At 38.3% G+C, this 72,089-nt stretch overlaps 4 protein-coding genes across 4 annotated transcripts; 2 read left to right on the top strand and 2 right to left on the bottom strand.

Moving 5' to 3' along the window:
- The first annotated feature begins 13,042 nt into the window (after positions 1 to 13,042).
- Positions 13,043 to 15,725, top strand: LOC107815999 (1-aminocyclopropane-1-carboxylate oxidase 1). The gene is given in 4 exon segments (NM_001325967.1): positions 13,043 to 13,134; positions 13,389 to 13,615; positions 14,552 to 14,885; positions 15,198 to 15,725. Coding segments are annotated over 4 exon segments (900 nt in total). The 5' UTR covers positions 13,043 to 13,089; the 3' UTR covers positions 15,492 to 15,725.
- Positions 15,726 to 18,023: 2,298 nt separating this feature from the next.
- LOC142163465 (uncharacterized) lies at positions 18,024 to 20,887 on the bottom strand. The gene is made up of 2 exons (XM_075220751.1): positions 20,323 to 20,887; positions 18,024 to 18,202 (listed from the first exon to the last, which is right to left on the bottom strand). The coding sequence occupies exons 1-2, from the start codon at positions 20,885 to 20,887 to the stop codon at positions 18,024 to 18,026; spliced, it is 744 nt and encodes a 247-aa protein (XP_075076852.1).
- Positions 20,888 to 23,951: 3,064 nt separating this feature from the next.
- On the bottom strand, positions 23,952 to 24,890 carry LOC107815998 (uncharacterized). Its single transcript, XM_016641661.1, has 2 exons — positions 24,821 to 24,890; positions 23,952 to 24,715 (listed from the first exon to the last, which is right to left on the bottom strand). The coding sequence occupies exons 1-2, from the start codon at positions 24,888 to 24,890 to the stop codon at positions 23,952 to 23,954; spliced, it is 834 nt and encodes a 277-aa protein (XP_016497147.1).
- A 33-nt stretch (positions 24,891 to 24,923) lies between these two features.
- LOC107815997 (agamous-like MADS-box protein AGL29) lies at positions 24,924 to 26,267 on the top strand. The gene is made up of 2 exons (XM_016641660.2): positions 24,924 to 25,020; positions 25,732 to 26,267. The coding sequence occupies exons 1-2, from the start codon at positions 24,924 to 24,926 to the stop codon at positions 26,265 to 26,267; spliced, it is 633 nt and encodes a 210-aa protein (XP_016497146.2).
- The last annotated feature ends 45,822 nt before the right edge of the window (positions 26,268 to 72,089 follow it).

Raw genomic sequence — 72,089 nt, 5'->3', positions numbered from 1 at the left:
ATTTTGTCTTCAATTCACGATTCAATCAATTGTGATTTACGATTTGAGCGATGGCTGGAGATAAGAAAAGTGTTGTAGACAAGGATACCTTAGATACCTCGAGTCCCTTGTACATACATCCATGGGAGAGTGCCAGATCAGTATTGGTACCTGTAGCTTTTGATGGCACATGATACAGATCTTGGAGGAGAGGTGTACTTAGAGCTCTCTCAGTGAAAAATAAGGTTGGCTTCATAACAGGGAAATGTCAAAACCAGTGATTGGACATGCGACCTTTGATCAATGAAAATGATGTGATGATATGGTGACTTCATGGATGTTAAATTCTTTCGAAGGACCTAACAGATAGTTTACAAAATGTGAATAATGCAAAGGAATTATGGTAGGAGTTAGAAGATAGGTATGATCAAACCAACGGTGCGAAACTTTATCAACTTCAAAAGGAAATTAATGACCTAAGTCAAGGAACTCTTGACATAACGGGCTATTATACAAAAATAAAGAGGCTATGGGAAGAGCTGAATGCACTAAATGCACACGCACAATACAACTGTCACTGCACTTGCGGAGCTAAAGCCAATGTGCATAAGGCTGAGCAAGATAGAAGACTGATACCATTTTTGATAGGGCTGAATGAGGTATATACTGCTGTGAGAGGGAGCACATTGATGATGAATCCTCTTCCGAGCATTGCACAAGCCTTTAAGAAGAGAAGCAAAGGAAAGTTAAACCACACAATCAACAACTCATGATTGAATCTACATCACTGAATGTTAATGGTCTAGGGAACAATAATTTTAGAACAAACTACAACCAACACATGAATACTTCTGGGAACAATAGCTATGGAAGAGGCTATATAAGAAACAAACCTAAACCATTTTATGACTTCTGCAAGAGGCTAGGGCACACCAAGGATAAGTGTTATAAACTTCATATATACCCTCAGAATTTGAAGTACAACAATGGTAACAAGGGAAAGAAGATAGCAGTAAATGTATTTGATACAATAAAGTGATGAGATGAATATGGCAGATGAAGGAGGAAACTTTCAGGAGTAAGGTCGAGCCATGCAACAATTAAGCAAGGAACAGTATGGCCAACTGCTGAGCATATTGGAGAGTTTTAAAAATAGAAACAATGCATACAACTCAGGAAATATCAACATGTCTGGTGGAGCCGTTAACTTTGCAGGTATGACTGCTTGTACCACCTCTGTTGAGCCCAATAAACAGTCTTATGAAAGTTTCAAAGAGAATGCTGATTCCTGGATTCTTGACTCAGGAGCCACTAACCATATGACCTATAGCAAAGCCTCGCTAAGCAACATTAAGACTCTAGTTTACCCCTTTTATGTCTCTTTACCAAATGGATATAAAGTAAAGTTGACAATAATTGGAGATGTCATTCTCATTCCTCAATTCACTCTAAAAAGAGTCCTATATGTGCCCAGTTTCAGATTTAATGTGATTTTTGTACATTTATTGATAGTCCAACTTGATTGCATCATCATATTCACTAAATTCTCATGCATTCTTCTATAGGGCCTTTCAATGAGGAAGCCTCTGAAGATTGGTAAAGCTAAGGGCGGTCTCTACTTTCATTGTTCAAGTTCTGGAAAGAACAATTCTTCTGCTGTCACTAAAATTTCCACAACATCACCCACCCACAGCTCTGCACCTAGTGCACCCATCTCAGGTAGTCACAATATCAATAATATACACTACTTACACCACACTTGTGATTCTGCACCTAGTGCATCCATTTCTTCCCATGTTTGAGATAATAAAGGTATACAAGTTGTTTTCAATTCCAAGAATAACTCTTCTAATGAGATAAGCTCAGTGTGCAGTGCATGTACTTCTAATGAAAATCTTGTGGATCACTTATGGCATAATAGGCTGGGTCATGTACCTTTTATCTAGATGAAGGACATCAATTCTATACCAATAACCTTTGCAAATAAATAACCTTTTCTATGTTCTATATGCCCTATGGCTAGACAAAATAGATCTCCTTTCCCAAAAAGAACCACATCCACGATCAAGATATTTGAACTCCTATATGTAGACATGTAGGGTCCTTACCATGCACCAACTCATGATAATCACAAATACTTTATTACCCTAGTTGATGATTATAGTCGCTGTACTTGGACACATCTTCTACCCAGCAAAAACAATGCCTTACGTATTATAAAAGCTTTCTTTGCAATGGTACAAAATCAATTCAATACCTCCATAACGACCATCAGAGATGATAATGGCTTAGAGTTTGTGAGTACTAAAACATCCATGTTTTTCCAAACCAAAGGGATCACACACCAGAAAACCTGCCCATACACTCCACAACAGAATATTATATTCGAAAGAAAACATAAGTACCTTCTTGAAACTACAAGAGCACTACTATATCAGTCCAAGTTGCCTATAAGGTATTGGGGAGAATGCATTATAACTTCTACCTATATGATTAATAGATTACCATCTTCAACTCTTAGTGAAAAATGCCCCTTTGAGATTCTATATGAGAAGAAACCAAACTACTCACACCTTAGAAGTTTTGGTTGTCTATGCTTTCCTACAAATCTGAAACCTCACAAAAATAAATTTGAACCTGTGAGCACGTGATTTTTGTTTACACGACAATTACTCCAAAAGAAATTAAAAATAATAACAAATGGTCTTGCTGTACAATATTTTGGAGTTTACGTGGCATTTTTGTTAGTTATTTGTGGTTTTGTCCGTGTTTATTTAGTCTTATCAAACAAAAATACAAAAAATATAGGTCGTGTGTAAGCTTAGGATATCGTTCTACTATTAGGAATTAATCAAACCATAATTCGGTTATTAAAAGGAAAATCACAAAATATGCAGCTGTTATTCTATTTGTCGTCCTTGAGTGATTTTATTTTAATTAAATATTAATGTGTGTGATAGTTGTTTAATATTTGTATAGTTTTGTTTTATAATTTAGGTGGGATTTTTAGAAATTAAAGAAGAAAAAAGAAAGGGGTTTTCGGATTGGGCCAGTTTGAACTAAATAAGAACAGGCCCAAACCAAAATAACCCAGTCCGAATACCCTTTTACCCGGTCCAATTAAGCTGGCCACACGACCGTCCAAACGACGTCATTGTGTCACCCTCAATTTGGACCGTTAATCTCACTAGATTGACGGTCCAGATTACTCACCCATAACCCCATACCCGACCCGTTACCCGGACCAACCCCGACCCCAATACTAAACCAAACGACACCGTTTGATTAGCTCTTGGATCTTGGCCGTTGATCTTGACTGATCCAATGGCCAGGATCAAAACACACCCCACGTATATAACCCCTCATCTCTCACCCCGCACCCCAAGCCAGACCCCTCCCTCATCTTCGTCTCCCTCACCAGACCCAAACCCCACGAAACCCTAGCCGCCTTAGTCCCCTCCCGTTTGAAACCCGGCGGCATCAACGCCGCCGGCCACCATTTTAACACCCTAAGACCACTCAACCACCCTGAATCCAAATCCACCAACAGTTTAGTTCGAATCAATCCCTAGGTTCTCGAATCTTCATTTGAAGATTCGAGCAAAACCTCGATCTACACCAACCTACCCCAGATTCACACTAGACACTCCCCTGACCTCCCTCATGACCAAACCAGGCTTGGTTTGGTCCAAATCCAACCAGGAAAACCTGAATCCCAAATCTGCCTTAGGAACCCTAGAAGTCCTGAGTCCGATTTTTGTCCGTTTGAACCAGAAGATTAGGGTCTAATGGACCTTAATCGAAGCGTTCTCAGTTGAGAACACTTCGATTAAAGTCCGTTCAACCCCAAGAAAGGTCGATTCAAATCCGAGACAGGGCCTTCTGATCTTTCAAGCCTTTAAGGTATTTCTGTTTTCCTTTTCCTTATCAGTTCATTTTGTTGTTTTGTTATAGTTAAATGTCTGTTCATATGTCCAAATGTTTAGTTGATTTGTTTTGAATTTTTGTGTCGACTGTTTTGTCCTTGCCCGGACCTCTCATTTGGTCGAATCTCTTTTGCTATTCGTTGATGAGTGTATGTGTTTAACAGAGTAATCGATTGAAATAAATTTCGATCGATTAATTAGTTCCCAGGGTCATTTCTTGTTTTGACAGTGCAATCTGAACCCCCTGTTCAATACTGTTCGATTCCGATCATTAGCTATTGATTGTATGTGTTGTAATTCGCGTAGTCGATTCAATATATGTCGTCAATTAGTTTCAGCATTGAATGGTAATAATTTGATTCATGTTATTTGTTTTCTGCTGAAGCTTTGTTTGAATCCAATTAAGAATTGAGTATAGCTGCTTGTTAGTTTGTTCAGTTTGAATCAGGAAACACTTAAGGTTTGGTTTATAGCTACAGTTTAACATAGATTTCAAAGTTCAAATTGACATGGAATTTTGTCCCTGCGTGGACAGCATGTGCATTGAAGCCTTTAAGGCATTAAAATTAACTTGACAGCATGTGCTGTCAGGGCATATTCAGGCTTCTCATACTCTTGTTTTAGTTTAATAAAATGGAAACACCTTTGAATATTTAAAGATAGGGCTGTCAGGGGGAATCTCATGGGAGGGGGCTTTATTTTAATATGTTGAGTGGAAAAAACAGTAGGAGAACATGGGAGGGGGTTCATTTTGTTAAACAGGTTGTTTGAATGGGCTGAGAGGAAGCTATAAAAACAGAAGGGTCTCCATTAGTTCAGGGGTTGGTTTTTGGGCCATCAAAAAACAGTCCTAAAAAAGAACTAATTCAGTTTGTTGGAAAACATCATTCTATTGGGCTTTGGTTCAGTTCAAAGCCCCGGTAGCAGATATTGATCTTCGGGTTTTGACTCCAACTTGTTGGAACTTCCTATGCAATCTACTGGTCCAACTTTGGTTTGAGTTCAAGTCCATTTTGAGTCTTTTGCATGCTATTTGTTGCTGTTTGGGTTTCACAAATCATTTCGGGTTTCGTTTGAGTTGTTCCTGGTGCATTTGGTTGCTGAAACTGTTGTGTTGCTGGTGCTGTTTGTTATTTATTACTGCTGCTGCACTGCTCACTCCTCTTTTCCTGCTTGTTGTCCTATTTTCAGGTACACATTTTTGAATTCCACACTGATGTAATAGTAAAAGCATGAAACGAAAGATGCGAAGGAGTTTTAATCATTAGCTGCTGCACTTACAGCTTTATAAGTGTTTTTTTAGATTTGTGTAATTCTTAGTTTGTAGCTCGATAGCAAAAGTACATTAGTTAGCTTGTACTTAAATTGAAACTTAGTTTGTTTAAGTATTGTGATTTACAATTGTTTGGTTGTATAAATGATATAAATATGCAATTGGTGGAATGCATGAGTAATTAAGCGTATTCGATAACTAGACTTCATTTAGTTATATTTTGTACGTATAGGGTAGACTGCTACTAATCTCGCCAAACGCAATATAGCTTTTAACCATCTGATTTAACTCTGTCCAAATTGGGTTCCATTAGGCAGTTTATTTGGACAAGGGTCGAATCCCATTGGTAGCATCATCTAGTAGATAATTCCATTAATCTAGTTCAAATAATGTAGTTTAAATTCAAACTTGAAGAATGTTTAGCGCGAGTTTTAGCATTTTATTTGGCATGCGATTCTCTTTATTAAATCAAAAGCCCGTTCATGAGATAAGGCATGAGATAATTCCCGTAAGTAATTGATCTGATAATTAATAAGGGACCAGAGTTGGCCAAGCATGTAATTTAATTAGCATGTATTTTCTTTTCTTCCATTTTTTAGAGACAAACATAATAGAAAAAATGTAGTCGCTGTAGGTTTATCCTTTCAAAATGAAACGAGCCTCGCCAAATAACATGCATAAACTGCGGGGCCCTCATAAATGTACATATTAAAAATACTTAGAATTTGGGATGGGCCGTTCAAGTGAATTTCACGGCCTTCCCCAAAGATAATAACGCGTTAGACTCTTTAGGCGCGACTTAATTAAATTACATTTTTAAATTCGGGTGCGCATTTATGTGACCCAAATTCAAATCTCAACGAAGTCGAAATGTGTTAACAACTACGGGTGCATTGATTGTGACGTGGTTCGAGATGCATTTTCACGACGTTGCAATTCTATAAAAATAAATAATAATAATAATAAAAGCGGTTAAACTTAATAAAAGCACATAAGCCATAACATGTATTTAAATCAGATATTTAGCCATTATAACAATTTAAGCGACCGTGCTAGAACCACGGGATTCGAGGGTGCCTAACACCTTCCCTCGGGTCAACAGAATTCCTTACTTAGAATTTCTGGTTCGCAGACTTCATTTGGAAAGTCGAAAATTTCCTCGATTTGGGATTCAAGATAAACCGGTGACTTGGGATACCAAAAGCCAAACCTTTCCCAAGTGGCGACTCTGAATTAAATAAATAATCCCATTTCGAATATTGTCACTTAAATTGGAAAAACTCCCTCGCGCATTTTACCCCTTCGGGGCGGGCGCGCAAAAAGGAGGTGTGACATAACTAAGGTCAACACATCTTGTATTTGTAGGATATCCTTTTGGATCAAAAGGGTACAAGGTTCTCAGCCTAGCCACAAGAAAAATACATATTTCAAGAGATGTAACTTTTCATGAAATAGTCTTTTCTTTTGCATTAGCAGGGCAACATACTGATCTGGTGTCTAAATGTGAGCATCTATCTCTTCCTTTTCCTCATATAGGGCCCAACATGACTCATATTGAAATTGCCAATCCTAATGGCAATAACAATAGTGATAATCCACATCATGATCATCAACAATTAATGTCACCTGAATTCTCATTTGGCAATGACACTAATGACCACATTCATGAATCTGCTTCACCATCTCACCAAGACTACCAAAGCTCCTCAAACTCAAATAGAACCTCCAACACATCACCTGAACTCTGTTTTCATTCCCAGAACAACAACAATCTCCTATGAATGATTCACCAAACCCTACACATTATGAGCAAACTACAACTTTAATCCATAACAGACCTCAGAGATCACTTAAACCTCCTAGCAATTTGAAGGACTACATTTGCAATGTACCTACATTTAATACTGATGGTGGGGAGTAGATTGCAAATGATGATCATAGCTCACCCTCTTTCTTTTTTCACACATATGTTCCTCATTTACAACCGGTATCCCTTAATGCCTTAAGTGATGATAGTCAACATTTAATTGAACAACTTTCTCTTGACTGTGAACCTGAGTCATATGAGGAGGCAGCTACCATACCTACTTGAAAAAAGGCTATGAACCAAGAATTTGATGCACTTTATTCTAATCACACCTAGGATCTTGTGCCACTTCCTGCAGGAAAGAAAACAATAGATTGTAAGTGGGTGTACAAGATTAAGCATAAAGCAGATGGAAGTATTGAAAGATTTAAAGATAGGCTAGTTGTTAAGGGATACACTCAAGCAGGCAGGGATAGACTACACTGAGACTTTCTCACTAGTTGTAAAGATAACTATTGTCAAAGCATTGGTCAGCATAGTAGTAAAGAAAGGCTGGAAAATTTTTCAGCTTGATGTAAATAATGTCTTTTTACATGGAGACCTAAATGAGGAAGCATACATGTAAGTACCACCAGAGCTATCAATAGAAAAATAAGGTTTGGTGTGCAAACTGAACAAATTCTTGTATGGGATAAAACATGCAAGTAGGCAGTGGTATGCCAAGCTAACTGAGGCCTTATATTCCAAAGGATATGTGCACTCCATGCTGGATTATTCTTTGTTTTACAAAAGAGAAGGAAGTTCAGTTATTTTTGTAGCAGTTTATGTAGATGATGTTCTCCTAACCAGGACAAACTTGGGAGAAATTAAAGCATTGAAGACCTTCCTATATGAGGCCTTTAAGATAAAAGACCTAGGGAGATTACACTACTTCCTAGGATTAGAAATACTATACAAGCATGATGGAGTAATAATTACACAAAGGAAGTTTACAACTTATCTGATAAAGGAGTCTTAATGTTCACACTGCAGTTCAGTGTCTTCTCATTTTGATCCTTCAACAAAGTTAAAGGCAACTGATGGCAAGTTACTCACAGATCCCACTCAATATAGAAAACTAGTGGTCGAACTAAACTTTCTCACCAACACATGACTTGATATTGCTTATAGTGTTCAACATCTCAGTTAATACATGTAGAGTCCTAGAGACTCTCATATCAAAGCTGCTATGCATGTGCTCAGATACTTAAAAGGTGATCCTGATTTGGGGATCTTCTTATTAAACAATGTAGATTACAGTTTGAAAGCTTTCTGTGATTCAGATTGTGCAGCTTTCCCTGAGACTAAGAAGTCAGTTAATGGTTATATTGTATTGCTTGGGGACGGTCCAATCAGTTGGAAATTGAAGAAACAGTCTACTGTATCCTTATGCTCTGTAGAGGCAGAGTATAGATCTGCCAGAAAGGTGGTTGCAGAACTTATTTGGCTGTCCAAACTTCTGGAGGAGCTCACCATGCCTTTAACTCTTCCTATTCCAGTCTACTATGATAACCAAACAGCTTTGCACATTGCGAGGAATTCAGTGTTTCATGAACGAACAAAGCACATAGAAGTGGATTGCCATTTTGTTAGGGATAAACTAATTGGAGGGTTGATTTCTTTGCATTATGTCCACACAGACGAACAATTAGCAGACATACTTACTAAATCATTAACGGGCATAAAAAATTCCTCATTGCTTCATAAGTAGGCTGTGAGTACCTCCCTTCCAACTTGGGGGGGGGGGAGGTGTTAAGATTAGAGTTGTATTGTATTTAATTAACTAGTAGCCACATTTGTTAGAACTGGCTATGTCTATTATTGTAATTAGTTAGTTAGTGTCAGCTTATTAGTTAGTGGTAGTTTAGGCAGTTAGTAGAGATGACAGCTGTATAGGTACAATGTCTTATATATAGGCGCACTACTTCTTTCCTTCCAATTAATGAAAATGATTCTCTCAATCTAAATTCTCTCGATGCTTCCTCACTGTCTCTGAGATCGACGGCTTTCAGCCATGGCAGTTGAGCTTCAGCCCAAATCTCTTTCCGCTAATTCTCAGTTTTGACAAGGGTCGATTAGAATTTGTGTCGGAAAGTCCCACTTGAGGATAAAGTTCTCTCAACAAAGTCGGCCTCAAATACACGACACGAATTCGAACCTTCTGGCTAAAGATAAAAGAGTAGTTGCTATTCCACCATAATCTTCATTGTTTAGCTCGACAAGTCTATTATGCCCGATAATCTCACAATGGGGTAAAACACTTCCTCTCCAAATGTTCTCTATTCTCATGCTAACTTAAGGTTATGGTTAAGGGTGAAGGAACAAGAAATTACATTGGATGAACCTTTTTAGAATCACTATTTATATTTTGACCTCGTTAAGAAAATTTGATAAAATAATTTCAGTATTAAAATTTTAAAGTTGCTGCCAGAATTGTGAAGCAAGCACGCTACCAGAATTTTCCCATATGAAAAAGATTTGGTGATTGTCATATTTTGTGGCAAATCTTGGTGAATGGTGATCACCATATGAAAAATTATAACGATTACTATGTTTTTCGCGAATATTATGTGATCACTATATGAAAATTTATGGAGATTGTCATATATTTACAAATTTTGGTGATCAATATATGAAACTTTTTGGTGATTGCCATATTTTGTGGCAAATCCTAATAATCTCTATATGAAAAAGTGTGGCAATTATCATGTTTTATGGCAAATCCTGATAATCACCGTATCAAGATTCTAGCGATTACCAAGAGCGCTTCCTAAAATTCTAGCGAAGACTATTTTCTCAAAACTTTTCTTATTGGGGTAAAAAAATCAATATTAACATCAAAGTATCCCATTTTTTCCATTCGCTATGGAAGAATTTTGCCATTGCATTACATTCTTTGATAATTAATCACCTCTTGTACTTAGTATATTGAAGTTCGACCATATTTTAAACCTAATGAATGTCAGTGAATAATTGTTTAATATATCTCTCTTTCTTTCTTCTTTCTTTTTTACTTAAATGGATTTAAAGTAGAGGGGGAAAGGGCGACAATTTGTCTAGCAAAGGAAAGAAACGGAAAGGAAAAGGAAACAAAGTTTTTAAAAAATATCTAAATGTTGATAGGGCAATAATGTGCTAGACCTTTTTGCATTAATATTTCTTTTTAGATGGCATTTTTCGAAACTCTACATTTTTTCCCATCAAGAGGCATGTGGTCCTATGTGGCCCTTTTCATAATTTCATGTGCTATGAAATTGAGAAACAGACAACCACTTTTTTTTTTTCTTTTCCGGACAATGTTCTACTCAAATGAGCAGAAATTCTGACGATGAAATTACTAGAAAGATTAATACATTCATTACTATATAAATAATTTATCTTAGCATTTATTTTCTTGCTTATTAACGTTGTCTTTTTATGGCAGCTAACATACTTCACTAATAAAACATAAATGGTTTTTCTCATTTGTTTGAAAGTCATATAAGGCTTTCTTCAATCGACATCAAAGAAAAAATATATTTGGTCAAAGATTGTACGTTCGGGCTGCTTATATTTTTTCAAAAAGGAAATTAGTTAGATGAATTTTCCAGAATTTATTATGTAAAGTTTGGCGATGATGAAATGCATGACAAAGCAAAAATACAGCAACTATAATCTGTTCAAAAGTTCAAACATCTAGTCAATTACTACAATTTTAGCTGGATTAAACGAAATAATTAAAGAACTCGTGTTTCCGATGTCTAACTAATTCGATCATCAACTGCTCTTCTTCTTTTATTCCTTTCCTTTTTTTTGGTAAGCTCAAATTAATTCTTTTTTTCCACATCAAAATTAATGGTAGGGGTGTACATAGGTCGGGTTGGTTCTGCCTTTTTAATTACCAAATCAAACCAAACTAGTTACATCGGTTATTAAATCTAAAGACAAAGCCAAACCAATAAAAATCGGGTTTTTAAATATCGGGTTTTCTCCGATTTTTCGGATTTTTGGGTTGTTTCAATTTTTTTCTCCATAAAGTCTTCATAGCACAAAACATAAAATTTGTGCCCCAAATATTTCTTTAATCCTAGTAAGACAGAACTATATAAGGTATTTCTTTTAATAAAATAGCATAAATATGAGATGATTCATGACATTGTATTAAAATATTTAACAATAAAAATGAGAAAATCACATAAAATAAATATTATTAATAAGTCATAATAAAACTAAACATAATTTAAAATTACTAATAAGTTGCTGAAATAAGTACGACTAATAAGTACTATTATTTATATGACTAAACACTAAAAGAAAAATAAGTTATGCATTTTATCTAAACCATGGAAAAACTAAAAAATAGATATCCAACACTATTTTCATTCATAGTACAATTGAATTGAATGTCTTTTGTTATCATTAATATTGATTTGATTTTGGTTTAGGATTTATTTGAGTTATTAACATTTATGGACTATAAAACTTATTGGAGTATCCAAAAATTATAAGTCAAAGCTTGAAATAATACGTTAAAAGATAAAATTATGAAAAAGCTTAACAAATATTTGTAAACTACGCTACAATAAATATTTTTATGTATTAAATATATTTAAAACTTTTATACATATAATGCTGGGTTGGTTTGGTTTCGGTTTGACTTTTTTTAGTTAAAACCAAAACAAACCAAATATCATCGGGTTTTTTTTCCTAACACCAAACCAATCAAACCAAATTATATTAAGATTTTTTTTCTCGGTTTCACTCGAATTATCGGGTTAGTGCAGTTTATCGGTTCCATTTGTACATCCCTAATTAATGGAATAATCACATGGCCGTCTCATATTCATGTATTGCCTCATAAAAAAGTGGGGTTCTAGTTATCGACAAATTTAATATTTAAAGTTTATGAGTTATTGCAGAGAAGTTAAGTTAATAATTTTTTAATATATATACAGAGTCTATCAATGCAAATTAAACTATTTTCTTTAAGGTGTGGCTGGGCAACTGTGCCGTCAAGGCCCTGGCTATATTCAAGAAATTTCCATATGAAAAGTGAGGAGAGCAGTTTAATGTGCAGCCGTAGAATGTGAATTGCATGGCAATTTCTGAATAGTAGTATCCTTGTCAAACTGAACCAAGAATATTAAAATACACATGAACAACAATAAAATAAAGTAGTGGTCAAGATGCAAAGAAAGACCAATTTTTAGCCACCAGAAATGGGTCCAATTCGAATTTTCCTAGCTCTAAATTCCCACTAGTGAGTAAGATGGTTTAACAAGGAACAGTGACATTAACCAATAATGCGATCACAAAAGGTCGCAATGGATGAATAAGATTCGTTCACCTTTTAATCAGAGATTTTGGGTTTGAGCTTTGGGAAACACTTCCTCCCTTTAATGGATCTTACGCGATGCGAATTCGAATTAGTGAGGATTCAATGAGAATATCGGACACCAGGTGTGAACCAAACAAAGCAAAGACATTAACGCTTGCGAGATCGACAAAAAGTGTAATGGGATTAATGAAATCTTTTTACCTTTAACTAACGTCGATTCGAGTATATAATAAAGAAATTCTTAATAGACCGTGTTTTTTGCTGTAGTAGACTTATGATTAGTATAGTGGGATGTTGAAATCTTTTTTTTACCTTTAACCAGCATCAACTCGACCACATAACTGAGTAGCCCTTAATGGAAAGTATTTTTTTGCGGGCCGAATCTAAATTAGTCAAATCAATAATTTCGAATTTCGGATGCAATATTAAAAAAAATAAAAAAAATAAAACCTCTCATGGGGTAGACTAAGGGAGTTATGTGGGACTTCGACTTGAAATGTCGGCCAGACCAAAATAAGATACCACTATACAATCATTTACTATCTTCACAGCATTACGTGATTTCTCTCCCTATAAATACCCAAAGAAAGCCTCAATGTTTTGACATAAAAAACTCACATTCATCTTCAATATCTTGTTATTCACACACCATACACTCAAAAACACATTTCTTTATTCTACAAGAAAGATGGAGAATTTCCCAATTATCAACTTGGAAAAATTAAATGGTTCTGAAAAAGCTGCCACCATGGAAATGATTAAGGATGCTTGTGAAAACTGGGGCTTCTTTGAGGTAAATCTCTTCATAAAAATGTTTCCTTAATTATGGGTTCTGAGCTTGCCATAAAACCCATAACTCGTTTTTAGTTCTGGATTCACAATTAAATATTATACATACTCAATGAATTTCCTAATTCAATATAGGTTCTACTCAAAAACTATTGAGTTCGTCTAAACTCGTAGTTAATATTGTAGCTCCATCCCTATATCCTAGGGTATCAATATAAACTTGTTATTAAATCTTGGAAATGTTATGTAAATTTGTAGTTGGTGAACCATGGAATTCCACATGAAGTAATGGACACAGTTGAGAAATTAACAAAGGGACATTACAAGAAATGCATGGAACAGAGGTTTAAGGAATTGGTGGCCAGCAAAGGTCTTGAAGGTGTACAAGCTGAGGTTACTGATATGGATTGGGAAAGCACTTTCTTCTTGCGCCATCTTCCTGTTTCTAACATATCTGAAGTCCCTGATCTTGATGATCAATACAGGTAAACCATACCGCTATACTTCGTTTTAGGTGATTTCTTTTTATCTTATCTAAATATTAGCGCAAGAGTTAGGCTGACCTAGTCGGATGAGTGGTTTCTCACATGTGAGACCTGAGATCGATTTCCCTCACCAGCAACCTCCTCAGTCAGAGCTCGTCGCACCGGGCTTGTCTAGTACGGTTTACATCTCCTGTGTGATTTGCGAAGGGTAGCGACTGCGAATTTCTCTGTGAATTTTCTAAAAAAAATAAGTTACCCGCTACCTGTACTGGTGGATAACAATATCATATGGACTAGTCGAGGTGTATGCACTTTTCGGATATATATATATATATATATATATATATATATACTGTTAATAGAAGGAAAAAAAAAGAACTTCTAAGCCTCAAGGATAAGGAAGTATTATTATTATTATAAACAAATTTTGGTTATTGGTTATTATTATTATTATTATTATAAAGTAACATGATATAAGTCAGTGTCCAACTTTGCCAGCCTAAATTGTTCCAAGATTCCAAATTGGATACAGGAGGTGGACAAGGATTTACTATAACTGAACATGCTCCACCTGCTACCCCTTATTTTATAATTCTATTTTGTTTTCTTTGTGTGTGTGGGGGTTGGGGTGGGTGGGGTTGCACATGTACTTTTGGATTGAAATTTGACCACTAATAGGACCATCATGATCACAGCGGAGTTAGAGGTTTGGGTGAGACCAAACCCAGTAGCTTTGGATTGAACCTTGTATTTGTTTTAAAAAGTTTATTGAATATGTATTAATTATTGATTTAGAACCCAATAACTTAAAATGATTAGAATTCCGAACTCAAAATTCTAACTCCAACTCTCATCATCTACTATGAACTTCAAAGATAGTTTCTCTTTCAAAAAATAGCATATAGTTAACCCAAAGTTGTTCATATAATAATGCAGGGAGGTTATGAAAGATTTTGCTAAAAGATTAGAGAATTTAGCAGAGGAGCTCTTGGATTTGCTATGTGAAAATCTTGGTCTAGAAAAGGGTTACTTGAAAAATGTATTCTATGGATCTAAAGGTCCAAACTTTGGGACTAAAGTTAGCAACTATCCACCATGCCCAAAACCAGATTTGATTAAGGGACTGCGCGCCCATACGGACGCCGGTGGCATAATCCTTCTCTTCCAAGATGACAAAGTAAGCGGCCTGCAACTCCTCAAAGACGGCCAATGGATCGATGTTCCTCCTATGCGCCACTCCATCGTCGTTAACCTTGGTGATCAACTTGAGGTGATAATCTAAAAATGTCTTAGTCGGAGTTTGAATGAAGAGTTTGATGAGTCTAATGTAGTAGGTGCACGTGTATCAACTGCTTATATGCTAGATCTTAGGTGTCTATAATGTCTTATTAGTGAGGCGTCTAGTGTTTTTCTCCTTAAGTTTTCTATATAAATATACGGAGTTTGAGTCTGATGCAATCGGTGCACGTGCAACAGGTCCACGTGCACCAACTGCTTATATGTTGGATCGAGCTAGGTGTACAGTTTTCTCACTATAGATTGGAGTATATACCAAGTGTTCTAATGAAAAATGTGAATACAGGTGATCACAAATGGGAAGTACAAGAGTGTGATGCACAGAGTGATAGCGCAAAAAGACGGGACTCGAATGTCATTGGCTTCATTCTATAATCCAGGAAGTGATGCAGTGATTTATCCCGCACCAGCTCTCGTTGAGAAAGAGGCAGCGGAGAGCAAACAAGTTTATCCCAAATTTGTGTTTGATGATTACATGAAGTTATACGCCGGACTAAAGTTTCAGGCAAAGGAGCCAAGATTTGAAGCTATGAAATCTATTGAATCTGATGTCAAGATGGATCCAATTGCAACTGCATAAATCCAAATTCAAAAGTACTAAAGATGAATATTGAAAAAAAAATGATTTGTTGTTGAAGTAGTACAAGACAAGTGACATACATTATTTGCTTGTTTAGTATAGTGGAATTAATATATTTACAAAAGAGTGTGTCCCTACTACATATGGAGTCAAGAGGCTTAAAGTTTGTATGTTATAATAAACTGATTATGTTACCTTATACAGATTTTAATGTACCAAAAATTACCTGTGTTACTTCTTTTTCTCATTGGTTTTGCCCTCATTATGCTTGAAATTTGAGTTTGTAGAAAAATGAAGGTAAAATTTCCCATTGCAATCATAAAAGGCAGTAGTAATTTTGACCTCAAATGTTAAATTATAGTTGAACCGTAATTCCAATGAGTTAGTAGTTTTGGCTTAGTAATAGAAGTATAGAAATCCTCCAGTAGTAATTAGCAAGTACTAATTACCTTCTATCGAAAAAATTACTAAATGATGTCTCAAAAGGGAAGAGTCCTCATTAATAAAAAAGGAGATTTTTACCTACATATACACTATTGGAAGTTTTATTATCTTCCCTACTCAAGTTTCACTTTAGTTACCTCCTATATACAAAATTACCAATTATGTACATTTTTAGGATTTAAGGATAATTAATCAATTCCTACAATCACTCCCACTCCCCCCACGTTTCTCTCTGTATCCCACTTCCCCCTCCCCCACGTATCTTGCACAAGAGAGCAGCAATTCCATCATTGATAGCCATTAAAAAGCTTTGAAGCTTTGAATTCGAATTTGAGTTTTCAAAAAATATTATTTGATTGAATTGGGTGTTGTTGCAAACAATTGGGAATTCTCCCTACGTCTCTCTCTATCTCTCAATCCCTAATTCCAGTAATGTAAAGCAAAGGAAAAGAGAGCAACAATTCCACCATTAACAACCATTAAAAAGCTTTGAAGCTTTGAATTCGAATTGGGTTTTCAAAATTCATTATTTGTTTGGATTGAGTATTGTTGCAGACAATTGGGAATATGGTTTAAAGTTTATATCTCAACTTTGAGGGTGTTCTGGTGAAGATTAGACCTGATTTTGGCTGAATTTCAGATTGAAACTAGAAGAAGAAGAAGAAGAAGACATGACATACATTATACTGCAGAAATTATAGTAAAGTTGTAGTAAATTTGTAGAAAAATTATATTATGTTATTTATATCTTTTATTTATTTAAATATTGTATGAAAGTTGAATAATATTGCACAAAATTATATTTAAGCTATATGATATTTTAGTTGTATATAATTGGGTAGAAATAATGTATGAAAGTTGTAAATAATTTGTAGATAAGTTGTATAATATATAATTAGTTGTATGAAATTTATTTTTACTATGTATAAATCAGACACAAAATATACAAAAGACATATTGTATAAAAAATATATAAAACTTGTATTTAAGTAGTATGATATTGTAGTTATATATCACTGGGTAGAAATAATGTATGAAAGTTGTAGATAAGTTGTAAATTATGTAATTTATTTTTAATTTGCATTTTGTTGCAAATGTATTAAATATATACAAAATTTATTTTTAATATATGTGTTGTACCATGCCGTTATATATTCACCATCATTGATCTAATCGAAGTCTTCATGTAATAATCATGATACTACAGTTTAGAGTACATATCAATGTATGTTATTGAAATTTCTAGGTCTATTGGGAATTTTGCAAGATGGGCAACCAGTTCTACTTCTCCTAATAAAATTGGGTCAAAGGAAAAATTTAGTTTTGCATGAATTACTCGCTATAAATCTCAGTTACGGACAACGTTCAGAGTTGTTAGTGATAAGGAGAACTAACAAATACAGAAAATAGATTGATTGAAAAGGCAAAGCTGGAAAAGAGAGCCTTTGGATAATCTCCTCAAATGCAAAGTTCCTTGTCGTCAGAAGACTTGAAACGATCCTTATTCTGTTCATGTCAATTTCCAGGACTGTTGTTACTTCCTTGGGGGCATTTAACTATTTACTTATTAATTCTAGGCCAACCCAAAGAAAGCAAATTATGCTGCAAAATTTAGAGCCGAGAAGATGCAACTGAGTAGGCGGCAAAAAAAGGAAAAGAGGATAGGAGAGAAAAAGGAAAAGAGGATAGGAGAGAAAAAGGAAAAGAGTGTAATAATGGATTTTTACCTTCCTATACCACATAGGAAACATTATTACCCTCAATGTTTAAGGTTTGATTTAATTACAAACCCGTATACCAAATTACCAATCCTATACCATACTTAATTAAAGGTCTAATTAATAGGCAGTTTTTACTCCTTAATTAAAGGTATCCATATATCCTACGTTTCTCTCTCCCCTTAATTCCTAAGATCTGACCAGCGTCGTTTTCCCCTCCCATTTCTTTCTCTTCTCCATTCCTTCTTCTTCTCAAAAAATACAGAGATGAGACCCATTGAGTATAATCAGATTTTTAGCCAACAACACCCAATCCAAACAAATAATGATTTTTGAAAACTCAAATTTGAATTCAAAGCTTTCAAGCTTTTTAATGGCTATCAATGGTGAAAAATATCTGGAAGAACAGATGAAGATGAAGATGAAGAACAGAAATCTCCTTTCCAACAGCTGCTAAGGCAAAAATTGAGGCAGGGGAAATCTCAAAATTGTGAACAATATTTCGGTTCAGTGTCACGCCTTGTTTGATGAAAAATGTTGCAGCTTGTGCTACACATATACCAAATGGTATAGTGGTTAGCCAAATGGGAATCGTGTTGATAACTAGCTTCAATTCTTCTACATTGGTCATGGTTGTAAGTTTCCAAGGATTCTGCTGTTGCTACTGTGATTATACCCGCTGACCACATTAATCTACAATTCATCTACAGAAACAATGGATCTATAATCAGAATACAAATAATCTACAATTCATCTACAAAATATCTACAAACTGGATATATTGAATTTTAATATCCCAATTCCCATTCGATTGTAGTTTAATTGGGATTTTTGACATAATTGTGTTTTCTACAGAAGATTTGTAGAAGTTTTAGTCGTTTTTGATGTGTGAAAACAGAAAATAAAGCACCTATAATTAGAATACAAATAATCTACAAACTGGGTACATTAAATTTTTATATCCCATTTCCCATTCAATTGTAGCATAATTGTGATTTTTGACATAATTGCATTTTTTCAGAAGATTTGTAGAAGTTTTAGCAGTTTTTTATTTGTGAAAACAGAAAATAAAGCATCTACAATCAGAATATAAATAATCTACAATTTAACTATAATTTATCTACAATTTCTGCAATATGTCTTCTTCTTCTTCTTCTTCTTCTTCTTCTTCTTCTTCTTCTTCTTCTTCTTCTTCTTCTTCTTCTTCTTCTTCTTCTTCTTCTTCTTCTTCTTCTTCTTCTTCGAGTTTCAATCTGAAATTCAATCAAAACCAAGTCTAATCTTCACCAAAACCCCTCAAAATTGAGATATAAATTCCAAACCATATCCCTGATTATTTTCAACAACACCCAATCCAAACAAATAATGATTTTTGAAAACTCAAATTTGAATTCAAAGCTTTCAAGCTTTTTAATGGCTATCAATGGTGGAAAATATCTGGAAGAACAGATGAAGATGAAGATGAAGAACAGAAATCTCCTTTCCGTTTCAAAACTTGAATTTAATGTAGACTCAATCAATCGCAAGATTTTTTCCTGATTTTTAGCGCGTTAACTATGGAAGATTCTGCCCAATTAATTGTGTATTAAACAAATGATATAGAAATTGTAGGAAAACTGTGGACTGGGCGGGTAATTTACATAGTATGCACATATTTGGTAATAAGGTTTCATATATGGTATAGTTAGGAACAAATCCCTAACAAAATCCTTTGATTGAAGGCTCAAATAATGAATTGGGGGGTCTTTTAAGGTGGATTGTAAATATTTTGTAACTAAAATGTGTTTAGGTCGGGTAAATACCAAAATATGGATTTTTCGTAATAAGGTTTCAAATAGTGTATAGGAATGAAAAAATCCCAAAAAAGAATACTACTATTCTTTTACATTTTACAAAGAGATTTCTCTTAGTGGGCTAATAAAAGGGTTGGGTTTGTGCACACAATATATAATTGGTCCAAAATGCAAAAGTTGCCGATTTTCTCCCTATGCATTTTTTTTTTGCAGAAATATGACCTTTTTAGGGGTGGTCTTTAACTTTTGACTTTTGTTTGCCTCATAGGTAGAACTTCAAGGTCAAAAGTTAAAAATATTGTCCATGGGCCAAGTAAGAGGCAACACTTCTTAAACTCGAAGTTCTGTCTATAGGGCAAGTGAGGACAAAATTCAAGATCATCCACTTTGAGAGCTATTTGTGTTCTTTACCCCTGCACATGAGATATTGGCTGGTCGGGAGATTTACAGATAAAGGGATACTTTCTCGCAGTTATTTAAATTTTATCCCCAATTTAGATATTAATTTGTGCGAAACTGACATATTAAAATTAATAAAATAGTTTTGGACAAAAATACCCTCTAACCTAAAATTTCCAAATTCAAAAGACGATTACTGTGAGTTATGATGATCTTATTTTATTATTCCAACAATATGTTGAGCTTACAAATAAAGCCACATATTTTTTTTGGTAATTAATTTTTTTTATTAATCACCAAAAGTGAAGGCATTACAAAGCATAGCTTAGCTACTCCCAGCTAGCTAATTCTCATGAGATTTACAGGGAAAAGACTATATTATTTTAGCATACTAGACCATATTGCTTATCAGTGAACTATACTAAAAATACAACCTTTGCACTAGTTCCTTTACATTTCCAATAGTTCTAAAATTACATATGCAAACTATCTCCCTTGCCAAGCTTGTGTGATCTCTGAATGTTTCTTGAAATATTCTCTGATTCCTTTCTTTCCATAGAGCATGTGTATATTCAGCATACATCATCTTGAGAAGTTTTGCTATTGTTAATTTTCCTTTTGTGTGCTGACAAATGATCTGTAGTTGTTGCTCCCAAGTTGAACTACTAATGTTATGTACCTTTGCCCATTGACTCAGTCTACGCCACAACCTTTTAGCATAGTCACATTCAATAAATAGATAATTCCTTGTCTCCAAGTTAGTTTGACATAACACACATGAGTCATTTACACTGAGTCCCAATTTCTTAAGTCTGTCCACAGTAAGTAACCTCCCTTGGCATTGAAGCCACATTGTGATTATAGCCTTAGGTTTGGCAGCATTGCTACACATTAGACTTCTCCAGGTAGTTTTAGGTAACATTGGACTCAATTGAAAATATATCTGCTTAATGATGCTTTTCTTATCCTCTAATGGCATGTACAACTGATTTATGATCTCCCTTGCTTCCAATATCTTCCTCACCATCCATCTTGCACTCATAGGGATAAGCATAGAATTTATACACTGCTCCTTGATGTACACAGTATGAATCCACTTAATCTATAATTTGTCTTGCTTGTGAGACAAATCCCAGAAATTTTTGGCAATGGCAGCAGTATTCCAGATGTGAAGGTTGCTTAAGTTGAGTCCACCAACTGTCTTAGGTAGACACACTTTATCCCAGGCAATGAGGGCCTTTTTGTGACCACATGTAACTTCTACAATAAACTTCTATTAATTTAATCACTTTGACTGGTAATGAAAATATTTGAGCCCAATATAATTGGATTCCAAACAGCACAGTCTGTAGTAATTGGGCCCTTTCAGCATACGACAACTTTTTTGCAGTCCATGAAGTAATCTTTGCTACTATTTTAGTGATGAGAGGTTGCCATTGTAACATATTCAGCTTCTTTGTGTCCAATGGTACTCCTAGATATTTGAAAGGTAGTTGACCTTGAGTATATCCCATATTCTGGCAGATTGTTTCTATAGTCCCTCTTTCCATTCCTCCACAGTATATGACACTCTTATTTAAATTTGATTGCAATCCAGAATCTCTTGAAAAGGTCGTGAAGCATTCCTGTAGCCTTTGAGTTGAGTATGTATCCCCTCTAGCAAACAACAACAAGTCATCAACATAACTTAGATGAGCTATATGTAGTTTGCTGCATCTGAGATGATATTTGAACCTCTTATCCTAGTGTAATTCATTGAGAAGTCTGCTCAAGTATTCCATAGCAATGGAAAACAAGAAAGGAGAGATTGGATCTCCTTGCCTTAGGCCTTTAGCAGCATTAAATGGCTCTAGAGATTCCTCATTCAGTAGAATGGTGTAGTTAATTATTTTCACACAAGCCATTAACCATTTGATAAACTTCTCTGGAAAAATCAATCCTTCTAGAACCTGTTCCAAGTAAAACCATTCTACAGAATCGTAGGCCTTTTGCAAGTCAACTTTGATCATACATCTAGGAGAGATGTGTTTTCTGTCATATGACTTAACCAATTCATGTGCAAGTATAATGTTGTCCACAATCCTTCTCCCTGGAATGAAACCTGCCTGAGCTTCTAAGATGATGCAATTCATAACCTTTTGTAGTCTCCCAGCAAGAACTTTTGCAATCAACTTGTACATCATTGTGCAACAAGCAATATGTCGATAATCATTCACAGTATTAGAATTTGCTATCTTTGGAAGCAGGGTTAGTGTGGTGCAATTAATAGCTTTAAACATGATTCCAGTGTTAAATAACTCTCTAACATCATCACATACCTCAGTTTTGATGATTGGCCAAGCTTGCTTAAAGAAGATAGCATTGAATCTATCAATCCTAGGAGCCTTGTGATCACCAATTGAACCAAATGCTTCACAAATTTCAGCATCTATAACTTTGACACATAACTCAATTTGTTGGCAGTGGGACAGTCGAGGTCCATTTCTCATCACCATCATATTAACTCTAGGAAGAGAGACTACGACTGATCCCATCAAGGATTTATAAAATACTGTAAACTCCTCTTTGATAGCTTTAGGATCTTTCAGCTTCATGCCTGACAGGGAAGTGATCTCCAAAATCTATTTTTGGTGCTGCTTTTCCTTCATTACTGCTGTAAAATACCTTGTGTTTGAATCACCTAGTTTGATCCATGTAGCTCTGGATTTTTGCTGCACCACACTTTCTTCAATCGTGGACCATTTCTCCAATTGTTGTAAACACTGCTTCTCTTGCTCAGCTAGGGAGTCAGAGTACCGATGTTGCATTTCTTTTTGAAGCTCCTTCAATGCAATTCTAGTCTTTGTGATTTTCTCAGTGATCCCTTTAAACTCTTCATTGTTAAGTTGCTTGAAATCTGGTTTCAGTTGTTTCAGATTGAGCCATACATTTCTCATTTTCCCTCCTGTCTCCCTTCTTTTTCAACCATCATCAACTATCTGTTTGAAACTTCTATGTTCAGACCAAACATTGAAGAATATGAAGGGTATTTTCATGTTATTCTTAGAGGATCTGAATGGTATCATTATGGGTACATGATCAGAAATAAAAAGTTCTCCAAAATCTGTTGTCAGATGTCCATATTGCATCATCCATTCATCATTTGCTATCGCTCTGTCAATTCTACTACAAACACTGTCTGCTCCTTGTTTCTTGTTATCCAAGTATAGTATTTATCTCTCCAAGGAATTTCATTTAAAAGAAGACTATTACAACAATTTGAGAAGTCCTGTAATTCTTCCATAGTTATTGGTGAACCTTGCCTATCATGTGGGTATAGGACTGCATTGAAATCACCACATAATAACCAAGGTTCATTACTTCTAGGAGCTATACTCTGCAACCCATCCCATAGAGCTTTCCTCTGTTCAACTGTATTATATCCATAGATGACTGTAAGTAAGCACTTGATTCCATTATGTAAACCAGTGACCTAGCAATGTATGAATTGAGCAGCTTCTTGAACTAGTTGGATGTCATACCATTTAGGACCCCAAGTGATCCATATTCTGCCATTTCTTGCTTCCTTGTAGTTTGATAATCTTTCCCATTAGGAGTAACTCTACCAGCAACATGCAATGCCTTATTTTGTTTAACTCTAGTTTCTATGATAGCAGCTAACTTTATATAATTGTTTTTAAGGTGCTGCTTTAATTCCTTCTGCTTGTACCTCTTATTTATTCCCCTAATATTTCAAAAGAGCCAAGTCATTATGATAGCCTTGTGTTACCCCCTAAATCAGGAGGTTTAGCTTTCACAATTCTCTGTTCCTCATCAGGCAAAGCTTGAATTCCATTTTCTGTTGCAATATCCCCAGGAGCTAGGTAATTTTGTGTTGTTGTTGCTTTTACACCTAAGTTTGATCCTTTTGCTCTAACCTGTGTCCAACCTCCTTCAGTATTCATATCTGCTGATTGCACAACTCACTCCCCTTTAGCTTGGTTATCTGTATATTCATTTTGTTCCATTTATACTGGTTCCTTTTTTTGTTGCTCTTTGTTCTTAGGTACCCATGTTGTAACTAGTCTAGATCTTTTGTTCTTTTGGTTTTGCACTGGTTTCCCTATTTATTTTTGCTTCATACAGTCATGTCCAATCTTCAAATATTCTGAGAAAAATTCTGGTTTCCATTCAAACTCAATGGGCTGTTGAAACTGTCTACCAAGCGGATAATTAACAGTTATTTCAGTAGGAAGCTTCTTTGTTACATTTACCTCTATCAGTATTCTAGTATAAGACACTCTAGTTTGCTTGGTGATGCATTGATCAGCAAACAGAGGATTACCTAGAGTACTAGCTATCCTGCTCAAAGAATTTATTCCCCAACAATTCATCGGAAGTTTAGGGAATTTTACCCATAGTGGAATCTCTATTAAGAATTCTGTATTGAAATCAAATTCCAGCGACCATTGCTTAAGAATAACAAGCTTGCTATTAATGGTATAAGACCCCCCATACAGGATTTCTCGTAAATCACTTAGACTGAGGAATTTGACTATGTAATAACCATCTTCATGCAAAAATAGATCCGGTTCAGCTACATTATTCCAGTGTTGGGAAATATAGCGATGCATCTGGTTGTAGCCTGGCGTTTCCCCAATTACATAAACAATCAGAGCTTTCTTCCATTTTCCTATCTCATTTTCTACCTCCAATTTGTCTAAATTCACCACATATTGACCATCTACTACTTCTGGAGCAATATAGGATAAGGCCATACCATTTTCTGCAGATCTATTTCCAGCAAAGAGTTTCACCCAAGGCGTTCCAGTCAAACTTACTTTCTCCTCTGCAATTGGCTCAATTCGAATCTGATTAATCTCAATTGGGCCTGATCATGTTCTGGTCTCTTTATTAATCATCTTCTCCACATTGTTAATTGAATTTCCTTGATTAATTGAGGGACTTGGACTTAGAACCAACTTTTTCGACGCACCTGTGTGAGCACTAGCATTCCTCACTTCTAGAGATCTAGTGGTGAATGGTGGCCCAGTTGGGGTTGCCATTTATTGTGTATATCACATTCAATGGTATCAGCGATGACAGTTGCACTGACGGAACTTCCAACCTTAACGAGCGGTGGATTTTTGAACGGTCGACCTCTCTTCTTAGCCATGGCTACCAAGGTCGGTGCAGGTTAGCATAACCTACGCCGAGAGCAAAGCTAGAGAGGATGAATTTCACTTTCATATATTTTTATTTCAAACTTGTATTAGATGGTTTTTGATTCTCTCTACGTAGAGCATAAAATTTGTGTTGCTCAAGCAATGACCCAAGAAAAAATAATTTATTGAAATGGCACCATCAACATACTAACATTAATAAAATAGTGCATGATAAATTCATTATACATTAAAATATTTACCTATGCAAGTTTTATTTTTAGATTGCTTAAGTGGACTTGATAAATTTGAGTAAGCATATTAAGAAATTTTCATATTTGAGTTGAGTTTTAGATTTATTTTGTTAAGGCAAGTCAAGAATTTGACTTTGCTTTTTATATAGAAAATTTGAAAGATCTTGGTATGTAGTTGGGGTGTTCCGTCAAATTATATCCATATTTGCTGATACCAATTTGGTAAATTTCAAAAGTATATTAGAGTATTTACCTATTTGTACTAAAATTTTTGGATTTCATTGATGTGACATCAAATTGGTTGCATTTTCTACTATAATTTTCATAATAATAAAAAAATTAACAAAATTGCATATTTGGGTAGAGATTCAATTACCATAATGATAAAATCCTTGATGTATATAACGCGATATTGTGCTTCTTCTAAGTGCATTCTCATAAAGGCTTTCATTAGTAGTTTTTTTTTTGGTCAATTCTTCTAATAAATTTAGTCATGGTGAGTAAGAAGACTAAAGGGCGTCAAAAGATTCAAATGAAAAAAATAGTAAAAAGAGATGACCTCTTTGCCACATTCTCAAAGCGTCGTGCAGGCTTATACAAAAAGTCCAGCGAGCTTATTGCAGAATGCGGTGTTGACGTTGGAATAGTGGCGTCTTCTCCTACCGGTAAGCCTTTCTCATTTTTTCACCCTACAGATGATGCCGTTATTGCTCGTTTTCAGAATCCTGATATGCAGTTAAGTCAAACTACTGGCCTAGTTGCGGCTCATGCTCAAAACAAAGTGAACTCTCTCAATAGTAGGCTTGAAGAATTGGATACCAGAGAAGACGCTGCAATTGCTCAAGCACGTTTCTATGACAAAATGATAAAAACTAGACAGAGTGGTTGGTGGGAGTCAATTGAGCAACTCAATGCAGATGAAGTGACAAAATTTGAAGCATGGTTAAAGTCTGTTATTTTTAATATGAACAATCGTTTGAATCAATTGGAAATTGGAGCTTCATCCTCAACACCAAATTACTTCTAAAGATACCGATAATGCACCTAGTACTTCACAAATTAATCACCCTAAGTTAATGACTTATATGGCCACATTTGTGAGCATAACTAGAAAATTCAAATTCATGTTATACAGATGAGAATTTTTGTTCTTTTTATTTTATTTCAACAATGCTACAAGCATGTATTGTGCTACGATTTTCATTAATAATATCCGATATAGTTTTTAAATGCTTTATCTTATATGTGTATTAGCTAGAAGGTCTCTAAATAATAAATTTAACATCTTTGAAGCATTGATGAAAAAATTACAACGTTCAAATTCAGTGTTTGTTGAACTTTTGTTCTTTATTTTATTTCAACAATGTTACAACCCTCTACTCTGCTCTGATTTCCATTAATTAACATTTGATACAATTGTGATAATGTTTTAACTTTGATACAATGTTTGGTTCCCTTTGGACCGTTTCACCTAATTTTTACTTTTTTTTTTTTTAATTTATTATTGAAAGTGCCTATTTTTTTCTTATGAGAACTTTGAATTTCTTGTTACTGCATTTATGCATGATTCTATTCAATTTTTACAATGATTGGATTGGCCTACCAATAAAGTCTGAAAGCGTCATTTTCTATGATTCTGATATTTATATAATTTTTTATTGTAAAATTTTAAGGAAAACATGTGGGAAAAAAATTCCTTTGCTTAGAAATGAGTACCTTTGCTCTAATATTTAACAGATTTTGCTGAAATAATTGTACAAAGACCCTTGCTTTTCTCCAAAGAAAAAAGAATAATAATTATCGCTACATTTTAGAAAATTTTTTGAAATAAAAAGCATCAAACAAAATAAACAGAGTGGCTGGTGGGAATCAATTGAGCAACTCAATGCAGATGAAGTGACAAAATATGAAGTGTGGTTAAGTATTCTTACTTTTAATATGAAAAATCGTTTGAATTAATTGGAAATTGGAGCTTCATCCTCATCATCAAGTTTCTTCTAAAGATTCAGATATACATCTAGTAATTGGAAAATGAACCATCCTAAGTTAATAACTAATGGCAGCATTGGTGAACAAAACTAGAAAGTTCAAATTCATATTGTCCCGATGTTAATTTTTTGTTCTTTTAATCTATTTCAACAATGCTACAAGCATGTACTATGCTATAATTTTCATTAATAATATCTAATACAATTTTTAAACGCGTTACCTTATATGTGCATTAGCTAGTAGGTCTCCTAATAATAAATTCAACATCTCTTAAACATTGGTGAGAAAATTAGAAAATTCAAATTCAATTTTTGTTAAGTTTTTTTTCTTTATTTTATTTCAGCGACGCTACAACCCTGTACTATGCTATGATTTTCATTAATTAGCATTCGATACATGTGTGATTATAATTATCTTGTGTAGACCGTTTAAATCGGTAATGGTTATGGGAATTTTATTTGACACAATGTTTGGCTCCTTAATTAGTTACATCTAATCTTTACTTCTTTTTTTCTGAAGACACCTAATCTTTTTCTTATGAGAAATTTGAACATCTTATCACTGCATTTGTGCATGATTCTTTTTTATCTTTATAATGGTTATTTGGAATATGTCCGTTGTGTCATTTATAATTTGTGGTGCAAAGTTTGAAGTCAATTGAAATTGGTTTGGTACGAATCGACATTAATTTTGGAAGTTTGATGTTCATGATTTCATAGGTTTGAATTAGGTTGCGATTCATAGAATTGATGCTTTTATGTGATTTTAGGCCTCGAGTAGGTTTTTATGTGTTTTGGAACTTGATGGTATGCTTGGATGGGGTCCCAAGGGCCCATGATGTGATTCAGATTGAATCTCGAACCATTTGAGACTTGGTAGGAAATCTATCAAGCTGAAGAACTGGAGCAATCACACCTGCGAATTTTGGGCCATAGGTGCAGCACCGTAGATGCGATCTATGAGCCGCAGAAGCAATTTCGGGCAATGTGGGTTGTGACCGCAATTGCGATCCTTCCTCCGCAAAAGCGGGCTCGCAGGAGTGGCCATAGTCTACATAAGCGGTTTGTGACCGCAGAAGCGGAAGGTCCTAGTTTAAGTGAAATCACACATGTGATGGAATTTTCGCAGGTACAGAGCAGCAGATGCTGCTATTGGTCCACAAAAGCGGAACCATTAGGCAGGAAAGGGGCAGATCGAGGTTTTTTTTTTCTTCATTTTTCATCTTTTGAGTTAGAGACCTCGGTTTTGGGCAATTTTGAGAGAGATTTTCAAGGAGTTAATTGGGATAAATGATTTTGACTCGGATTTGATTATTATACATGAATCCATCATTATTTTTACCATTTAATTAGTATTTTGAGTTGGAAAAATTGTGAAAACTTTCTAAGCTATATTTTGAGGATTTGAAGGTCGATTTGAGTTCGGAATTGAATAATTTTAGTATGGTTGGACTCGTTATTGAATGAGTATTCAGATTTTATAAGTTTGGTCGGGTTCTGAGATGCGATCCAGAGGTTGACTCTTTGAGTTGACTATTTAATTTTCTTTAAAGATTGCAACTTTATTATAATAGTTTTTCATGGTTTGTATTTATGGTATAAAGTTATTTTGGCTAGATTAGAGCCGTTCGGAGTTGGATATTCACAAAAAAGACTTACTAGTGGATTGAGGTAGCTTGTTTGAAGTAAGTATCTTGTCTAACTTTGTGTGTGGTAATTACTCCATAGGATTGGAGTTGTTTGTGTTAATTGTGGTACGTGAAAGCCATGTACGCAGGGTGACGAGTGGGGTACATGGGTTATGTGTGGTAATTGACTAATTTAGGCTCTTTAAATTCTATTCATGCCTTTAATCGTATTGTCATAACATGTTATATCTTTCATCATTAAATTATCTTTACATGCTTTATTGGACATGGTTAAATGCTTGTCCCATATTTTACTTGTCAATTGTCCTTACATGCTTAGTTGAAGTTTTTGTTTCCTTATTGCCTTGTTAACCTTACTCGAAGTTGTTATTTCTTGGAATATCTTCATGTTGAGCGTTGGCGCTGAATTTGTAAAATCCATTATCATATTGAGGCAAAATTGTTAATTGTTGAAATAACATTCTTGTTGAGCTATTAAAATTTCAGTGTGCTATTATTGAGACTCTTGTACACATTGTGATTGAGCCATGAGCTGTTTGTTGTGGAAACATTGATATTATTGATTCTTTAGGCAAGTTGTGGTATTTGGGCACTTGAGGTGCGAGTTATAATATGTTGTGATATTGATACACATATGATGGTATAAGGATAAGGGTTGATACACATGCGGTGAGGTAAGGTGGGCTTGATACACGTGTTAAGTACGGGAACTACTTGAAGTCACGCGGTGTAATAAGGTGGGCTAAAATGTGGATAGCTATTTCGAAAAAATGGTTTTCAACTACTTGTAAGTCTCCCGTGGTGATATAAGGAAAGATTGTGATTGTGATTGTGATTGTGAAATGAGATACGAGGCGGTTCCTCCCTTGATGCCTTTATTGCCTTAAATTCAGTGTAGCTTATCTTGCTGTATTTCTTTATTGTATCATTTTTTTGTTCCCATTATTATACTATACCATTACATATTCATCTTCTTTTATTATCCTAGTATGTGTCTCCACCTGACCTCGTCACTACTCTACCGAGGATAGTTTTGATACTTGTTGGGTATTGTTGAGGTGTACTCATACTACACTTTTACATATCCTTTTGTGCAGATCCAGGTACCTCATACCAAGTTAGGCACTAGTGAGTTGAGCTTTCGGATCGGTGACTGATCGGGTCCAACCCTGCACCACTACAGAGTGGCAAGAGCGGTCGATGCATCTTTTACCCGAGAAGGTCGGGATCTAACCCACATGGAGCTAAGATAATGTTTGGAGTTGGATTCCTATCTAATCTATCAATGTGTAGTGTTCTTGATTGCACTTCCAATCATTCTTGTTTGTTTGTTACTTCTAATTTAATAGTAAAGATGCACGAAACTAAGCTAAGTGATATTTTTGTAGGATTTTCTAAATGGGTAAAGAGGCACTAGGGAAGTGACTTACTCCTATGTGAGTATCTAACGTGATCTAAAACTTAGGGCAATAATATTATGGTTGGGATCATGATATAGCCAATGCACGAAGCTACTCACTCTATACCTCTCGGTAGTTTGAGTGACTTTGCCCTAATTAGCTTTCTCAATCCCAATTGGGTGTTCAATTTGTGTAAGCAATGTTGGCTCAAGTCGGGTATTACTATGTCTAGGTTTAACCCTTTAATTGAGGCTATCAATCTCTTGAATACACCCCAATTCCTTATTGGCCTGAAATTCCTAGACTTAGTCTCTCTTTCTCAAGAAGAGCCTAAGTTAAAAAGACATAAATTAGTGTTTGCAACCACTAATTCAATATAGAAAGCATAAATCAGGCCAAATATCAATCACCCATAAATATCTAATCCCTAAAATAAGAGACCATTAAATACCCATACTAGGGTTGATCCACAACCGTAGCTAATTGGTTTAGCTACTCATAATTGAAGAGGAAATCATAGATTGACATGGAGAATAACCCATAAAATATAATTACAAGATAAGATTTTAAGATTAATTGCTAAACAAGCTACAAAATTACTCAAAATAGGTAAAACATGGCGTTCACGTGCACAATTGAGACAAGATGACCTAAAAATCTGAAAAAGAAATATTTAAACACAGCTAAATTGTTACGCCTCGCAGTATTACGTCGATGTTATGCTCTGCAGTAATATATTACGATGATGTTACCCTCTGCAGTAATATATTACGAGGATGTTACGTCCAGCAGCATTACATTACGATGATGTTAGGCCTTGCAGTAATAAGTTACGACAGTATTGCACCCTATAGTATTTTACGTTGAATTTGTCGTAAGGTAATTGACATCAGTCCAAGGAAAAGATTATTTGGAGATTATAAGGATTATGCTATTTCAAACAAGTGATGAATAAATTCGTGAAGATGAAAGGGGAAGCAAGTCAAAGAAAATGAATTTTCATCAAAGTTTGGCATTTTTGGGTAAAATACGGCCCGAGCTAAAATATCCAGTATTTATGGAGTAGTGCCATACAAGGTACTACATGATCATGGTAGTAAGGTGTGTTAAAAGTGAGTAGTATTTTAAGTAATTTGTAGTAATTTTTAAATTATATGGGTAATGGATTAATTACCGGGTAACAAAATATTACCCGGTAATAAAAAAAAATAATCCCTTATAAAATAATCCCTTATTAACTAATAAGTGGATAAAAAAAATTTAATAAAATAATCCCTTTCCAAACGTGGCAAGAAGCCACAAACCTAGACAATGACTCTTTAAGTCTACTATCCTAGGTGGCTATCTATGAGATATCTAACTTATACAACTACATGAAATGTTATCCTAATTCATTGTGGGGAAAGGGCAAAACGTTAGCACATTTCAAATCAGCAAAACAAAGCCTTAACTTTCTTAGTTTGAAAGGTTATGAGCTAAGGAAGGCTTGGTATGATTTATTTGTAAAAAGAAGATCTGAACCAACAATCTGTTTGTGGGGTTGAAGCTAAAAACGTAAGAACAAGAAACCTTTCGTCCAAACATTTTAAAACCAAGCCAAGTTCGTTCCAAAATTCAAGGATATCCAGTGTAAATTTCGCAGAAGCAGATTCGTTTAAATAATTCAAGAAACAAGTATGTTAAGGCTATCCCTTCTTCCTTTTGGCATGATCCATACGATACGAACGAAACGTGTAATTGCACAAATTCCATATATGACCCTATTCATAAAAGTATTAGAAGTGCCTATGTTCTTGAATTTCCATATGTCTTATTATTCCATCGTTTGTTCATGGGTCTCGGAAGATACGTAAAATGATTTTATGATATTAATCAGAGGTATAATGGTCTTATGACGTACCGAGAGATTTTGTTATCGTATTTCATATGCATTTCATGCATTTATACATGTACATTGACCCATGACTCAGACGACGTTATATACGCGTATATATGTATATATATGTATATGGGATATGGGAAAAGGTTACGACGTTATATGTGCACCACCACCTGATCAGCTGGTATATGATGATGATGTTGCCCACAGTGGCTGAAATATGATTCAAACGGCGTTATATACGTGTATATATGTATGTATTCAAATGGCGTTATATACGCATATATATGTATGTATTCAAACGGCGTTAAATACGCGTATATATGTATGTATATATATGTACATGGGATATGGGAAAGGTTATGACGTTATATATGCACCACCACTTGATCAGTTGGTATACGATGATGATTTTGCCCACAGTGGCCGATATGATATAATGGAATGCCCTCAGAGTCTGATGATGTTATGAAACATGTAACTATGCATGACATGACATTCATACGCATATGCATGATGCTAAAATTAATTTATGATTTACAAAGTTATTCAGACTTGCAGGTTGAGTCATATACTCTATATTTCTTCTATGTCTCTGATGTACTTACTTATGTGCCTTACATACTCGGTATATTATTCGTACTGACGTCCCTTTTTCTTGGGGACACTGCGTTTCATGCCCGCAGGTCCTGATAGATAGGTCGAGAGCCCTCTAAGTAGGTTATCATCTCAGCGGAAGATATTGGTGCGCTCCATTTGCTTCGGAGTTGCTTGTTTGGTTAGTATGATTTAGACGTGTATTGTTTGGTATACCGGGACTCTATCCCGACCTCTATGATATTTATGTATTCTTAGAGGCTTGTAGACATATGTCGTATACGTGAAAGATTATACGGCCTTGTCGACCCATGTTTGAGTTTATAAATGATTATATTGGCCTACTAGGCCCGTATGTCACGTGTATATAATGATGTAATAAGAAAGATATGCTACGTTGGTACTTGGTTGAGTAAGGTACCGGGTGCCCGTTGCGGCCCATCGGTTTGGGTAGTGACAAAAGTGGTATCAGAGCAGTTCTGTCCTAGGGAGTCTACAAGCCGTGTCTAGTAGAGTTTTGTTTATGGGTGTGTCATGCACCACACTTATAAGAAGGAGGCTACAGGCATTTAGGATTGTCACTCTTTTTTTCTTACTCTAGATCGTGTGGTAGAGCTCACTTATAAGAATCCTAATTCCGATTTTTTTTATTATTCGTAATAAGACGATAACTACATCTGGAATGAAGTTTGGAAAGAGAGATGATTGTGGACGAGCTGAGTCAGAGGAATTGGAATTTTGTGTGATGCCTTCAATTAAGTAAATATGAGGTCTTTAGCAGACCTTGTGTGTACTGAAGGGTGTAAGCTTCCTAATAAGAAGCCTTAAGGCAAGAATGCCTATCCATCTTTATGGTGAAGGACAATGAGAGATTAAGAAGATAAGTACAAGTTTCAGCAAGTAAAATGAGCAAGGTGAAAAAGGGTACGAGGTACTTTAATGAAGGTTAAGAACATTTATAATTGAGGCAGAGGAACATAAGCTTTTTGAGTTATATTCAATAGTAACAGAGGTATATACATTTGGTCTCACCCATTCCAGATATGCCCTATGGGGGTTAACAAAAGTAGAATAAGAAGATATGATAGATGAATTGATTGTGTCAGTTGACATTTCCGAAGCATATTGCAAGTGTTCTAATAGATCTCCTTGTCAGACACCCAGATGGTGCACTTTAAAATAGTGCAGCCAAATATGAGTACTTCAAAGACATGCACTATAAGCCTTGAAGGGATACATATTACCTTAGTGTGGCTCGCGTCCCTAGTAAAGCGAGAACGTTAAGCAACTTGAAGAGCCACGGGATGGAGCAAAGGAAAGCTAAAAGTGAAAAAATGTCGTATTGAAGTTTTTACAAGAAAAGGGATAGACAAAAACATTAGCAGAGCAATGAAAAGAGAGATAAGAAAGCATTATGAATAAGGTGTGATACATGGATGAAAACGGTAGAATGTAACAACACCTATAGTCAAATGAAGGAAGAGACGAAAGGTGATGGGTGTGAGCACGTGATTTTTTCCCTATGTGAGAATTACTCCCAAAAATTCAAAATAAAACAATTTTCCTTTGTGTGCAATTTTGAGAATTTTCGTGGCATTTTTGGATAATTATTGGTATTTGTTTGTACATGTTTATTTATTAAATTAATAAAAAATACAAAATATGTCGCATTTGCATTTAGGATTTAATTCTATAATTAGGAGTAATTAAGTTTGTTTTTACAAGAACAAAAAATCATAAAAATAATGTACGTTGCATTTTTAGCATTTAATGTCCAAATTGTGTGATTTTATCGTAATTGCTATTTAATTATGTGTTAATTGTTATTAAGAGTTAATTAGCATTTTTATAAATTAATTTAGTTTTATAGGCTAATTTAGGATTTTTAGAATTTTAGTTTTATTTAAAGAAAAATAAAAGAAGAAAAAGAAGCAATGAAAATAAGAAGAAAATCGGACTGGACCACCTTTTAAATTAAATCAACCAGGACCAAACCAAATAACCCCTTATCCAACCCAAAAAACCCACCGACCCGGTACGCCCCTAACCCAAACACCCCCATTTCTTCCATTTTTCATTCCTAACCCCAAAAACCCTAAACACCCGCCCCCTCTTCTTTCTCCTTCTTCTTCGAGCCAACCCTTCCATGGCTGCCTACCCCTCCAGCTCCAAGTGACCACCCCCATGGCTGCTTTCTTCTTCAGCGTCGTCCAAATGACCACGTCCATGGCTACCCTCCGCCTTCGTCAGTCACTGCTCCTCACGTCCAGCAGCAACCAAGCGACGAACATCTGCTACTGCTGCTGCTTCCTTCATCTTCGTCGAAACAACCAGCCTCCCGTCATGACTGCTGCTGCTTCGCCCGTCATCATCCAGCTGACGACCAGCTGCTCACGACCATGTCCCTCTCGAAACCAACCAGCCTCATCATCGTCCTCACCAGCAGCTCCTCCTCACATCCATCATGACCATAATCGTTCACCTCCAAACCAGCGACGCAACCAGCTCTACTGTCACGCCACTGCTTCTTCTTCCAAGCCACAGCTGCTCACCCCAACTCCATCTCCAGTCAGTCGCAACACCAGCCAATACACCACAAATAGTCGTTCATCTCCTTCAACCCCTGAATACACTTAGACCTAAGAGAAGACATTTGTTTCTATCATCTTCTCCATGAAGACCTAACCACAAAACCAACTGTTTCTCCACGACCTCACTCCAAACGACCCTCATCTCTTAAATCACTCTCAACTAGATCAAATACCGATCTCCAGCCCTTCCAATGACCCTTCCTCTCTAAAACACAATAGAACTACCAGTCCACCAGAAACCACGTGCACACACGCAAAACAGTTTTAAGCTGAGGTTGGTTTGAGGTCTTCACCATCCATTCGAGGTTCCGTTCGAGTCCGTGTCTATTAGTCAAGCGTCGAAACAATGTTGTGAATGAAGTTGTGTTTCATCGGAAGTTCAACATTGTTCGACATCGAATCGTTAGCATAAAGGTCAGCCATAGTTCGTTCACGGATTTTTGTTGCTTTTTCTTTGGTTTTGTTTTACTATGTGGTTTCATTTTTGATAACATTTTCGTATGATATTCCTACTACATATTCGTTGAAATTGTGTGTGTGTGTGTGTGCGTTTTGGATGACTTTCCTACAGTTTTGAGTTCAATTGATGCTCAAGTTTAGTGATTGAAATCTACTCGCTTTTTCCGTTAAGTTTGTTCTGATATGAATCTGACTCTGTTGTTAATTCATCAACATTGGCGATTAGGGGTTTGTTTGGCGAGTTTGTTTAATCAGAATTTGATTATTAATTGAAAATTGATTAGATGAATTGGTTATAGCTGCTAAAGTTTGGTTAATTGACTTAGGAGGATTGGATATAGCTGATGGGGTAGAATGGTAATTTCAGTAGTTTCAGGGGCATTTTCGGGATTTTAAGTTTTAAAAAAATGATTAATTTGAGTGCTCTGTCCACTAAGTACTAATAATATTAAAATAATACATTGTTTAATACATAGTGGGGGACAAGACATGTGGTAGTGGGAATTAATACATTGTTTAATATAGTGAGGGACAAAACATGCAGTAGTGGGGAATAAGAGAATTATATAAAGAAAAGACATGTGGTAGTGGGAATTAATACATTTGTTTAAAATAGTGGGGGACAAGACATGCAAGTGTGGGGAACAAAACATAATGATATGAAAAGTTCAAAAAAGATTGATTAAAATATGTTGCCCATACCTGTTTTGGGTTATAAATAGAGTCATTAATAGGCAGTAAAAGGGGGGAGTTTTGAGAGAGGATAAGAGGATTTTCTGAAAAATCTGGAGAGGATAGGTTTTACACAGTACATGTTTTACACAGAGGGGTTGGTTTTTGGAGAAAGAAAATCAGTTCTCTTTCAGTCTTTTTCAGAGAGTCTAGGCTGGATTTTTAACATTTAAAAGTTCAGTAATTTGAGAATAAGAAAAACAGGCTGTTTTTTAATCTAAAAGGTTCAGTGTTTGAGAGCGAAGAAACTAAAAAGTTAGTATTTTCTTTTACTTCTGAATATCAGAACTAGTACTGTTGCGGTTTCATCGTTGTTGCTGTGTGGTATTTCTGGGGTTTAATTGGTTCTTCCTGAGTTTGCTATTGGTTATTGGCTACTGTTTTCATTGGGTTTGCTGGAACTCTGCTGGTTCCTTCATTTTAATCTGTCACTAGGTTGTTCTGTCACTGCATTGCTGTGTTATTACTGTTGCTGACTGCTCCTTCATCTTCTTGTATTTCAGTTATCCAGGTACATGTTCTACAACTCTCAGATTTACAGCAAAGGAAGTAAAGAGTTGTTGGAATGGATTTCTGAAAATAACTGTTTCTTTGTGTTTAATTTGATGTATAAGCAGTAGTTCATTTGATATTTCATAGTATGTATTGGAATGATTTTGAAATGCATAAATCGGACTGATTGAATCTATTTCTACAAACATGGAATATCAATTGTAATTAATCTTAGTTGGTGATTACTAGTTATGGAATATACTGTATTTAATTCTTTTGTTCAGTAGTCGTGAAACAGCTTCAAATAGTTTATGTCACAAAACAGGTTCAAATAGCTTATGAAAATCAGCACGTTGGTTTAATAGGTCTAATTCTGAAATCGCGAGTTCACTTGAGTAAATAACATCATTTTAAATAGCAATGTAAATAATGTTAGTAACTAATGTTAGTTCTCGAATGTTAGTGATTAATGTTAGCTTGATGTCAGTTTTAAGCATTGATGCATTTTTCAACAAACCGTAAAAAGAGCTAAAAAATGGCTTTGTATTCCACATAGATTAACTCCAATAATCCAATTCATATAATTGTCACACCTCCTTTTTTGCGCGCCCGCCCCGAAGGGTTAAAATGCGCGGGTGGAGTTTTTCCAATTTAAGTGACAAATATTCGAAATGGGATTATTTATTTAATTCAGAGTCGCCACTTGGGAAAGGTTTGGCTTTTGGTGTCCCAAGTCACCGGTTTATCTTGAATCCCAAATCGAGGAAATTTTCGACTTTTCCAAATGAAGTCTGCGAACCAGAAATTCTAAGTAAGGAATTCTGTTGACCCGAGGGAAGGTGTTAGGCACCCTCGAATCCCGTGGTTCTAGCACGGTCGCTTAAATTGTTATAATGGCTAAATATCTGATTTAAATACATGTTGTGACCTATGTGCTTTTATTAAGTTTTAATCGCTTTTATTATTATCATTTATTTTACAGAATTGCAACGTCGTGAAAATGCGTCTCGAACCACGTCACAATCAATGCACCCGTGATTGTCGACACATTTGGACTTCATTGAGATTTGGATTTGGGTCACATCAATGTGCACCCGAACTTAAGAATGTGATTTAATTAAACCGCGCCAACAGAGTCTAACGCGTTATTATCTTTGTAGAAGGCCATGAAATTTATTAAATGGCCCATCCTGAATTCTAGATAATTATCAAGGTTATTTATTGAGGGCCCCGTGATTTACATCTCATTTGGCGAGACTCGTCTCATTATTTTAGAAGGAACATCCTAAAACGGTTACATTTCTGATGTGTTTATCTCTTAAAAATAGAAGAAAAGATGCGTGCTACTTTTAACTATGTGTTTGGCCCAAATCCGGATTTTAGCTAATCGTCCGATTAATTATTTACGGACTGAAGAAACATCGTACCTCATGAAAACATGCTTTGAACTTGATAAAAGAAATGTATATGGGATTGATGAAATGCTACGACTGTTACAAGAGCTCCCTAACTTTAACTTATTCAGACAAGATTAATTAAAATTGCTTGTTTAGGAAATGCGACTAGTGGTATTTGAAACTCATCCTGTAAACTGCTTCACGCAAACTGAAACTCAAGAGTTTGAAACTGTATTGTCTTTAGCTAGATCTAAACAATCATTTGCCCTTACATATTCGAAACATGCTTAAATAGCGAGTTTGAGTTAACAATTGTATTAAAATGGCTGCACATTTTCATGGATTGTATTTACATCTTATGTACTACTAAACGAATAAAATGTCACAGTTTCAGATTGGCATAAACTTTAATTAAGTACAACCTTACTAATGTGTCTCTATTAGGCTAATCAGACCAAGAAACTACAAATCTTAACAACATTAAAAGGCAATTCATAAGCAATACAACAGGTGCTTCTAACTCCTTCAAATCTTTTGATTCATGATTTCATTGTTACATCAAATGCGAGTCTTAGTATGTACCTGGATATTGGATACAACAGAAGGAGCAAGGGGTCAGTAGGGCAATAGAAGCGATACCAAACAGCAGCAGTAACAGCAGGTACCAATAGAACAACTCCCAGTGCAGGGTACAGTTAGAACCGACAAGAAATGGTAGACAGGTAGCAGCAAACAATGCAGTAGGAATAATACTCCAAGACAGACCAATCCAGGGGAAACGAACAATATGAATCAACTAATGAACTCAGCTGATACTTGGAAGAAAACAGAGTTGATTGAACAGGTTGAACAAGACTGGGAATCAGACAAACAAGACAGAAGTAATTGCTGATTTTCTGTTTATCCCTTTCCCTATCTTCTTTCTTTTCAAGAATCCAATATCAGTCTGCAGTTTTGAACTTATACTTAAGTTATCAGAAAGAGACCTTTTCCAGTTTTTACTGTTTTCCCCCAGAACTTCAATTCTCAAAATTTCAGTTTAGGCTCCCCCTGTGTCTCTCTATGTATGTCTGTGTGTGTATACTTCTCAGTGTGTATTTCAGCTCTCTCTTTCAAAAATTCCTCACAGTCTGTCTATATTCTTTTTCCCTTATAATTCTGTCCATCCTCTGTGTCTGTTCATGTATCCCCTCTTATAAGCCTCAACACTACTCCTTTTAACAGCCTCTTTTTGAATATAACAATACCCCTCCCATGTGCCTTTTACATTTTCAGATTCCAATTAGTTATTTAAGTATTAATCCCCATCAACATTCCCTGGCAGACTTAACTTTTAAAAGGTTTAATACTTTTTAAACTTAAAGCAAGGTATGGGCAGTAGAATATATCTGACAGCATATGCTGTCAAACAATTTTTAAAATCAAAAGCCTTCTTATGCAGGAAAACAGGCTGTGCACAATGCACATGCTGTGCACAAGTGCACATGCCATCAACTCAGATTTCAATTAACAGACCAAGCCTTAGGTTTCTGAAATCATATTAACAGCTATAAGTAACTGGACTTGGTTCTTAATTGATTCAGGCAAATGTTCAACAGAAAGCAAGTCAATTTGTTATTGTTCGGACAGTTGAAACTAATTGACGACATATGTCGACTCGACTATATTAATCATAACACATACAACCGTAACCAAAAATCAAACATTCAACAGTATCGACATATGATTTGAATTGTACTGGCTAAGTAAAGTGGTGCTCGAGAAGCCAATTGATCAGTTCAATGTAGAGAATCAGCTAATTGCACACCACTTACATACACATTATCAGGGCTAATATAAAGACTCATTCAAACAAACAGAAGTTCAGGCAAAGTGGACAAACAGAAGTTGGTAAAATTAAAAACAAATATGAACAGACTTTTAAAAACAAATCACACGGACTAAAACAAAAATAAAGAAAAGAAAACAAGACTCACCTTAAATCTTTGAAAAATCAAAACCTTGACTCGGATTTGGACAGACCTTTCTTAAGGCTGAATGGATTTTAATCGAAGTGTTTCTCAGATGAGAAACACTTTGATTAAAGTCCATTAGACCTTAATCTCTTCGGTTGAACCGGTATGAACCAGTGACGAAGAACTACAAACATTTCCAAAACTCAGATCCGGGATTCAGGCTTCCCTGGTCAGATTCGGACCAAACCAAGTATGGTTTGGTCACGAGGGGGGTCTGGGGAGTGTCTGGTGTGAAGCTAGGGTTGGTTGGTGTAGATCGAGTTTTGACTCGAATCTTCAAATGAAGATTCGAGGACCTGGAGGGTGATTCGAACTAAACGGTTAACAGGTCTATGTTCAGGGTGGTGAGGGGGTTCTATGGTGTTCAGGGCGAGGTCACCGGCGTTCATGCCGCCGGTTTTTCATGGCGAAGGGTACAGGGGCGGCTCTAGGGTTTGTGGGTTTGGGTGAAGACGACGAGGCTGGGGTATTGGATAGGGGGGTAGGGTAAGGATCTGGGCTTATATAGTTAGTGGGTGGGTTGATCTCAACCGTTAGATCAATCTAGATCTACGGTTTGGATCTGATGGTCTTAAGTGAAACGGTGTCGTTTCAAGTGTTGAGGGTTTGGGTTTGGTCCGGGTGTAAACGGGTCGGGTTTGTTGGTGGGTTACGGGGGATTGATCTTGGCCGTTGATCACTCTGAGATCAACGGCCCAGATCAGGCACGATCCAAACGACGTCGTTTGGACACCCTGGGCACTAAGTGGTCTGGACCGGGTAGGCCTGGGTTTTGGGCATTGTTTGTTTGGGCCAATTTTATTAAATTGGCCCAATCCGGAAAAAGAAGGGGTCCTTTCTTTTTTTTTCTTTTTTTTATTTCTTTTTCTTATTTATTTAAAAACTAAACAAAAAATCAAATTAAAATTAAATGCATACTCAATACAATTATTTGCACACACACTAAAATATTTCAAAACAAGTAAAATTAAACAAAACAAAATCACGGACAAAGGTGCCTGTTTATGCTTTTCTATTTAAACCATGTTATGGTTCAGATTATGCATGACACGTACACATTTTTGAATTTTGTTTTAATAAAGTAAATAAATAAAAATGGGCCGAAGTCACAAATAAATCAACAAAGTGCCGCACAGAAATCCAAAAATTGTACAGCAGGACAAATTTTATTCTTTTGGAGCGACTGTCGCGCAAAAACAAAAATCACGTGCTCACAGCTGCCCCTCTTTGCTTGGAAACACGAAGAGTTTTCGTGCAAAGATAAAGTGAGCGTGTATGAGCGATTTTTGCCTATGGACCACTCCGTATGAAGCATGTTCTTTTTTGAAAGATCTGACCGAATCTTGCTTCAAAGATTTCCTACATATCCTGGGCTAAACAGGAATCAGGTCAATGTAGTTCGAGAAGTTTTGGTAGCTGGGACTACCATGGGATTGCAATGCTTGCTGCTACTGTTGCTGCTGTTGTCACTGCTACGTCACTGACCGCCTTATTACAACCAAACGAAAATTGGAAACTGAACTAACTACTTATATGCATGTCAACTGCTAGTTACAAGATTCCTATCTATGATTCTTTTACGACTTGATCTTGGGTCTTAGCTGATTCTGCTTGTAGACTCTGATCTGAATCTTGATGCTTGCGAGTTGCGGCGACTTGTTTAATCTCCGGGATACCGAATAAAATGTGACTGGCAGAGTTCAGGACCTTAGTCAAATGTTGGAGTCGATTTGCTTTCCCTTTACTCTGATATCTCGGGATATCTTTTTTTGTCTTTTTTCTTCTTTGATTCCGAACTGGGATTTATCTCGTGGGTCATTTCGATCCATGTGGCTCGAGGTCAGACCTGCGGGAGAAAACAAACAAACGAACGAAATTTTTTGCCCCAGTTTCACTAGGAAAATTTCGTTAATTATTCACCAGGAAGTTCATAAAATTGATGAAAGAGGATATGCATGTTCAGTTCAGGGCTGGAGCCCTAACACCGGCTAGCTGGGGAGAGGTTCGGTTTGGGGTTTAAAACCCTAACGCCGAACAAAGGAAGAATTCAGTTTAGGGTTTAAAACCCTAATGCTGATTGCATGGAAAAGCTCAGTTTAGGGTTTAAAACCCTAATGCTGGCTGGAAGAAAAAGTTCAGTTTAGGGTTTAAAACCCTAATGCTGACTGCATGGAAAAGCTCAGTTTAGAGTTTAAAACTCTAATGCTGGCTGGGAGGAAAAAGTTCAGTTTGGGGTTTAAAACCCTAATGCTGATTGCATGGAAAAGCTCAGTTTAGAGTTTAAAACTCTAATGCTGGCTGAAAGGAAAAAGTTCAGTTTAGGGTTTAAAACCCTAATGCTGACTAAAGGAAAATTCAGTTTAGGGTTTAAAACCCTAATGCTGATTGCATGGAAAAGCTCAGTTTAGAGTTTAAAACTCTAATGCTGGCTGAAAGGAAAAAGTTCAGTTTAGGGTTTAAAACCCTAATGCTGACTACATGGAAAAGCTCAGTTTAGAGTTTAAAACTCTAATGCTGGCTGGGAGGAAAAAGTTCAGTTTGGGGTTTAAAACCCTAATGCTGATTGCATGGAAAAGCTCAGTTTAGAGTTTAAAACTCTAATGCTGGCTGAAAGGAAAAAGTTCAGTTTAGGGTTTAAAACCCTAATGCTGACTAAAGGAAAATTCAGTTTAGGGTTTAAAACCCTAATGCTGATTGCATGGAAAAGCTCAGTTTAGAGTTTAAAACTCTAATGCTGGCTGAAAGGAAAAAGTTCAGTTTAGGGTTTAAAACCCTAATGCTGACTAAAGGAAAATTCAGTTTAGGGTTTAAAACCCTAATGCTGATTGCATGGAAAAGCTCAGTTTAGAGTTTAAAACTCTAATGCTGGCTGAAAGGAAAAAGTTCAGTTTAGGGTTTAAAACCCTAATGCTGACTAAAGGAAAATTCAGTTTAGGGTTTAAAACCCTAATGCTGATTGCATGGAAAAGCTCAGTTTAGAGTTTAAAACTCTAATGCTGGCTGAAAGGAAAAAGTTCAGTTTAGGGTTTAAAACCCTAATGCTGACTAAAGGAAAATTCAGTTTAGGGTTTAAAACCCTAATGCTGATTGCATGGAAAAGCTCAGTTTAGAGTTTAAAACTCTAATGCTGGCTGAAAGGAAAAAGTTTAGTTTAGGGTTTAAAACCCTAATGCTGACTAAAGGAAAATTCAGTTTAGGGTTTAAAACCCTAATGCTGATTGCATGGGAAAGCTCAGTTTAGAGTTTAAAACTCTAATGCTGGCTGAAAGGAAAAAGTTCAGTTTAGGGTTTAAAACCCTAATGCTGACTAAAGGAAAATTCAGTTTAGGGTTTAAAACCCTAATGCTGATTGGCTGGGGGCAAAGTTCGAGAATACTAAGCGACCTCTTTTTTTGAATTTTCTTGTTTTAGTAGAAGATACAAGGGAGTTTCGTGGAAACTTACCTTTCGAGTGAATTCCTTATTGCCAAAATATTTCTTGTACCCATGTACCTTCTTCTTTGGGCGACACCTGCTCCTTGCACGGTTGTCTTGGATTACACCTGTTTCAACTTTTCAGACAAAGGACAATTGTTAGTTCGGAAATGACGGTCGGTTTGGTGACCTTGATCGTTCCCGGTTGCTTTGTTGCGTCTTCATTCCTGTTGTGAAGTCCCGCCATTGATTTGATTCATATGCCGAAACCCTTTAGACCGCTCAGGCTTGTATTTCCAGATTCTGTGATGATTTGCCTCGTAAGGCTCTTTTTTTTTTGTGTCCCGTTTTGCTTGGAGGTTCTCAACGGGGATTTTATTGGAGGTATTTTGTGGGGATTTGTACAAAAGGGAAGCTCTGTGGGGAATATTTACAAAGTGGATTCTTTGTGTGGATTTTTGTACAATGGGCATGCTGGGGATTTATTTCAAAGTGGGATTTCTAGGATTTGTTGGGGTAAGCTTGTTGGGGAATGTTTACAAAAGGACTCGCTGGGATGTGCTGGGGAGATTCCATTTTTTTTTTTATTGGGGAGATTCTGTGGGAGATTGTACAAGACTCTGTTTGGATTTGTACAGGGGGAGACTCTGTGGGGATTTGTCCGAAGGTGGACTTGCTGAGGAAGATTTCAAGATTTCTCTCTTTTTCCTTTACTCCGGAACACCATCAAACGTCATGATTCATCATGCTTGGGTAATCATATCAACGAGATGAGGTGCTTTCCTTCATGAGACGGGATTCCGTGCAAACAAACCATGCCACCTACTCTTTCCGGTGTGTCCTGAACTCGGGGTTAAAATGCAAAAGGGATTCGAAAAGAAACAAAGCAGGGGAAAACAAATCAGAAAGGAATACCCCTTTTCGGGACGAGAAAGACTTATCTGAGGAAGATAACGCTGGCTTTAAATGACATGACATGCTCTTTGGACTGGACGTCCGACCTTCCATGAACTTGCGTTTTCCTGAACCAGAACAGATCTGTGATTCCAAAACCGGTGGAACTTTGCCGAGACCTTCTTGTGGTGGCGTCATTCCTTTTCGGCCAACAGCGCCCTTTGCGAGTTTTCACTGGCTGACCTCTCTCATTTCTCTTCCTGTCATCGCTTGATAGCACTCTTTGCGAGTTTTTACTAAACAAGCTCTCTCATTTTGGTTTCTCTACTCCCGTCGCCTCATGGTGCCCGAAGGTTTTCACCGCCGAGACTCTCTCATTTTATTTCTCTCAACTCAGGGTGTGCCAGTTTCCATTTGTGATGCTTATTGGTTTCCCACTATCTTTGGTAATTGATTTGAAGGCTTGTACTTGGTAAAGAGAGGTAGCTGATACTAAACTTCTCAAGTGTCCGACATGCCCCGGTTTTCAATTTCAGGGTGGATGGGATTTTGTTGTTGGTGTGACTGAACCTCAGGGAGAGGCTGCCTACGTATCCTTTCGGAATCAAGTCAAACGTAGTTCAGGCCTCAATCAACGTTTTGTTTTGTTTTATTTTCTCTTTTTTTTTTTTTTGATAAGCGGCTCAAAAGTTGGTAGAGAGAATTGGGTAGTGTTTGGGGAGTAGTGGGGAATAAACACCTTCGCCATTTTCAACGTGTCAGGACCACTTGGAGTATGATCTAGATGTAGTACCTCTTGACTGCATCTGCATTCACTGCTGTGTCAGGGTCATTTCCTTCGATATCACCTAAATACAATGCTCCTCTTGGCAATATTTTCCTTACGATGTATGGGCCTTTCCAATTTGGGGCAAACTTTCCTTTTGCTTCTTCATAATGCGGCAGAATACGCCTCAGTACCAATTGTCCTACTTCGAAATTCCGAGGTCGGACTTTCTTGTTGTAAGCACGGGCCATCCTTCGTTGGTATAACTGTCCGTGACAAACTGCAGCCATCCGCTTTTCATCAATCAACGTCAATTGCTCCAGTCGAGTCTTAACCCACTCGCTGTCCTCGATTTCTGCTTCGACAATGATTCGAAGTGAAGGAATCTCTACCTCTGCCGGTATTACGGCCTCGGTCCCATAAACCAAAAGATAAGGAGTCGCTCCCACCGATGTGCGTACCGTAGTGCGGTACCCCAATAATGCAAAAGGTAACTGCTCATGCCACTGTCGGGAACTTTGTATTGTTTTCCTCAAAATCTTCTTGATGTTTTTATTTGCAGCTTCCACAGCACCATTGGCTTTTGGCCGATAAGGAGTGGAATTCCTGTGTGTTATCTTGAATTGCTCGCACACATCTCCCATCAAGTGACTGTTCAAGTTTGCTGCATTATCTGTAATGATAGTCGCAGGAATACCGAAGCGACAGATAAGATTTGAGTGTACAAAATCCACTACAGCTTTCTTGGTGACCGACTTGAGAGTGACAGCCTCTACCCATTTTGTGAAGTAATCGATGGCAACCAGTATAAACCTGTGTCCATTCGAAGCCTTTGGTTCAATTGGTCCAATGACGTCCATGCCCCAAGCGACAAATGGCCAAGGTGCGGACATGGGATGCAGTTCCGTGGGAGGTGCATGAATCAAATTACCGTGCACCTGACACTGATGACACTTCCGAACAAAGCTAAAGCAATCCTTCTCCATGGTCATCCAGTAATAACCTGCTCTAAGGATCTTCTTTGCTAAGACATACCCGTTCATGTGAGGTCCGCACACACCTGCGTGTACTTCGTGCATGATCTTTTTCGCTTCCTCGATATCGACACATCTTAAGAGATTGAGGTCCGGAGTCCTCTTATATAACAATTCACTGCTCAAAAAGAAACCACTTGCATGTCGCCTAATGGTCCTCTTTTGATCTCCAGTTGCATGCTCGGGGTATTCTTGTGTCTTCAAGAATTTCTTGATGTCATGGTACCAAGGCTGCGTATTTGATCCCGCCTCGATTACACTGCAGTAACCGTGTCTTTCCTTGATTTGGATTTCCAAAGGATCGACGTGGGCGTCGCCCGGGTAGGGTAGCATAGAAGCCAGAGTAGCAAGTGCATCTGCCAGTTCATTGTGACACCTCGGGATATACCTGAATTCTATTGAGGTAAAGCGCTTGCTGAGGTCCTCCACATGTTGTCGGTATGGGATAAGTTTGACATCCCGAGTTTCCCATTCGCCTTGAACTTGCCGGATGATCAGGTCAGAATCTCCCATAATCAGTAAGTCTTCGACATCCTGATCGATTGCCATATGTATGCCCATAATGCAGGCTTCATATTCAGCTGTATTATTTGTGCAGAAGAAACGAAGTCTAGCTGTGGCGGGATAATGCTGACCGGCAGGTGAGATCAAAATTGCCCCAATCCCTATACCCTTGGCGTTCACGGCTCTATCAAAGAACATCTTCCAAACATGAGCTTCCTCTGAGATCACTTCTACGGTGTTTACCTCTTCATCTGGAAAGTAGGTATCCAATGGCTGGTATTCCTCATCGACCGGGTTTTCGGCCAAATGATCTGCTAATGCCTGGGCTTTCATTGCCGTGCGAGTGACATAAACTATGTCGAATTCCGTAAGCAAGATTTGCCATTTAGCCAGTCTCCCAGTAGGCATTGGTTTCTGAAATATATATTTCAAGGGATCCAACCTGCTTATGAGGAATGTAGTGTGGGCTTGGAGATAATGCCTCAGCTTTTGAGCAACCCATGTGAGAGCGCAGCATGTCTTTTCCAACAGAGTGTATTTGGCCTCGTAGCTGGTGAATTTCTTGCTCAGGTAGTAGATCGCCTGCTCCTTTTTCCCGGTCACATCGTGTTGCCCGAGGACGCAGCCAAAAGAGTTCTCCAAGACTGTCAGATACAAGAAAAGTGGCCTCCCTGGTTCGGGAGGGACCAAGACTGGGGGATTCGAAAGGTACTCTTTGACTTTATCAAAGGCTTCTTGACACTCCGTTGTCCACTTAATCGCCGCATCTTTTCTTAACAACTTGAATATGGGCTCACACGTGCTTGTCAGCTGGGCAATAAACCGACTGATGTAGTTCAGCCTGCCCAAAAGACTCATCACGTCTTTCTTCGTTCTTGGGGGAGGTAGATCTTTGATAGATTTTATCTTAGTCGGATCTAGCTCGATACCTCTCCTGCTTACGATGAAACCCAAAAGTTTACCTGACGGAACTCCGAAAGCGCATTTGGCTGGATTTAGCTTCAAGTCATACTTCCTTAGCCTCTCGAAGAATTTCCTCAAGTCTTGGATGTGATTATCCTGTGTCCTGGACTTGACTATTACATCGTCCACGTACACCTCTATTTCCTGATGCATCATGTCATGGAAAATGGCGGTCATGGCCCTCATGTAAGTAGCCCCAGCATTCTTTAGACCAAATGGCATGACCCGATAACAGTAGGTGCCCCAAGGCGTGGTGAAAGCGGTTTTCTCGGCGTCCTCTTCATCCATCAGCACCTGATGATATCCAGCGTAACAATCTACGAAGGATTGTATCTCGTGTTTGGCGCAATTATCAACGAGGATGTGGATGTTGGGCAGCGGGAAATTATCTTTGGGACTTGCTCTGTTCAGATCTCGGTAATCTACACATACCCGAGTTTTCCCGTCCTTTTTCGGTACTGGAACCACATTCGCCAACCATGTTGTATATTGGACTACCCGGATCACTCCTGTTTTCAGTTGCTTGGTGATCTCCTCTTTAATTTTGTCACTGACCTCGGTTTTGAACTTTCGTTGCTTTTGTTGAACCGGAGGACAATCAGGATGAATCGGCAATTTGTGAACCACTAGATCGACACCTAGTCCCGGCATGTCATCATATGACCAAGCAAACACGTCTTTAAATTCAAGAAGAAGTTGAATTATCGCCTCTCGCGTTTTCTTGTCCGTGTGAATGCTTATCTTGGTCTCCCGGATTTCTTCCGGGGTTCCTAAATTTACCGGTTCAGTGTCATTCAGATTTGGCTTAGGTTTATTCTCAAAATATTCCAACTCTCGGTTTATCTCCCTAAAAGCCTCTTCCGCATCATATTCTGGTTCTGGGTTCATTAATTCGCAGTTAAATAGCTCATTGTGATCTGGGCGTGAAGTCCGCAAGCATGTCATATTTAAAGCCGCATTATTAGGACTGAAAAGGAAGATAAGAGGAAAAGTAATAAAATCAGAACAAAAGAAAGAATAGGAAAGCAATGATGATTTTTTTTTTATTTTCTTTGGAAAATTGGAAGACAACAACGTTTACAACTAGGAATTCGGAACAACAATTGAAAAGAAGAAAACGTCCAAGTTATGTCCCGGAGATAACTTGTGATACAGGAAAGGTGGCAGGACAGGTCTACCCGGACTTCCGTCTAGTTGGGAATGGCGTGATCTTCCAGTTTTGGAGTTTGGCGTTTGGCCCCATGTACATCATCTCAGCAGTGCTCGTGCCTTCGCCTGGTTGAACCATGTGGACCTCGTAGAGCATTTCCCTCATTGCCCCACATATTTCCTCGATTTCCTCCGCTGTGAAGACCTCATCTTCTGCTTCTTCAGCGTACCTTGGCCTAACGATAGTCGCATATAAATCCGGCAGCGGTTGAGGCAGCTTCCAGCCCTCATTTCTCCTTTTCTTTGCCCATTTTTCGTCTGTTGGAGTAGGTTTGAAACCTAGCCCAAAAGGTTTCTTGATGACTGGCAAGGTAACGGGTTCTGTTATTCCCTGAAGGGTTCGTCCAAGTCCCTTCCCTGGCCTAAATCCGTGCCGGATCATCTCTTTGGCCACCATAACCGAAGCGTTAGACAAGAAAGGCTGGGGGCAAGGTACTCCCTCTTCGTGCTGCTCTGCCAGTACCACCTCGAAAGCTTGATAGACCGTATGTTCGCTCCCTTCTCTCGGTTCAAGATACGGGATGGATGGGTCCCGATAAATGGCATGTTCGTCTTCCCCATGGACCACGATCTCTTGGTCTTCGTACTCGAACTTCACCATTTGGTGAAGAGTGGAAGGCACGGCTCCTGCCGCATGGATCCAAGGCCTGCCAAGGAGGAAATTGTAGGACGTGTCCATGTCGATCACTTGGAAAGTGACTCGAAATTCGACTGGTCCTATGACCAGCAGCAGGTCTATTTCTCCCATGGTGTCTCTCTTGATGCCGTCGAAAGCTCTTACGCAGACGTTGTTGGGTCGGATTCTTCCAGCCTCAATCTCCATTCTTTGCAGCGTGGAGAGCGGGCAAATGTCAACACCTGATCCCCCATCCAGCATTACCCGCTTGACATAGTAGTCCTCACATTTGACTGTTAAATGCAATGCCTTGTTGTGTGCTGCTCCTTCCGGGGGTAGATCGTTCTTGCTGAAGGAGATTTGGTTGACGGCGAAGAGTCGTTCTGTCATCCGCTCTAATTGCTCCACCGAGGTTTCAACCGGCACATATGCCTCATTCAGGGTCTTCAGTAAGATCTTTTGATGCTCGGCCGACCTTGTCAATAATGATAGCATGGACACCTGCTCAGGGTGCTTGCGCAACTGATCTATCACTTCGTAATCCGGCATCTTCATTTGTTGGAAGAACACTTCCGCCTCTTCAACACTCACAGGCTTATTTGGAGGAAAGCGCCTTTGTGTGGCGTCGTTCAGTTCTTGGGTATTTGAGTATCTGATGAAAGTATTTTCTGGAAGTTCTCCCACGACCTCTTTTCCTTTGTACATCACCAAAGTCTTTTTATAATTCCACGGCACTGTGGTCGGGTTGGTCATTGGCTTTTGTGGCACGCGTCCGATAACCACTGGCTCATTCAGCCGAGGTGGTTGAATCGTCCCCCGGACCACATAGGCCCCTTTTGGCACGTACATAGGTTTTGTCTTTTTGATCCCGGAGTTCTGCGTCTTCTCAGCTCGACCTCGTGGTATGTAAAGAACTCCACCCTTTGCTGGTACCACTTTCTTCTCCACCTTCTTTTCAAGCTTGCTTTCTGCAGCCTTGACCTCCTCCCCCTTTTCTGATTTCTGGTCTATTTCAGGCCTCCTCCCCGTGTCGACAATGGCAATTATGGCTTTCAAGGCAGGGTCGAACTCTTTGTCTTCACAAATCATGCCGACCAGCGGCCCATTATTGTGAGCGGGCAATGGATTGTTAGTCACATTTGGGATCTCTTCGTCCCTTAGCACTATTTTTCCCTGCTCTATCAAATTTTCGACCACTCTTTTCAATGACCAGCAGTCGTTTGTATCATGTCTTTCGGCCCCTGAATGATATGCGCATCTGACTCCGGCTTTATAAGAAGGAGATGTCGGGTTTTGCCTCGTTTGGGGAATTGGTTGCAAGAAACCCAACTGGACTAGCTTAGGGAACAATGTGGAGTATTGTTCACCGATGGGCGTGAAAGTCCGCCGTCGAGGTGGCTCTTGGGGGCGGTAGTTATTTTGCGGGGGTTGTGGGTTATAGTGGTTGCGGTAGTGAGGCTGATTTCTGGGAGGTGGAGCTGGGCCTCGGTTGGCTGGTTGCGGTGGATGGTTATAAGGTTGGGCATTCATGACCATATAAGGTTGATGAGCATATGCCGAATTTGAATGGGGGTAGTAGTGTTGTGGGGCTCTTCCCGGAAAATGGGGCCTGGGATGACGATACTCCCTTGCTTCAGAGGCTGCCATAGTCGTTTCTTCTTTCTTCTTCCCCCTTGTTGTTCCTCCCGACCCGCTTTGGACGGCCTGAGAGGTTGCCCTTATGGCTGCTTGACTCAAAATCCTTCCCGTTTTCAACCCGTTCTCCACCATCTCTCCAATCTTGATCGCTTCCGCGAATGGCTTACCCAGGGCCGACATCATGTTCTGGAAATAGTCAGACTCTTGAGCCTGGAGAAAGGTAGTGACCATTTCCACTTCATCCATGGGAGGCTTCACTCTCGACGCCTGTTCACGCCACTTAATAGCATACTCTCTAAAGCTTTCCGAAGGCTTCTTCTTCAAATTCGACAGAGAGTTTCGGTCTGGCGCAATGTCGATGTTATACTGGAATTGCTTTACAAAATCTCTGGCGAGATCATCCCATATATGCCATCGGGACATTTCCTGATCCATATACCATTCCGAAGCTATCCCTACTAAGCTTTCCCCAAAATACGCCATTAGCAGTTCTTCTTTTCCGCCGGCTCCCCGCAATTGGTTGCAGTATTTCTTAAGATGTGCAATGGGGTCACCGTGCCCATCGTATTTCTCGAACTTGGGGGTCTTGAAGCCCGTCGGCAGGTGCACGTGAGGGAACATGCACAGGTCGGCGTAAGAGACGCTCTTTTGTCCGCTCAACCCTTGCATATTCTTCAAACTTTGTTCAAGGCTTCTCATTCTCTTAGCAATCTCATTTTGTTCTGCAATCCTGGGGTTCTGATCCTGTCCCGGTGCGAGTTCGCACTGAGGCGGTAGAGGATTATTGTTGGTAGCGAACCTGGTTGGTTCTATTGAGAACGATGGTGCTTGGAATGTAAAAGAGGATGAGTCAAAGCTTGGCTTGTATGTGGCAGGCTGTGCCGTAGCTGGGCAAGGCGATGCAGTAAAGAGGTTCATGCTTGTATCAGTGGCCGACATTCGGGGATGAGGCTCAGAAGGTGATCCTGCGGAGAAAGCGGAGTTGGCTGGGTACCCGAACGGGGTAGCAGGGTAATTTATGGGGACATTAGAAGTCCCACCTGACCTGGAGAATAATTCAGGGAATCCGGGGACGACACTTGGCGGCTCTTTCCCATTGTTCCAGTCATCCAACATTTCCAACATGCGGAGCCGTAGGATTCTATTTTCTTCCGCAGTTGCGGATTCAGGCGTGAGGACGGCTGAGATTGAGCTCTCCTCAGAGACGAGGACTGTTTGCAATGGAATTTCCGAAGACATTTCCACACTTCCTTTTGACCTGGTGAAATAAGTGTGAGTTCTGTTTCTGGTCCTAACAATAGGTAGTTGAACACCTCTCCTTGACCTCGTGAAGTATGAGTGCGAGGCCAGACTTTCACCAAACCAACCGTCTTTTCAAAAACCCTGGAAAATACTCAATGACAAGTGCACGGTTAATTTGCAGCAAATAACGGATAGTTAATCTCACGTTGGGCATGATGCACCTATACAGTTAAGCGGATTTCTATATGTCTGCTACGAGAGCATGCGTCATTCCGGTATTTTTCCTCTTATTTCCCCCTTTTTTTTTCTTTTTTTTTATTTTATTTACCCTTATTTTTCTTTTATATATTTTTTGTAGCAAAAGAAAATGCGATCGGATCCGATGAGGATTGCCTACGTATCACGATACTCACGTGAATCAGATCATTACGTAGTTCGAAAACACAAATGAGCGTGAAAGAAGCAAATTCTTTATTATTGAAGCAGTATATTACAAACTACATTTTGCAAAAGAAAAAGCAAACTTTGAAAATAAACCTAGACTCAAAAAATAGACTAAAAATCACCCTGATGAAAAAAACAGGCAGAAGATGCTAAGATACAGATTTGACCTATGAATGCATTATGGTTTTAAAAATTGGTTTCCGCGGGGCGTCGTTCGGCCTCGCCGCGGTCCTAGGCGTGAGATCCCTCTCAAGTTGCTCTAGCTCGTGCATAGTCTGCTTGACATAAACCATTACTGCCGAGAGGAAGGTAACACTAGACATGTTCTCACATCGTAGACATCGTCTGGTGATGGCGTGGGCAACGGCTTTGATCCTATCTCTGGTTTGCTTCTTCTCTACAAGCAGGTGCTTTATCTGATCGCTGCATATCTTGAAGACTTGAACATCTTGCACGTGTTGATGCTTCAATCGCCGTACTTCCAATTTCATATGGGCTATTGTGTCATACCAGTATCTGCTTTCCATTTGGAAATCCTTGGCCTGACTAGCTGCTTTGATTTCAAGTGCTGCCATCTCTCTCTTTATTTTAGCAATAGTCTTCTCGTGGTCGCCTTCCAATTGATTCAGGTGTCTGCGATGCTTATCTGCTCTTGTATCCCACTGTGCCTTGAACTCTGCTATGATGTTTTCAGATTTCTCCAAACCATCTCGCCATTCCCTGATTTCACCTTTTAGCCCTTTTATCAGCTGCTCGTCCGATCGACGCCTTGGTTGTCTATCTGCGTCCAACCTTGTTTGTTTGATCTGAGCTCTGAGCATCTCATTTTCTTGAGTTAACCTGTTCCGCTTTCCCAGATCGGTAGCAATTTGCACGCTATGCTCGTATTTCATGCCTTCTACTTGTTGTTTTAATCTGCTGATTTCGGCACAATAACCTCTTTCCTTTGCTAACCAATCCCAATGCCTTTTCGATGACTCGGTGAAATCCCGGATGTGGGGTCTCTTAGCTGGCCTTTCATGCTCGAGTTCCCTTCTATACCATGCAAGGTAACCTGGCGTCGTTTCTCCCTTGGCTCGATCCCGCACGCAAATATCTGATTTCAAATATTGACCCTCATTCCAGATTTGGCGAATCTTCGCTTCTGGGAACTGTCCGTTAGGACTTATCTCAACTGTTTGAGTGCTAAGATCTTCCTCATGAGGTACTGTCTGGCACCTTCCGAACTGTCTCAAAACTCGGCAGGGTGCGTAAGGTTGAATGCTCTTAAGCCCCATCAGTAAGAAATGAGTTTTAGCCGCCGACATATATAAGATCTCATCAACAGGTAACCATCCCAACGCCCATTGTATTTGGCTGGCAGTAAGAGCTTGCAAGAACGAGGTCCATGCCAGGACTCCTTTAGGCCAAGTGATCTCTCTGGTTCTCGTGTAAGATTCTTCTATGCGGGTTTTTTCCGGGGAACCATGGCTCAATACCCCGGAATGATGGCAGAGGTGCTCGGTCATCCATATCTGTAGGAGCAAGTTACAACCTTCGAAGAAATTTCCCCCAGCTTTACAAGTTGTGAGAGCTCGAAAGATGTCAGATACCACCATTGGCACGAGAGTGCTGCCACTTTGCGTGAGTAAAGTGCTGGCGACCCCAGATATCTTCAAATCAATGTTTCCATCTTTTCTCGGAAATACCAGAAGACCCAGAAACGTTATCATGAACGCCACCCGTCTGTGCTCGTCCCACTTCTGACGAACTCCTTTGCTGCACAGTTTGTTGATTGGATTATTGAATCCCCCCTCGTGACCGTATCTATCATATATGAAGCATGGAGTACAGAATCCGGCTGCTAGATCCGGGTTGTGGACCGTTCTAGGTATTTTCAATGAATCCAGGAACCGATGTACCGTGACGACTCTTGGGGCGACCAAGTATTTTTCCCTCAACGGGAGTTCAGTATTCCCGATGTATCCGGCCATTTCTTCCAAAGTTGGGGTGAGCTCAAAATCAGAGAAACGGAAAACATTGTGCGCCGGGTCCCAATAGGTAACCAAAGCTCTTATGATATCTCCCCGAGGCTGGACTTCCAACAGACCCACAAGACCTTTCAAATATTTCTTAACCTCATTTTGTCCTTCAACACCTAGATCATTCCACCATAGCCGTAACTTGACAGGGATTTGGGTCATTATTGAAAAATGTTCATTTTGCATCGTGCTCATCCTGCACATTTATTAAGGTGATTTTAACAAAATTGACTGACTCAAAAAAATATATATTTTTTTAGAGAGGATCAAGCTTTGCCCACGGCCTTTAAACACTTCGGAGACAAAGATTTTAAGGCTGTGCGGGTCTAAAAAAACGCTAAACAAGACCCAAAGGTGGCTGTTTATGCAAAGTCAGCCTTCCGGCGTCCCTTTCGGGAACATTTGGCTATTTATGATAAAACAATGTCACATGACTTATTTACGACTCTATTAAAAATTTGACACATCTTTTATTTATTTATTTACTGGTTTTTGGCTATTTAGAAAAATGGGGTTGAACCCGACGAGGGTTGCCTACGTATCTCACATCCGGTGAGAATCAAACCGGCGTAGTTCGGGCATATCATGAATAGAGAAAACCTAGAAATCAAGAATAAGTATTATTATTTTGAAAAAAGATAAAGGCTCAAGAAAAATATTTTTTTTTTTTATGCAATATTTGGATCATTAGTCTGAATTTATAAAAGGGGTACTACAAAAGAAACAACACACTTTTTGAATTATGGATTTTCCATTTTTTTTTACTTTTAAAATAAACACTTTTTCTTTTTTTTTTTGATTTTGAAAGTGATAAAAGAATTTTTTTTGTTTTTTTTAATAACTCTCAATAAAAGAGAGTTTTTTTTTTAGAAAAAATTCCGGCGAGGTTTTGACACTACTTGGACATTGGTTTATTCTCCAAAAATAAGTAATTATCTCCCCTACGCTGCTATTTTCCCCTTTTTAGGAACCGGTCGACATGCGGAACCGAAGCAAATAAATGCACAACACAAATAGGATGCACCAGGGGGTCTTTTTTGTTTCAGGCTGCCTGTCCTAGACGGACCCAACCCCTGTGTTGAGTCCCCTAAGTCAAATGCAACATGATGCAGATAAGCGTTCCTACTAGGGATCCAGCATGAAGTCAAGTTATTCTAGGTTCGTAACCTGGGTATTTGTTCTAGACTGTGCACCCGAGCGGACAACTCGAGTCGAGGAGGGGGCTACGTACCGGGGACCCGCGAGATCGTCCGGCTTTGTAACTTGTCCGTCCTCTTTCTTATTTTAGGTATTGACATTAACAGAATAGGGAGTCCCGACCAGCGAGCTTCTCCCCGGAAGTAAGAAGAGAAAGGTTTCGGCGCAGTTTATATACAGTTCAGATAATATCAAAGCGGTAAAAGACAACATTTAGCACGTTACGCAAAAAACATGTAATAAAAATCAGATAATAAAGCCAAATATAACAATTATTCTAAGCTCGAATTCTTGAACCCTGAACCAGTGGTTCTGGGTGTACAATTCCCCAGCGGAGTCGCCAGAGCTGTCACACCTCCTTTTTGCGCGCCCGCCCCGAAGGGTTAAAATGCGCGGGTGGAGTTTTTCCAATTTAAGTGACAAATATTCGAAATGGGATTATTTATTTAATTCAGAGTCGCCACTTGGGAAAGGTTTGGCTTTTGGTGTCCCAAGTCACCGGTTTATCTTGAATCCCAAATCGAGGAAATTTTCGACTTTTCCAAATGAAGTCTGCGAACCAGAAATTCTAAGTAAGGAATTCTGTTGACCCGAGGGAAGGTGTTAGGCACCCTCGAATCCCGTGGTTCTAGCACGGTCGCTTAAATTGTTATAATGGCTAAATATCTGATTTAAATACATGTTGTGACCTATGTGCTTTTATTAAGTTTTAATCGCTTTTATTATTATCATTTATTTTACAGAATTGCAACGTCGTGAAAATGCGTCTCGAACCACGTCACAATCAATGCACCCGTGATTGTCGACACATTTGGACTTCATTGAGATTTGGATTTGGGTCACATCAATGTGCACCCGAACTTAAGAATGTGATTTAATTAAACCGCGCCAACAGAGTCTAACGCGTTATTATCTTTGTAGAAGGCCATGAAATTTATTAAATGGCCCATCCTGAATTCTAGATAATTATCAAGGTTATTTATTGAGGGCCCCGCGATTTACATCTCATTTGGCGAGGCTCGTCTCATTATTTTAGAAGGAACATCCTAAAACGGTTACATTTCTGATGTGTTTATCTCTTAAAAATAGAAGAAAAGATGCGTGCTATTTTTAACTATGTGTTTGGCCCAAATCCGGATTTTAGCTAATCGTCCGATTAATTATTTACGGACTGAAGAAACATCGTACCTCATGAAAACATGCTTTGAACTTGATAAAAGAAATGTATATGGGATTGATGAAATGCTACGACTGTTACAAGAGCTCCCTAACTTTAACTTATTCAGACAAGATTAATTAAAATTGCTTGTTTAGGAAATGCGACTAGTGGTATTTGAAACTCATCCTGTAAACTGCTTCACGCAAACTGAAACTCAAGAGTTTGAAACTGTATTGTCTTTAGCTAGATCTAAACAATCATTTGCCCTTACATATTCGAAACATGCTTAAATAGCGAGTTTGAGTTAACAATTGTATTAAAATGGCTGCACATTTTCATGGATTGTATTTACATCTTATGTACTACTAAACGAATAAAATGTCACAGTTTCAGATTGGCATAAACTTTAATTAAGTACAACCTTACTAATGTGTCTCTATTAGGCTAATCAGACCAAGAAACTACAAATCTTAACAACATTAAAAGGCAATTCATAAGCAATACAGCAGGTGCTTCTAACTCCTTCAAATCTTTTGATTCATGCTTTCATTGTTTCATCAAATGCGAGTCTTAGTATGTACCTGGATATTGGATACAACAGAAGGAGCAAGGGGTCAGTAGGGCAATAGAAGCGATACCAAACAGCAGCAGTAACAGCAGGTACCAATAGAACAACTCCCAGTGCAGGGTACAGTTAGAACCGACAAGAAATGGTAGACAGGTAGCAGCAAACAATGCAGTAGGAATAATACTCCAAGACAGACCAATCCAGGGGAAACGAACAATATGAATCAACTAATGAACTCAGCTGATACTTGGAAGAAAACAGAGTTGATTGAACAGGTTGAACAAGACTGGGAATCAGACAAACAAGACAGAAGTAATTGCTGATTTTCTGTTTATCCCTTTCCCTATCTTCTTTCTTTTCAAGAATCCAATATCAGTCTGCAGTTTTGAACTTATACTTAAGTTATCAGAAAGAGACCTTTTCCAGTTTTTACTGTTTCCCCCAGAACTTCAATTCTCAAAATTTCAGTTTAGGCTCCCCCTGTGTCTCTCTATGTATGTCTGTGTGTGTATACTTCTCAGTGTGTATTTCAGCTCTCTCTTTCAAAAATTCCTCACAGTCTGTCTATATTCTTTTTCCCTTATAATTCTGTCCATCCTCTGTGTCTGTTCATGTATCCCCTCTTATAAGCCTCAACACTACTCCTTTTAACAGCCTCTTTTTGAATATAACAATACCCCTCCCATGTGCCTTTTACATTTTCAGATTCCAATTAGTTATTTAAGTATTAATCCCCATCAACATTCCCTGGCAGACTTAACTTTTAAAAGGTTTAATACTTTTTAAACTTAAAGCAAGGTATGGGCAGTAGAATATATCTGACAGCATATGCTGTCAAACAATTTTTAAAATCAAAAGCCTTCTTATGCAGGAAAACAGGCTGTGCACAATGCACATGCTGTGCACAAGTGCACATGCCATCAACTCAGATTTCAATTAACAGACCAAGCCTTAGGTTTCTGAAATCATATTAACAGCTATAAGTAACTGGACTTGGTTCTTAATTGATTCAGGCAAATGTTCAACAGAAGCAAGTCAATTTGTTATTGTTCGGACAGTTGAAACTAATTGACGACATATGTCGACTCGACTATATTAATCATAACACATACAACCGTAACCAAAAATCAAACATTCAACAGTATCGACATATGATTTGAATTGTACTGGCTAAGCAAAGTGGTGCTCGAGAAGCCAATTGATCAGTTCAATGTAGAGAATCAGCTAATTGCACACCACTTACATACACATTATCAGGGCCAATATAAAGACTCATTCAAACAAACAGAAGTTCAGGCAAAGTGGACAAACAGAAGTTGGTAAAATTAAAAACAAATATGAACAGACTTTTAAAAACAAATCACACGGACTAAAACAAAAATAAAGAAAAGAAAACAAGACTCACCTCAAATCTTTGAAAAATCAAAACCTTGACTCGGATTTGGACAGACCTTTCTTAAGGCTGAATGGATTTTAATCGAAGTGTTTCTCAGATGAGAAACACTTTGATTAAAGTCCATTAGACCTTAATCTCTTCGGTTGAACCGGTATGAACCAGTGACGAAGAACTACAAACATTTCCAAAACTCAGATCCGGGATTCAGGCTTCCCTGGTCAGATTCGGACCAAACCAAGTATGGTTTGGTCACGAGGGGGGTCTGGGGAGTGTCTGGTGTGAAGCTAGGGTTGGTTGGTGTAGATCGAGTTTTGACTCGAATCTTCAAATGAAGATTCGAGGACCTGGAGGGTGATTCGAACTAAACGGTTAACAGGTCTATGTTCAGGGTGGTGAGGGGGTTCTATGGTGTTCAGGGCGAGGTCACCGGCGTTCATGCCGCCGGTTTTTCATGGCGAAGGGTACAGGGGCGGCTCTAGGGTTTGTGGGTTTGGGTGAAGACGACGAGGCTGGGGTATTGGATAGGGGGGTAGGGTAAGGATCTGGGCTTATATAGTTAGTGGGTGGGTTGATCTCAACCGTTAGATCAATCTAGATCTACGGTTTGGATCTGATGGTCTTAAGTGAAACGGTGTCGTTTCAAGTGTTGAGGGTTTGGGTTTGGTCCGGGTGTAAACGGGTCGGGTTTGTTGGTGGGTTACGGGGGATTGATCTTGGCCGTTGATCACTCTGAGATCAACGGCCCAGATCAGGCACGATCCAAACGACGTCGTTTGGACACCCTGGGCACTAAGTGGTCTGGACCGGGCAGGCCTGGGTTTTGGGCATTGTTTGTTTGGGCCAATTTTATTAAATTGGCCCAATCCGGAAAAAGAAGGGGTCCTTTCTTTTTTTTTCTTTTTTTTTATTTCTTTTTCTTATTTATTTTAAAACTAAACAAAAAATCAAATTAAAATTAAATGCATACTCAATACAATTATTTGCACACACACTAAAATATTTCAAAACAAGTAAAATTAAACAAAACAAAATCACGGACAAAGGTGCCTGTTTATGCTTTTCTATTTAAACCATGTTATGGTTCAGATTATGCATGACACGTACACATTTTTGAATTTTGTTTTAATAAAGTAAATAAATAAAAATGGGCCGAAGTCACAAATAAATCAACAAAGTGCCGCACAGAAATCCAAAAATTGTACAGCAGGACAAATTTTATTCTTTTGGAGCGACTGTCGCGCAAAAACAAAAAATCACGTGCTCACAATAATAAAGCTAAAGTTGAACTGGATCGAAATGGTAGCTGGTTTGTTAATATTTACAATGGCAGGCGGCGGACCTTAAGTTAGGTAGCGGGTTCAAACTAGAAGGTGTTTCCTTTTGTTTGGACCCAGACTTGAATTTGAAGCCCGAACTTTTAATGCTAATTGATTAGGATTTTTTTTATTCTTAGAGACCAATAAATAGAAAATCATAGTCGCTTTAGGATATCCTTGAATAAAATATGAGATGAGCCTCGCCGAATAAAAAATACAAAATTGCGGGGCCCTCAATAAATATTTGTTTTAAAATACTTAGACTTAGGAACGAGCCGTTTAGCAAAATTTCACGGCCTTACCAAAAATATGACAATGCGCAAGTCACTTCCGGCGCGCTTTAAATAATTTACTCTCTTAAACTCGGGTGCACATTTATGTGACCCAAATCCAAATCTCAACGAAGTCGAAATGTGTTGTTAATCATAGGTACATTGATTGTGACGTGGTTCGAGATGCATTTCCATGACGTTGCAAATTCCTTTAAAAAATAATGAATGAGATGAGCCTCGACAAACAAGAATACACAAACTGCGGGGCCCTCAACGGACAGTTATTTCAAATGCTTAGATTTCGAGACAGGCCGTATAGCGAACTTTACGACTTTTCTCAAAATAACAACGCGTTAGTATCTTTAGGCGCGTATTTAATAATGTTATCTTCCTAAACTCGGGTGCACATTTATGTGACCCAAATCCAAATCTCAACGAAGTTGGAACGTATCGAAAATTGCGGGTACATTTATGTGGCGCAATTCGAGATGCATTCTCACGACGTTGCAATTCTTTGAATAAATAATAACAAAAGCGGTAAACAGTTAAAATTTGCACATAGGTTCATAATTGTATAAAATCAGATAATCAAGCCGAATATGACAGTTGAGCGACCGTGCTAGAACCACGGAACTCGGGAATGCCTAACACCTTCTCCCGGGTTAACAGAATTCCTTATCCGGATTTCTGGGGCGCAGACTGTTAAAAAAAGTCATTCTTTTTCTCGATTCGGGATTCAACCGGTGACTTGGAACACCGCAAATCTCCCAAGTGGCGACTCTGAATCTTTAAATAAAATCCCGTTTCGATTATCCTTTAATTGGAAAAACTCCCTTTTACGTCCCTTAGCGGGGGGCGTAGCTGAAAAATGAGGTGTGACAATGGGTCTTAAGACAACAAAAGTGTATAGGCGATAAGGTTATATCCTCATTTAGAGAAATAAGTTCGTGACTCCAACGCGACTACCAGAGAGGAGAGTTAATTCCTAGAGTAAAAGAGATCAGTATGGACTGGTAAACAAGATAAACTAAATATGAATTAGGGACTGAATGATTGGAAAGTACTCGACATCATGGTAATTTCAGATTCTATTCCGGCGATAATAGAATGGACCATAGAAGAAGATTCATGATGAATTCAGAGAATGGTCATTCAGGGAGACGCTTCCCTAGAGCAAGCAATGTGAGCAAAGTTAAGAGACTGTATGTGCCAATTACGCTAAGTGTCACCCTCGCGAGTAAGGGAATTTGACATCCTTGCTACAGAAAGATTGCCGCAAGGCGAGTAAGGATCATTGATGTTGAGAAATGACGCAAAAAATGAAGAGGTAAAATATCTATAGGTAGATCCTTGTGGCTTTAGCTTTTAGTACACCCCTAAAGGGGGGAATATGGAGTGATATGATATTAAGTCAGAATTAAGTTGTTCTAGTGACTATGGAATGATAAAGGAAGAACGCGATAAGAATGAGAAAGGGATGAGAGGGCACTTATCCAAATATTACAGATACGCTATGATTCAAGAATATTGTGCAAACACGACGTCAAGGAGAGGAAGTAAAGGTTCCTGCCCGAGATGTTATTAATAAATAAGGAGCTAGTGCGAGACGTAAGTTAAGACAAAGGAAGTAACCCAAGAAATATTATGAGGAATATTGATATAGAATGGGCCAACGAGTAGTTAGTAATTGGTCAGGAAGATCCCAGTTATGGCTAAACAAGAGGTTACAGATGAATTATCAGATCATGTGAGATAAACATAGTAGAACCCAACATGGAGAGTTCAGCCTCAAAGAATATCATTATAATATTTGAGATATATTCAGACAAGAGTAGGGGTAGTTAAATAGGTACTGTATGAGTATTACAGAAATAAAAGAGAATGCCGCTAGGAAGATAGTCAAAATATCAAGTTCAGAAGCAACCCTGCAAGCACAAGGGCGTGGAGGTAAGAAACTACAGATAATTATAGGCGAGGAAGGACAACAAAAAAAAATTTCGTCGGATAAACAAGGTAATAAGCTCGCAGCGTCCTCCCTAAGTACTACAATGAAAGATTAGTTGAGAAAATAAGGAAGAAGGCTTCAACTTAAGCACAACGACCTAAAGAGGAAATGGACGTGTACCAACAGTCTCACAACAATATTATAATCACTCCAAAGGAAAGTGACACCCACTGTTACTAATGAATGGGAAGTAATAACTAAAAGTAATATTCGAGATCATATGAGTTGTATGAAAACTCTAGCAGGTGTGGGCATTAAGATAAGATAAGTATGGACGCAACGAGGGGGTAGAAAGACCAGGAAAAGTAATAGCTTACGTTGAAAGAAAGCTAAGATGGAACAAAAGAATTATTTGATCAATAAACCAGAGTTAGTACGTTATGGATACCCTTAAGATTTTGGAACATTATCCAGGCAGCATGTTTGTTGACAATCATACAGCCCTAGAAGACTCCGGTATAAGTTAAAAGAGAGAATTAAGCCCAGGGCATAAACAAAGGATTGAATTATTTGAAGATTGTATCATGGATAGTCCATAACGCCCATGAAAGGCCAAGGTAATAACTGTTACCATGAGCCACAGATCGGAAGATAGCTTAAGCCTACGTAAAGGCTGATCATAAGGAAGGGGAAACTAAAGAATTACATCACCTAAGTAAATCAGAAGTCTGATTATTGGACCTAGAAAAATTATAGGAGTTGTGCTAGAGAACATGACAGAATTACTCTTAATATCAGATATTTAAGAGAAATAACACAACAACCATAATCTATAATGGCTCTACAAGGAAGCTAGTTAGAAGAAGTATCATCCTCATAAGAAGTCAGTATGAAGCTCCCACAGGATTGTGTATGTACCAGAGTGCGAGTATTATAATAGAGCTTTAAGTTACGGACGTGAATTACAGCTGGGTGGAAGGGATGACACGAAAGAGATAGAAGATATGATGCGAGATTTTAAGGTAAGTAAGGAAAAGGTGAACAACGTACGAGATACTCAAAGGCAGAAGATCGTGAATAGTCCATACTTCGGATAGAAGGCTATAAGCAAGGGGATCCAATAATCGAGAATGATAGCGGCATGTCTTCCAGCCTATGATTTCTAAGTACTGGGAGATCTAGTTAAGAGAATAGAGAAAAGTTGGAGACGATGTGAGATCTCACTGTTCTGGAATAACATAAGGAAATCTATGGTGCAAGTAAGTTGAAGGGAAGTTTATAAATGGATATGTATAGGTCGCAAGTTAAAGTATGGTAGAGCGATAAAGTTTTAAGGAAGCATGAGTAAGGATGAGGAAAGACAAGTGAAAATGTGACGAGAATGGATGAGTCATTAGGATTAAGCCCTAGGAGCAAAGTATTATGTAAGAAGTTTCAACTTATCAGTGATATATTGTAGATCAATATTGAGGTGAATCAACAATAAATGGACAAAAGTCACAAAGTATGAGATAAGATTGGGCCGTCATTCTAAAGATGAGCAGTAATGAGGAAGCATTAAAGGACTTATATTTGTACATATGGAATAAGCAACGAGAGTAAGCTGGGATTTGGTAGCAGACCTCAACAACGATAAATGAAAGTAAGAGTTATGGCAGTAAATTGATATGGATGGCAAAACGGACCTAGGCGATGAGATATAGCAATATTCGTAAATTCAACAAAGTACCGAGCGAAGAACTTTAGTATACTCATATATGCCCAAAGGGACATCTTATCAAGCTCTACATATGAATCCTAGAGATTGGGCACACTTACAAGGTCAAAATTGTACAGGTTGCATGATGAAAGGTAGTAACAATTACGAGATTGGAAGGATTTCGACTATAAGTTGTGGTGTGAGAAGGAGGACAAAGGGGGGGGAATGCCCTGGAATTTGGACTCATTTACAGAACAGTCGCCTAGATGGCATGGGAAGTTCTAAAGTATTTGAAAGATATAAGTTATGAAAATGATAAGTGCATCAGTCAACATTCAAGGACGAATGTTCCAAAGGGGGGAATAATGTTACGCCTCACAGTATTATGTCGATATTATGCTCTGCAGTAATATATTACGATGATGTTACCCTTTGCAGTAATATATTACAAGGATGTTACGTCCAGCATTATTACATTACAATAATGTTACGCCTCACAATAATAAGTTACGACAGTATTGCACCCTACATTATTTTATGTTGAATTTGTCGTAAGGTAATTGACATCAGTCCAAGGAAAAGATTATTTGGAGATTATAATGATTATGCTATTTCAAAAAAGTGATGAATAAATTCGTGAAGATAAAAGGGGAAGCAAGTCAAAGAAAATGAATTTTCATCAAAGTTTGGAATTTCGGGGTAAAATACGGTCCGAGCTAAAATATCCAGTATTTATGGACTAGTGCCATACAAGGTACTACATGACCATGGTAGTAAGGTTTGTTAAAAGTGAGTAATATTTTAAGTAATTTATGGTAATTTTTAAATTATGCGGGTAATGGATTAATTACCGGGTAACGAAATATTACCTGGTTAACTAATAAGTGGATAAAAAAAATTTAATAAAATAATCCCTCCCAAACGTGGCAAGAAGCCACAAACCTAGACAATGACTCTTTAAGTCTACTATCCTAGGTGGCTATCTATGAGATATCTAACTTATACAACTACATGAAATGTTATCCTAATTCATTGTGGGGAAGGGGCAGAACGTTAGCACATTTTAAATCAGCAAAACAAAGCCTTACCTTTCTTAGTTTGAAAGGTTAAGAGCTAAGGAAGGCTTGGTATGATTTATTTGTAAAAAGAAGATCTGAACCAACGATCTGTTTGTGGGGTTGAAGCTAAAAACATAAGAACAAGAAACCTTTCGTCCAAACATTTCAAAACCAAGCCAAGTTTGTTCCAAAATTCAAGGATATCCAGTGTAAATTTCGCAGAAGCAGATTCGTTTAAATAATTCAAGAAACAAGTATGTTAAGGCTACCCTTTCTTTCTTTTGACATGATCCATACGATACGAACGAAACGTGCAAATACACAAATTCCATATATGACCCTATTCATAGAAGTATTAGAAGTGCCTATGTTCTTGAATTTCCATATGTCTTATTATTCCATCGTCTGTTCATGGGTCTCTGAAGATTCGTAAAATGATTTTATGATATTAATCAGAGGTATAATGGTGTTATGACGTACTGAGAGATTTTGTTATCGTATTTCATATGCATTTCATGCATTTATACATGTACATTGACCCATGACTCAGACGGCGTTATATACGCGTATATATGTATATATATGTATATTGTATATGGGAAAAGGTTACGACGTTATATACACACCACCACCTAATCAGCTGGTATATGATGATGATGTTTCCCATAATGGCTGAAATATGATTCAAACGGCGTTATATACGCGTATATATGTATGTATTCAAATAGTGTTATATATGCATATATATGTATATATTCAAATGGCGTTATATACGCGTATATATGTATGTATATATATATATATATATATGTATATGGGATATGGGAAAGGTTATGGCGTTATATACGCACCACCACCTGATTAGCTGGTATACGATGATGATTTTGCCCACAGTGGCTGGTATGATATAATGGAATGCCCTCAGAGGCTGATGATGTTATGAAATATGTACCTATGCACGACATGACATTCATACGCACATGCATGACACTAAAAGTAATTTATGATTTACAAAGTTATTCAGACTTGCAGGTTGATTCATGTACTCTATATTTCTTTCATGTCTCTGATGTACTTACTTATGTGCCTTACATACTCGGTACATTATTCGTACTGACGTCCCTTTTGCTTGGGGATGCTGTGTTTCATGCCCGCAGGTCCCGATAGACAGTTCGAGATCCCTCCAAATAGGCTATCAGCTCAGCGGAAGATGTTGGTGCGCTCCATTTACTTTGGAGTTGCTTGTTTGGTTATTATGATTTAGACGTGTATTGTTTGGTATGGCGGGACTCTATCCTGACCTCTATTACATTTATGTATTCTTAGAGGCTTGTAGACATATGTCGTATACGTGAAAGATTGTACGGCCTTGTCGGCCTATGTTTGAGTTTATAAATGATTATATTGGCCTACTAGGCCCGTATGTCACGTGTATATAATGATGTAATAATAAAGATACACTACGTTGGTACTCGGTTGAGTAAGGTACCGGGTACCCATTGCGGCCCATCAGTTTGGGTCGTGACATAAATTTTTCGGACAAAAATGCCCCTGACGAAGGTACTGCTGACAACGGAAAATGGACCGCTGCAGCGATGAGTTTACCGCGGCTGCATAAAATCAACCACGGACCGCGGTCTTAAACTTTCAACTCAACTTCATGCCTTTTGAAATTCTTCTCTGCGGACCGCGGTAAATAGACCGCTATCGCGGTGGAGGCACCGCTGCCGCATAAAAGCACCGCGGTCAGCGGTGATTTGCAAAGCCCAAAATTCAATCTCTCTGAATCTTGCTACCGCGTACCGCGATAAAAGGACTGCTGTCGCGGTAGGTCTTTCGCGTCCGTGGTTGATTTTCCGCTATAGAGCTCAGTTGACTCAGCTTTGACTTGTGCAGGTTTCACTCCTTTTTGAGTTGGTTATGACATCCTTGTCTCTTTTTGACCAAACACTGCAAACAAGCACAACAAGTTAGCTTTTGGGAACACTTGTACACACTTTTAGTCCAAAACTCAAGCAAAAAGGAGCATAAAATAAACTAGAATCCCTAGTTATTAACTCCCCCAAACTTAAGCTTTTGCTTGTCCTCAAGCAAATAAAGTAATTCCCACTTTCTCAAGATAAAATAAAGGAAAATTCAGATGTCCTAAAGTAACCTCATCAAGAATCAATTGGGACTAATAATTACCCTCAACTCAATTACATTATCAACAATACATAACCTTTTAGCACCATGGCTATAGAGCGACACAAAAGCATCAAGAGTTGACTCAACTCATCAAGGAAACTCTTTCTGTTACATTGGTTGTTGTGGAACCCAAACTCATACTCCTCGACTCTCCATAAGCAAACCTCACTTTTAGATTGTAGCACTCGGAATGAGGATTGTGGAAAACACACTCATTTCTCTCAAAGGAAGGTCCCAAGTCCGACTCTAAGTACCATAAGCTTGCCCCTTATGTGAGTCACCACTAATGTAAGCTCACCCAACTCAAGATCATATAGGGCTTTTGTGGTAATGTAATGAAGGATTTTGGTTCAAGGTAGGATATATTGGTCTATGAAAGTTTCATCGTCCCTTAGCACTTCATTTGCTTCATTTTGGCACACATTTTCTTAACTCTTTGAATCATTTACTTCTTCTTTAGGGGTTAGAGAGACACACTGTTACTCTTTCTTGATCATTTTAATCCTTTTTCTCCTTTCCAATCTTTCCATGCCTTTCATCTTTTGCTTTTATTGAATCCCTTCATTTCTTCTACACTGTTCACTTTCTTTTTGAATTTTTGGCTTTTCTTTCTTTTCTTTTTCTTCATTTTGTACCTTTTATCACTTTTTCATTCCTCGTCTCTCCCCCAAAACTTATGTTTTTGCCTTGTGCTAAGGAAAGATAGGGTGCCAAGAGAGGATCATTTTAGAACGGATAAAGGCTTGTATCATAGTTATTGAAAGAATTAGGGCCATGGCTCAACGGGGTTGACTAGGGATATCATCATTGATAGGCTATGGATGTTCTCAAGTCTCAATTAGAATCAAAGAGAGCCTATAATCACTTCTCAAGTCGAGTTTTACTTAGGATTTCGTCTAGACAAACATTCAGGGCAAGTTCTGGACTCATTGGCACGGGACTTGGACTCGCAAATCAATACCTCACCACACAAGCTAAAGGATTACTAAAGAAATAGAGTCGGGGTCCCACAACAACCTTAGCTAAGATTTGAGCAACACAAATGGTTCAAATAAACCACTTGATGATTGTTTAGCCAACACAAGAGCCTCAAGGTCACAACTATCACCATCCTATAAACACCAATTTGTTTTTAACCATAAGGTCAAAGGTAAATGTGTTAGGCCCAAGCGAAGCTTTGCCTGAGACACCCTTGCTCACTACATACTATTTAAACAAAAAAAAAAAAAAAAAACAGATTCAAACCCTTAAGAAGGTTGTCATGCCATCCATCATCGGGAAGAGCCACCCGGTTCACACAAACTCCACCTTTGGAAAGAACCATGGAATTTAGAAAACCAAAGGCTTATTGATCACACAAAATTGTAAAATAAGAAGTTATGAACCGAAAAATAAGCTACTAAATGAAATAAGAAGCTATACTATCAAGGGAAATTGCAAAAGAAGCTATGAAGTAAAATGCGGAAAGTAAACTAAATATGTACAATAGGGGGTTTAGATGAATATACATAAGAAGGAATGAATATATACAGGGGAGTAACTTTATATACAAATTAAGATAGAAAAATAATGAAAAGTGAATTAAAAGGTAAAACTATATACATACCAAAAGTGAAAAATAAGCATAAAGAAAGAAAATAGTGCCATATTTACAAACCAACTACCAATTCATCAAAGTAGGGCCACCCCTCAAATGAAAGCTAGCATTGTCCTCAATTCTAACTAATCAAAAATAAGCTCAAAAAGAAGGGTAGAGAGTAAAAGAAACTCCCTATGGGTCCTCTGTCTGCATGGGGTCCTGTGGCAGCATGGGGTCCTATGGCTGGGTGCCTGGAGCAGCTGTCTCAGGGTCCTGTTGCTGGCCATAAGCAACCCCCTCAGTCTCCTCAAGCTCAATCTCTACATCATCCACCTGGGGCATCACTCTCCTCCTGTTGGGCGCTCTCTCAATCTCCTGCTCCTGAACTTGCTTTGTCTGAGCCGCTGGAGGCTGATCATGCAATAGTAGCTCCAAAGGCAAGTGGTCAACTGCCTTCATCTTCTCCACTTCCCTCCTCAATTCCTCCACTGACTCCTTCGAGGTCCGAGTCTTCTTTATCTTCTTTGTTGACTTCCTCAGCTACTGAAGTGGTTTGCCTTGAGTTGCTAGAGCCTCCATTATAAGCTTTTGGTTCTCTAGGAGCTTATTCTAGTTGTCCAGAAGCTCCTTGAGAGACTCCTCTACCGAAGCTGACACCTATGGCTGTGGGGGCACTGACTGGGGGGCCACTGAACTAGATAGCACAGACAACTTAGAAGTTGCTGCTTGTATCCAATTGTTGATACTGGAGAGTGTTTGGCTCAATCTGTGGGCAGTCAATGGGTATGCTGAGGAGGATGGAATATTTGGAGGCAAGGAGGTAGATGGTCTGGAGGCAGGATCTGGTATGGCAGTGGACGGCTGAGAAGTAGTGACTACCACTACTAGCTCTTCAGACTGGCTAGTAGAAGTAGTCGCTTTGCCTTTGGATTTGGGGTTGTCTGGACCCTTGAGGTTGTACCATGAAAAGGGCATTTTGGGTTTTACCTTCACATCAAAGTTTCTCTTCTCCACCTCCTGATCTTCCAAGTACATGGTAAGGATGTTCGGGAAGGGGTATGATCTATCACCCTCATTGAGCACTCTGGTGATCACCCTAGACATGACATTCTCGACATTGATCAGGAACCCCGCCATAATAGCTGCCACTAATATTGCCCGAGAGACCGACAAGGTGTTTTCATGGGTGGTGGGGTCTAGCCTACTGCATACAAAAGTCTCCCAACCCTTCTCCTCAAAGTTTAGGGTGTTCCTCAAGATAGAAACCCTTGTTGTCAACCATGCTGGGTTGGTACCCGGGAGAGCTAGGGATGATGCCAACCATGGCCGGGAATCCTCATCCATCGCAACCTTTTCCAAGTATAGTATCTCATCTTCATCATTGAAGCCCAGGTATTCATTGATTGTTTTTCCATCAAACTTCACTTTCAAGTTCCGCACCTTAGTCACTTTTGTATCCTTCTTTATGTGGGAGACATTGGCGTAGAACTCCTTGACTAAGTGCTCATTTGCATCTGACACCTTACTAGTGAAGTAATCCCACCCTATGCATTCATTAAATTGCTACTTCACATTGAGGTTGTGAGGCAGGAGATCCCTCTCTATGAACTGGCGCTCATGAATAAGTGACTTTAGAGGCCACCACTCCCAGAACTTCTGATAAGCCAGCTTACTGACAAACCTCATTTTTCACACTTTGGGGTTTCTAGTTATTTCCACACCCCTAGTTTGGGTCACACCCCTCCTTCTTCATCCGATACCCCAGTATCTACATCATGTCCAAGTGACGAAAGTGTTGGTAAAGTTAAAGCTGAACTATCACTGCTTTCTGCTGAGCCCTCAGAAGATTCAGAAGAAATATGAACAGAAGCACGAGTAGTATGAGAGGTTGGAGGTGTAGGCATCTCTCAACCTATGTCTCTCCGGGATGTCGGGTACATATTCTAGCACTGAATCAGACTAAGAGGCCTCCTGGGAGGGCAAGTACTCACTTCCCTTAGAATGGGAAGCAACTTTATTTGCAGCTCTCATGCTCTTCGTTATCTCCCTAATTAATTTCCGAACAACTGGGGTCAATTTAATCTGTCCTCGTCCCCTACCTTGGGAGGAATACGCTTTCCCCTTTTGTTTGTCACTGTCTCCTCTAGATTTAAGCATTGCTGCAAGTATAATCAGTTGAACATTGTTAGTTGCCAGAAGAAGCAGTGAAGAAAACAGCAGAACAATTTGCAGTGCATGGGAAAAAAGTTGCAGACCGTGAACTGCGGAAAAAGTAACGCGGCCACGAAGGCTGAACCATGGACCGTGGAAAATGCATCGCGGCCGCGAAGGTGTAGGACTCAAACTACCAACTCTCTGATTCAATAGCACCGCGGATCGTGAAAAATGGAGTGCGGCCACGGTAGTTGCACCGCTGTCCGCGGAAAATCAACCGCGGCCGCAAACCCTCAAATGTACCTCTTTGAACTTGATCATCACGGCCGTGGAGAGGCACCGCTGTCAGCGGAGGTTGCTACTGCTGACCGCAGT

Source organism: Nicotiana tabacum, chromosome 8 (genome assembly GCF_000715075.1).
Source record: "Nicotiana tabacum cultivar K326 chromosome 8, ASM71507v2, whole genome shotgun sequence".
In the NCBI taxonomy this organism is placed as follows: Eukaryota; Viridiplantae; Streptophyta; class Magnoliopsida; order Solanales; family Solanaceae; genus Nicotiana; species Nicotiana tabacum.
The sequence above is the reverse complement of the archived record's forward strand: the minus strand, read 5'-3'. Positions and strand labels throughout refer to the sequence as shown.

Coding starts and splice junctions, on each gene's coding strand:
- LOC142163465 (XM_075220751.1), bottom strand. CDS start 20,887: ATGAGTGCAAGATGGATGGTGAGGAAGATATTGGAAGCAAGGGAGATC. Junction 18,203..20,322: donor AAGGGAGATAGTTTGCATAT/GTAATTTTAGAA, acceptor GTATATGTGTAG/CACAAGCTGCAACATTTTTC.
- LOC107815998 (XM_016641661.1), bottom strand. CDS start 24,890: ATGGCAACCCCAACTGGGCCACCATTCACCACTAGATCTCTAGAAGTG. Junction 24,716..24,820: donor GAATGCTAGTGCTCACACAG/GTGCGTCGAAAA, acceptor GAACATGATCAG/GCCCAATTGAGATTAATCAG.
- LOC107815997 (XM_016641660.2), top strand. CDS start 24,924: ATGACAGTTGCACTGACGGAACTTCCAACCTTAACGAGCGGTGGATTT. Junction 25,021..25,731: donor GGCTACCAAGGTCGGTGCAG/GTTAGCATAACC, acceptor TAATAAATTTAG/TCATGGTGAGTAAGAAGACT.